Genomic DNA, 72,089 nt, shown 5'->3' with positions numbered 1-72,089 from the left:
TTGCACTGTAAAGCAAAACATAAATCTTCAACATTAGTCTTCTCTAATAAGTCAAACATTAAAGGCCAAAGACTCTAATAACGTAAATCCCTCTCTCCTGCCTGTACATTGACAGTCCTGTTCTTCCACATGGAACCATAGAAAATATTCAAAAACCTAAGTTACTGTCCTTCGAAATAAACATCCAACCTCATTTGTAATCTAATATGATCCAAACAAATGCCCTCAACTTACTTGATCATGTTATTAGCAGGTATAACTCACCCTCTGGAACTTCATGTAAACCTACCGGTCTGCTCTGGAGTGTTTGTATATGTTTATACAGTTCCAGCCTAAAAAGCTAAGAAGCACTAGACCGTCACCTTCAAGTATAACTAACTAATCAGTGGGTGCCATGTTGGAATCCACTGAAGCGCCAGTCAGATGTATGTTTCAAATATTCCTAACAGTGTTCCCAATATTATTATAAGCAAAGTCACATTCCAGATGAAATTCCCCTTACAGGTACATTATAATTCTCCTCCATCTTAATTTTCTTTCATCAAGATATTATATTTGTCACATTGCATTTTAACACTAATTTCCATTGACATCTTGATAACGACCATGTTGAACATTTGTGTGCATAATCTTCATTAATCAGCAATAATATTGATTCAAACACAAATATTTAACAACTATCATTTATTTTAATTGTATTTTATTCATTTATAAAGTGCACAGCAGCCCGTGGGCAACAAGGCACTGTTACTGAGGTAATAACATGTTTACATAGTTACATGGGCCCATAAATACAAACAGAGAGAACTGACAGTAATGCTGGTAAATGCTAGTGTGGCTGCATGGCTTGGTTAAACAGCCATGTTTTCAGGGCTTTGCGGAAGGCAGACGGGAAGGTTCAGCTCTGAGCGTGAGTGGCAGGGAGTTCCATGGCCTGACCGCAATGAAGGGGAAGTTGGCACCACCTGCTTTGGCGTGTTTAACTCTGGTGAGTGAGAGTTGGTGGGAGTATGGTGTTCTGGTAGGTCTGCATGAGCCAGCTTTGACTACTTTCTGAGAGAGGTAGGTGGGGGCTGTGTCAGTGATGCACTTGTGAGTAATGGCAAGAGTTTTGAAAAGGACCTGTTCTTGGATGGGTAGCCAATGGGCTGCCCACCTTGCTGCTGAGATGTGTTCTCTTTTGGGGATGCTGACAGCTGCTCAGAGTGAGTCTGTTGTTCTGGATCGAGGATGTTGCAGTAATCCAGTCTTGAGCCTATTGTGGCTCTGGCAATGGTGAAGCAGTTCTAAGTGCACATGAATGGTGTGGCTTCATGAACTAGTTTGGAGGAATAAGATGATGAGGATGCGATAGAGCTTACTTGCCGAGACATTGAGAGGATGGCGTCTACGTAAACACCTAGGGTCTTAACTGATGATGATACAGGAATCTGTATGTTGTCAATTGTGAATGCACTGTATTGACTATTGAGTTTTTTTAGAGTTTCCTGGGGCCCTGCCAGAAGGATTTCTGTTTTGTCGCCTTTGAGGCTGTGCCAGTTTGATGTACGTGAATATTTCAAATATGAACATTTCGAAGACGGAAATGTCAAATTGTAAATGTTCGTATTCGAAATAAGCACCCCACAGCCAAATGTGCTTTATAGATTACGCTCCCCCACCCCCTTACTTACCTTTTGGTGGCACACTTTGCTGTGTGCTGCCGAGTCCCTGTAGTGCCAGTTCCCTTCATCTCCGTGGATGGCAACTGGTGCTGCAGTGTCCTTTCTTTTTTTTCTTTCTTTTCTTCCCCCTGAAAACATTGTTGTTTTCGATGCAGGGGACACCCCCTCCGCCCCTGACTCCTTTATAGCAAACAAGGGTGCGGGGACACCACCCCAACCCCTGCTTCCCTTGTGCGCTATAATGAAAACCGAATAGTTGAAATGTTCAACATTTTCGGCTATATGTAATTTTGGTACAGGCAAAATTTCAACTATTCGTTTTTATTTTTTTAATTATATTTTTGTGCAATACCGAGCCAGTTGGCTGCCATCCAGGCCTGAATGGTGGAGTAGGCGGAGTTAAGGGTCTTGGAGTCTACATCATAATTACCAGTGAGGGGGAGGAGGACTTGCTTATCATCAGCATAGTTAGTATAGGCTATGCTGATGGTGCCCAAGATGTTCAACAGCAGTTTGGTGAAGATGTTATGCAGAGTGAGAGAGATGCAGAACTCCACATTGGATAGAAGAGGCAGACGCGCATGCCTGTTCTGAGAAAACTCTCATGGCTATACCTCTAGGAATGAGGTGATCCATGCTATAGCCTTGGCTGAGAAGTGAGCTGAAGGTGAGAGGTGATGACAGATAATTTTATGGTCCACTATGTCAAACACAGCTGATAAATCCAGGAGGAGGAGCAGTACCAGTTTGCCTATATCCTTAATCTCATCGAGCTGATTTTTAAGGAAGGGGACTGTAGTTAAGGGTCTGTAGTTGTTAGGGGTGCAGGGTCAAGTGAAGGTTTTTTTAGGAGGGGCCAACCCATGTTTCCTTGAGGATGATACGAGTGTCAAAGGAGGTGTTTATAAATGCAGTGAGGAATGGAGCCAAGGTGGTTGTGCAGTCCTTGATGAGTGTGGCAGGGAACCCTCACCTTTGCATTTTGAGGGTTGAGATTTTTCAGGAGAGTGAGAACTTCGAGTTTGGTGATATCCTTGAAGGAGAAAGGGAGGAGATCCTGGTTGTTGGTGTCCGGTGTGGTTGTGTCTGTAACTGAATTGTGGGATGTAAATAGGGCATTCTGATTGGTCAGGATCCTGATATGTAGTAGGTCTAATTTACTGAGCATGGCAGTTTGGATGCTTGAGCACCAAGCTTCGTCTTTAAGGAGGTCTTGAATGGTTGGGACTGGGGCTTTGAGTTCCCTGAAGATAGGGGAAGATCTCTTTGGAGTTTGATTTTGCATTGCCAATCCTAGTATTGAAGGATGCCGCTTTGGCCATGATGATTGCCTTATTGTATTGAGCAGTTATAATGTTAAATTCCAGTTTTGTGGATTGTTCAGGATTTTTTGACAGGTGGCAAGGGCAATACCTTTCATGTTTCAGAGTTCTAGTAACTCTGGAGTGTGCCATGAATTTGAGTGTTTTATAGGCTTAGGTTTCCATGCCATAAGTGGGGCTATTGCATTAACTGTTTGGTAGTATAGGTAGGCAAGGACATTAGGATCACTGGAGAAGGAGGTTGTAGGACTATATATTTCAATTAAGTATTCATTCATGTAGTTACACTTTTGACTCATATTTTCAAATTTAACAATTGAAGTCCCATTCATTATTCATTCCTTTCGGTTGCATCGCAGACATTTTGTGAATCCAAAATATATCTCTCTGTGCTAACAACCTCGTAAGGTCTCCTCCTCTCTTGGGAATTCTAACCACTTATAAGATCACACATTTCATCATTGTTAATGTGTGTTTTTTATCCAAAAAGTACATTGACACTGTTGAGTTGGGATTCTGTAATCTAACATTTTATTTATATTCAAAAATGTGCCAGGTCAATAAAATCATAAATTTGATGATGTGGCTTTCTTGAGTATAAGTAGTTAAATCCACTAAAACCAAACTCTCTTTTTGTGATTTGTTTCGAGAAAGTGTACTTCTATTTATACTCACTACTTTCTCTTCCATTTCTCTCAGTAAGGTCTGGCCATACCTCCTTGCTAGACATTTTTCAGATAAAAACTGGTTACCTAACTTCCAATTAGTTTCAGTAGAAGCTATGCTTTTGACTCAATAAAAAAAGTAAAAAACTCAGACTAGGAAACCGTCTGGCATTAGCACTGAGAGAGTATACACATTTTTCATGAAAGCATTTTTTAAATATAAGTATTTATTTGTGTGCAACCAACCACTGTTTTTCACTGTTTTCCTTCATGCCATGTTCAAACATCAATTAACTCTTGTGGTAGTGAATTCGATTTTCGATACCCTACATATATGAAGGATCACTGAAGAAAGATCCTGACAGAGTAGTGTTGTTGAACCTAACAAACAGGATCTCTCACACTTCTTCCTCTTTGAACAAAACATTCATTATTTCCTTCACGATCAGCTTCTGCCCTTGGGGTTTCTCCCTCTTTATCCAGTTTGCCTTAAATATGCAGATTGCAGCACCGCTCATGATTCCCAATGTCATACACTTTTGGTTATCTAGCTCATTAAGGGGCTGATTCATGGAATTTGTGTGCCGGAAAACGGAGATTTGTTCGCCATTCTGCCGCAAATCCCCATTTGTTAAACAGGGATTTGGTGGCATAATGGTGCACAAATCTCCATTTCTCGGCGCAGAAATTCCATGAATCAGCCCCTAAATCTCATCTAGCATTTCTTTATTAATAAGTGTGTGAGTAATTGGTTATTTTAAAGGGCTTCTAGTTCACCCTCAACCATCTCCATGCAACCATGCAGTAAACAGACATATGTCTGAATTTCTACTTGTAATGCTAGGTTTCTTGTACTATGTCTTGAGAGTCTGCCACATCCAGTGGGTTCCTCCTGACGTTGGTTACTTGCCACATTGAAGGTGCCTGTATTTCTGTGAAAACTTTGCAAAGTTGTTGGGCTAACAAAGACCTGCATGATCCCATCTGTAGGAGTTGTCTTGAGTCAGACCAACTTCTGGGCTGCCAGATGTACATTTGGCAATCAAATCAGGTACAGGGGAGGTCTGTACACTATCTGCCCCAATACACAAAACAATATATCACCCCTTGGCTCTAGGCAAGAGATCCTTGATGGTTGTCAAATTGGACATTTATCAATTTCCTTCTTCCAATTTCTCTGGGGAGACTTCTCAGAGTCACACATGCTCTCTAGCTCCACAGGTAAATGGAATAGCAATTAAAAACACTCTGTGATGGACTCACTTCCCTTATCTCACAACCAACAGGGATGTTTCAAAATAGGAATAATCCAGGACAGCTTTTTACCTTTGCTGCAGGTATGATCTTTGCTGCAGTGCAATGTTAATTTATGGCCAGAGACCTCAGAGAAGAGAGTCCTAAATATCTCCTCTTTAAGTTGACTTTTTTCCTGCCAGTATTCATGACCCCAATTCTGCCACGGTGTCCTCGGTGCTCATACCAATGCAAGTGGGCCCATCGTGCAATCTTTTGGGGAGTCCGCTTTTTAAAATCATGCAAGGTCACTGTCTCTGAACCCTTTCTCAGCATCTCTTCTGTTCCCTAAAGGTACCCTACCTGGTAGTGAATCTCCAAACTTGCAACCATTGTTACTTGAAGCAGCAGAGGCCTGTCCTCATTCCTAAGCCCTGTGTTCCCCTCAACCTCCTTTTCTGAGTACTAACTCAGCCAAGGAGGTAGCTTCCATGTGGGGGGTAAAAAGCACTCCACCTGTGCTCCCTTCAATCACAGCGCCTCACCACCTGAGCCGGGCTTCTCTCTGATTGTTCAGCACCATGGATTTATTGCTTCAGTCACACTTTTCCTTCACGCTGTCCTGGGTGTTTTTCACCATGTTAGTTGCAGTGACATCAGGCTTGTCGTGAAAAGCCTCTAGGCGCTTGCGGTAACCTGCACTTGCGTTAACACCCTGAGCTATCTTGCGTGTATTATTTGAAGTGTGGAGGAAAATGCTGAACCAGCCAGGCCTCTAGAACTGCGTGAGCATGCATGCTTGTGAGGGGTTAACTGCAAAGGCCCTTCTTGAAGACATAAACATCTAGTTTTGTAAGAAGCCCTGCACACCTTCTAGGAGCCAGGCACAGCCTTGCTCTCCTTCGCTCTGAGAGTCAGGTGCACTGACAACACAGGAATGTAGTAGGCCTTCCCAAAATAACATAAAGGGAGCCTGGGAGCCAAGACTGGCCGTTCTAGTTGTAACTTTCCAGGCAAAAAAATGTTTTGCTGCAAAAAGTTGGGCCCAGAAGATTCTCGAAGAGCTAGTACGTCATAGTGATTGACATGCAGCCCCTAATAAGAGAACTTTAACTGGGCCAGTTAGGGGAGCACTCTTCCTGGGCTGTTCATGAGACGTGCGCATGGAGAGAGACAGCGCCTGGATAACCAGCCAGCACTAGAGGGCAGAGGCTCATAGCATCACATTCCCGCTCTGGTGCAGGCTTTTGGGGTCTAGGCCAGTCCCCCCTCCCTGAAGGGTGCCGGGCACACGGAGTGGCGTGGGTTCTGGGTGTGGTTCTATCCTATCGCCATCAACAATTCCTAGGAGCGTAAGATTCATTGCTTATTCATCTGTAACTGATAATTTGTATTATTCAGCTTGCACTTTCATCCCCATATTATTGAAAACTGCTGCTAAATTCTGATTAGTCACTGTAGTAATAAATGCAAGCATCACATCTTCTGTGTGATTGGCTCTCTTCCAGACTGAGTTCATTGTGTCTCGGACAGATTCTTACTTGTGTGGGAGAGTGATTAGGAGTGATTATTTGCACCAAGGGCCGGCCTCAGGGGGGTGCGGGTTCCCCTTCTCACTACATTTGGCGTAGTCGACTGCAGGATTTGCGAGCACAATGCCGTTCTGGAAGAAACAAGGGAAGGACTAATGCAATGTGGGGTATAGTGCACTCTGTCACATTCCAGGAAGGACGGCAACAAATGCCTGGTCGGGTGCAGCAGACATTTTGCATCGGTACTCTGCGCCGAAAGCATGGGACATGCTTGAAAATGATGTTTCCCCGGCGGTAATTAGTGAGTGGTTAGAGAGTTTACCGCTTGGGAAATGCAGAAGGGAGCAAAAAGCAGCAGGAAACATGGGCTGGTTATTCCTGCAGGCGCTCAGGAAGTTGAATGCGAATGAATTGCTTAAAGATGCTCAGATTCACAAATTAAAAGATGAGATTTCCCTGCTCCAGGAGCAACAAATTATAATGAGAGAGACCCTTGAATCATCCATTAAGCGGGCTGATCAGATGGAGGACAGGTGTGCCTCTTTAGCTGTGTGTGTAGCCGCGCACAAGTGCAGACAGCGGCGGGTCAATCCGTCAAAGATAAGGATTTGTGCATTAATTAGGAAAGATACTTCGGACCCAAATTCATGGTCTGGGGAAGTTACTGATAGAGAAAACGAACAAACATTTGACTGGGATGAATCCATTGAAGTCAGACTTGCAGAGCTAGACTGTTCTGATGGAGAGGAGCTGGAATGTGCTCAGAAGAAATGTGTTTATCCAGCACGGCCGTTAATCACTAACAAGTCAAAAGGCCAAGCTGGAGGTGGAAACATTCAGAACACTCGGATTGTCCGCATTTATACACAGACAGAGCTTTTAGACATTGCCAAGTTGTTTAGACAGAAAACAGGTGAACCGATTTTGAAGTGGCTTTTGAGAGGGTGGGATACCAGTGCCGATGGCATCTTCTTAACCCCAGAAGAATTATTAAAAATGGGTTGAATCACCACTAATGTAATGCTAGGACAGATGTTGTGCGGCGCACTGGGGCAGCAAGGCTTGCATTCCTTGTTTATTTGGCTTCAGACTGCCTTAATAAATTTGTATGCCAGTCCAATGGATATGGAAGAAATGTGGGGCCCTTGGGAGTCACTAACTGAAGCGACAGATCAGCTTAGAGAGATGGGTTTACAGTGCGCAATGTACAGTGCAAATTTTGCAAGGCCTGATATGGAATTCTTTACTGCAGGCATGCGCGCGCGCTTACTGAGGAATGCCCCGGGTCATATGAAGGGAGCATTGCTTTCATTGCTGGGTCCAGCGCAAGGTAAAGCCATTGGTGAGGTTGCACTGCTACTAGGGCAATTAGAAGGGCTGGATGTGCGCAAAGCCGCGCGCCTAGTGGTGGCGAGTAATGATTCAGAGAAAAAGCTTGGCAAGAATGCAAAGTCTAAAGAGAAAACTGACACAATTGAAATTATACACAGGCAAATGTGGGTGTACCTGCTAAAAGCGGGAATTCCAAAGGAAGAGATAGATGGTAAACCTACACCTGTGCTGCTTGAGAAATGGAATAAATTGCAAAAACAGGGGCCTGGCAAAACGAAGCCACCGCACCATCTGAGGAAGAGGTGTTGAAGCCCAAAGTGCGGGCAAAAGCGTACCCTGATTTGGCAAAGGACAAGTGGGAGGTCCCAGACCCCATTTTTGATTGAAGGGCTGGCTCTGTCTTTGAGGTACGGTTAATAAGAGAACCAGTCCCAGAGACAGACGCCCTTTTGTGCCACTTACATTGTATTTGAATGATAAAGTGAAACACGTCTTGGCTCTATTAGACACGGGAGCTGAGGTAACCATTTTGAATGGCAAATCCCAATAAAATGGCTGGTCCCAGATTTTTGGTCAATGGGTATGGGGGAGCAGAAACTGTTGCAAAACATTCAATGTAAAGATGTCAATTGGCGAGAGATTGCCCTTCACAGCAAATATCCTGATTGCAGACATACCTGAGTATATCCTGGGCATGGATGTGTTGTTGGGAAAGAGTGTGACTACAGATTTAGGTGAATTTGTTTTTGGAAATCGGAAAATCCATGTGAGAGTTGTTAACCCCGTGGTGGTCGGGCATGCAAAATGGTCCCCCTTGCATTTACCCCCTCCGGCTGAGCCAGTGTGCATAAAGCAGTACAGACTTCCAGGAGGGCACACAGATTGGTGAAACTATTGAGTCATTGGTGAAAGCTGGCATAATGAGGCCGGCAGTCAGTCCATTCAACTCGCCGATCTGGCCTATCCGCCGCCCAGATGGGGCATGGCGTCTGACAATTGATTTTCGCACCTTGAACAAGAAGGTGCCACCCTTAGCTGTGGCGATGCCAGACATCATTACTCTGATTAAAAACCTTACGATAGAAGTGGGTAAATGGCATGTGGTCCTTGACTTGGCCAATGTATTTTTCTCCATTGATATTGACGCTAAATCACAAGACCAATTTGCTATCACTTGGGGAGACAGACAATTTACATTTACTAAATTGCCCGAGGGGTATTTGCATAGTCCCATTCTGTGTCATGGATTGCTTGCCAGAGACTTGAAGATGGTATAGTTGGATGATGTGTATGTTGCCCATTATATTGATGACATCATCCTAACCAGTGTTGAGAAAGAACATGTAGAAAAAGCTGCTGAAAAGGTGATCACACACAAGCAAAACTGGGGGTGGGCCATAAATCCCAAAAAGGTACAGGGGCCCGCTCAAGAGGTGACATTTTTAGATTCAATCTGGTCTGGGTCAGTTAAGAAAATTCCTTTCCCTGTGATTGACATGGTTCAGCAGATGAGTCCACCAGCAAATAAAAAAGAGGCACACAGGTTTATTGAGTTAATGGGTTTTTGGAGAAATCACATACCTCATTTAAGCCTGATACTGAAACCCATCTACAAAGTCACCAGAAAGAAACATGATTTTACATGGGGCCTAGAGCAACAGTCTGTCATTCAGCAGGCTAAGAACGCTTTGCAGAATTACATCACGCTGGGCCCCATGACGAAAACTGATCATTTTGAACTGAAAATTCTTGTCTACAATGATGTTGCTGTGTGGAGCTTGTGGCAAAAGCAAGGACAGAAAAGAGTGCTGCAAGGTTTCTGGTCAAGAAAGCTCACAGATCCCATGACAAGATACACTCCATTTGAGAAACAAGTTGCTGCAGTGTACTGGGCTCTAGTTGAGACTGAAAGAATCACAGGCGAGCAACCAGTGACGATTTGCACAGAAATTCATGGTCTGGGTGCGTGACACTGCTGCAAGCGGAAAAAGTGGCAGGGCGCAAGACGCCACTCATGTCAAATGGAAATGGTATTTACAGCAACGTGCGAAAGCTGGCCGCACAGGGGTTTCCAGACTGCAAGAACAAATGCTGGAGGCAGTGGATCTGGAAGTGATGCCTGAACCGAGCACCCCAGTGGCGTTGCCAGAATCTCCCTTCAAAGTCGCACCCGCCTATGATACATTGACAGAGGAAGAGCAACATTTTGCATGGTTCATGGACAGCACTGCAAAGTATGATAAAGGGCAAAGACACTGGCAAGCTGTTGCATTCCAGCCCCACCGAGAAACGCTGCTGATGAGAGAAGGTGCCGGAGGATCCAGTCAATATGCTGAACTGCAGGCGGTGGCCTCCGTAATTGAACAGGTGAAAGAGACAGAGACTGCATACATATTCAAGGACAGTTGGGCCACATATCAAGGCCTGATGCATTGGGCACCGGCATGGAGAAGAGACAGCTGGCAGATCAAAAGCACTCCGATCTGGGGAGGGCCGGACATCTGGGAAGAGATGTGGTGCAAAGGTGAGAGGTGCAAAATCTTCATTGGGCATGTCGATGCACACATGCCCCCTGACACCTCACTGGCTGCCCTGTTCAACAAGGAAGTGGATCAAATGGCAAAGATTTGCCCAGTGACAACACCTGAAGAAGCTGATGTATTGCAAGGAATGGCAGACTGGGCCCACCAAACCTCAGGGCATCTAGGGCAAACAGGAACCTATGAATGGGCTAAGAGGAGACAATTGCCCATTACCATGGATCATGCCAAGCAAGCTGCCTCCCAATGTTCCGTGTGCTGCGAAGTGAAGCATTACCCACTGAAGAGGAAGCCTCAATGCCCTTTGAGAAGAGGTGAAAGAGCTGCTAGCGTATGGCAAGTTGACTACATTGGCCCTTTGCTGTCAGAGAATGGAAAGCATTATTTGTTGACCATGGTAGACACATATTATGGACTGCTGTTAGCTTATCCAGTTGCCCATGCAGATCAACGGGCTACCTTGCAAGGAATGGAATACCTCATCAGGCACTATGGCATTCCGGATGAAATCCAATGAGACCAAGGCAACCATTTTGCTGGACACAATGTGCAAAACTGGGCGCTAGAGCAAGGCATTAAATGGACACTGCACATCAGTCGGTACCCAGAATCCTCTGCACTGGTGGAACGCAGCAATGGGCTGCTCAAGCAACAAATAAAGAAACTGACTAAGACTCACACACTCAAGGGTGGTCTAAACACCTGGCACAAGCACTGTTTGAGCTGAACAATCACCCATTGGGAAACCGGCAGACACCCTTTGTGAGACTGACAAGTGAGAAAGTGGAACCACAAACACTCTTATTGTGTGGAAAACCGACAAAGAAGCAAAGCTGCCTGTGCAAACCACGGCAGGCAGCATTGGACTTGATTTATCTACCTATGAAGATTATGTTATACCAGTGGGGCAAACCAAATCCATATAGCTGGGTATTGGCATCAAATTCCTGGCTGGCACTTATGAACGCATTGCTGCACGATCCAACCTGGCGAAAAAAGGCATTGACATTTTGGGAGGTGTGATTGATCCTGATTATAGAGGGACTGTTTCTGTACTTTTACATAATGCTGGTGCATCTGCGGTACCATTAACCAAATATGACCGAATTGTACAATTGATTTGTGAGCAAGCAGTTGTTCTCCTAGTGGTTGAAAGTAAGCAAGCCCCAGACACCACACTGAGGGGCGAGGGAGGCTTCGGTAGCACAGGGAAAAAAGTGTGGGTTCACCATCCAAATAAAAAGCCTCGGGCTGGGGAGGTGTCAAGTCAAGGTGTTGGAAGTACTTATGTTGTACTATTGCAAAATTCTGACATGATATGATATGATATATGATATGTCATTTATAACACGCATATACACAAGTGTTTCTTGCCTGTTTATATTCCTGCTACTAGGCTTACACCACGAAGACAGGATGACATGCTGGGGATGGGACTTGCCTTGCTGTGGGTGCTCCTGACATGCCAAGCAAACGTGTTCTCTGTAAAGAATGGGTTGATGCAAGATGCTGCATGGACTCCCCGGCTATGGGATGCATGCATGGGTCTGGAATCCTCCCATTTTAGGGACACACCCACCCATGATCCCAGGGCATACAGGTGTGACTGTGGACACCTGGATGCAATACCACATTAATGGTAATGACAAATTCCAGATAGACCAGCACAAGGCCTGTATAGTTACTAATCATTCCTTGCTTATTAATAATTATAGAGTACTAGGAAACCCTTGAGTATTTTGTGTAGATCAGGTCGTGACTATCTTAGACATTGTTACTCACACCTTATATTCATTGACCCGATGGTCTCACACCACTTTGCATGCCGAGCTCAAGCAACTGCTTAACTGGACTCTGCCCTGTGGAGTAATCACTGCCAGGCTTCAAGCTATAAGACAATTTGCTCAAACCACTTGGAAAGACTTACAAACATTAGCTACCTCGGTTTTCTCTGCACAGTGCAAGATGATGATAGACAGGAATCAATTAATCAAAACTGCTGACCATTTGCAATCAGTTACTACTCACCACTGGTGGGATGTATTCACTGGATGGTGACCCTCCTCTACAAAGCTGCTTAATATAATGTTGCATCCCTTGCTGTGGCTGCTAATTTCCCTAATACTAATTGCTATAGTTTTTATTGGGCTCTTGCACAGAATGGCTTTCCTCTATAACAGAATGACTGCGCTAGAAAAATGTTTGATCGGCCTACAGCAAACTGTACATGCCTCTAGATCATGGAACTGAGTCAGCATTTTCAAGCCTCACTTCAAAAGGGGTGGAATGTCGTGAAAAGCCTCTAGGCGCTTGCGGTAACCTGCACTTGTGTTAACCTACTGAGCTATCTTGCATGTATTTAGAGCATATTCGAACCATGGAGGAAAATGCTGAACCAGCCAGGCCTCTTGAACTGGGTGAGCCTGTATGCTTGTTTACTGCAAAGGCCCTTCTTGAAGACATAAACATCTAGTTTTGCAAGAAGCCCTGTGAAGCTTCTAGGAGCCAGGCACAGCCTTGCTCATCTTCACTCTGCGAGTCAGGTGCACTGATAACACAGGAATGTAGTAGGCCTTCCCAAAACAACGTACACGGAGCCTGGGAGCCAAGACTGGCTGTTTCTAGTTGTAACTTTCCAGGTGAAAACATGTTTTGCTGCATAAAAGGTTGGGCCCAGAAGAATAGCGAAGAGCTAGTGCGTCATAGTGATTAAAATGCAGCCCTAATAAGAGAACTTAACTGGGCCAGTTAGACTTTTCCTGGGCTGTTCGTGAGACGTGCGCACGGAGAGAGACAGCGCCTGGATAACCAGCCAGCACTAGAGGGCAGAGGCTCCTAGCATCACATCCTCACTCTGGTGCAGGTTTTTGGGGGCTAGGCCAGTCCCCCCTCCCTGAGGGTTGCCGGGCACACGGAGTGCCGTGGGCCGTGGGTATGGTTCTATCGTATTGCCATCAATGATTCCTAGGAGCGTAAGATTCATTGCTTATTCATCTGTAACTGATAATTTGTATTATTCAGCTTGCACTTTCATCCCCATATTATTGAAAACTGCTGCTAAATTCTGATTAGTCACTGTAGTAATAAATGCAAGCATCAAATCTTCTGTGTGATTGGCTTTCTTCCAGACTGAGTTCATTGTGCCTCGCAGAGATTCTTACTTGTTTGGGAGAGTGATTAGGAGTGATTATTTGCACCAAGGGCTGGCCCCAGGGTAGTTGCGGGTTCCCCTTCTCACTTCAAGGCTGTACCCTCTTTCCCACAAAATGGTAGCATCAGCGCAGTTGTTTCCTTTTTTCCAGGACACCCAAGGGGGGACAGGGAGTGAGCTAGTGTATGCCAACCAGTGATAGAGGTGTACCGGAAAAAGTAGTGGAAGTGTGATCTCGACAGGTGAGAGGGTAGGTGGAAGCCTAGTGCAATATGTGAAAAGGTTTTGCAGCTGGGACATTGCAGTAGTCTAAGCGACTAGTAACGAAGGCTCCTCTTACAACTTAACGCTTGCACAAGGACATGCATGGACCAATCATCTATATAGATTGATGAATACGGTCGTAAAAAGGAGAAGAATGATAAACAGAAAAAATATAAAGTAGTGAAACACTGCTCTGGACCGTTCCCGCTCACTTCGATCTCTGTTGGCAGCCTTTTACTAAGTAGACTAGCCACATCAGCTTCCAGGCCTATGGGTCCAGTAGGGCTCAGAAGAGTCGACCTTTAAGGCAAGTGGTGTTCACTGGCCAGTTTGTTTTTTGGTTGAATCACATCTGCCATTACCCTGTTTTCATTTGCCTGAAATTCTGCATGCCAGATACCCTAACAGTGATTGCAATAAAGCATCAGCTTTTGTTAAAGGTGTTGCGTCTATTGATGAGGCCTGTGTCAATATGTAAAACATACTGATCCCATTCTAATATTTTTACTCTGCTACATTTCATATTTCAGTCTGCTTTTACATTCGGTTTTGCAATTCTCTCACCAGTGTTTGCCAAGGCCAACTATAATATCTTGCTTGAATATCTGATTAACCTCAAGGTGGCCATCATTAATGGACTTGAAATGGTTTGGAATCTTTGCCACAGACTGCACTTACACTGGGGCCCTCCAATCATCAACCAGTAAGATGTCCTGCAGTTTGAGCACCACAGTTGAAATCTCTCATCACTCCAATTCAATGTGCATATGGTTCCTCTGGCTTAGGTCTGCAAACTTCACATTTTCAATCTATAAGTTTATTGACCATACACAGAACAATTTGAAAGTGGAAGAAGCTGGAAGAGATACTTGGGACACCTGCCTCTACAGTATTATATGGCCACCAACTGCATGTTACTAAAAAAAAACAGTATCGCCTAACCTTTCATCTAGCACCACTGTCCTCCAAATGGCTGTCGACATGTGGGTAGCCACTCACTATAGAACAAGAGATGCTGGTAACCTACAGGTCTCATTTGATGCACCAATCATTTGAACCCTTGATTAATGCTGTCACTTAATCAGATTTTCACCATCTGAACATTCTGAAGGTAATTGTCCCTCATACTGATGACCTCCCACAGAATTGGCATCTTGTTAACAATAGTCATGTCGCATATTGTAACAGAATCTTTGCATATCTCCCTGCAAAATCACTGCTCTGCCTACGAGGACAGGCTTGACATTGGGGCCCATTTGTGGTCTGAAATGCTTTGACCAGATAAATTGAAATGCTTATACTGACTTCCTGTGATGCAGGATACTGACCTAAAGATGCTCTGCTTCACCCATTGTACCAAGCACAAAATCACAAAACCACTACTACCTGGACAACTTGCAAGACATTCACTATGGAAAATCTCACAGCCACCCTAGCATCACTCAAGGCCACATTATATGTGGATGACATTCTCATTGCCTCCACACTCAAGACCCTTCCAACCTAAGCATTCTCCCTTACATGACAATCATCACGAGTTCCCTAACTTAAGGCACCTTCCCATTGACCCGGAAGATCGGACAAATTATCCCACTTCTGAAGAAACCAACAATGGACCCTGATGACCTTAGCAAATAGCACCCTATCACCCATCATGCGATCCTAGGTAAGATCCTTGAGAAAGCACTAGCCACATGTTGCACATAGATGCAACAACCTCTTTCAGTCCTACCATACTTGCTTCAGACACGGATGTAGTAAAGAAACAGCTACTATTAAGGTGATCGATGATTACTTTGAGCTACTTGCTGATGGCAGTCCTTGCTTCCTAGTTCTCCTTGACCTCTTAGCAGCATTTGACACAGCAGACCACAAGACACTCAACAACCGTCTACATCGCTGGATGGGGATAAGCAAGGTCGTCCTCAGTTGGTTTGAATCATAGCTTGCCAATTGTCACCAGTTCATACAAATGGATTCCTTCATATTACCAACTCTACCAATCACCTGTGGAGTCCTCTCCTCGTGGTCTTCAATCTTTACAATTCAAAACCCTCCTCGCTACACACAACATCCACAACCACCAATAGGCAGATGACACGCAGCTCTCCTTCACAATATCCTCCTTAAAAGACATCAACAGGCTCAAGGCCTGCCTCATGCAGATCTACTCATGGATATCCAGTGTTTACCTGAAGCTCAACCTCTCCAAGACTGAATTCCTACTGCTGATCAAAAACACCAAACACATCCAGACCTGGCTCTATGATATGATCCGTGAGGGCTTCATACCATATCTGGCCACCTGCTCCAAGTCCCTTGGGTGTGACATTGACAGACACTGTTCCTTCAAACAGCACATAGCAAGGAAAACACAAATGGTTTGGTACTAGCTTTCTCGCCTGTGGCAAATCAAGCCTTGGGCCTCTGACACCTATATGGCGGCAATTCCCTGTTAAAGTTCCTTCTGGTGACTAGCCTGACACCCCTGAGATGTGTCCTGTATGTTGCAGCCTAATTCATCAAAGGACTCCTCAATTCGATCGCATCACCCGGACCCTCATCAAATTGCACTGGCTCCCGGTGCAAGCCAGTATCATGCTCAGATTCTGCTGCATCATCTACAAAGCTGTTATCCTGAAGTCTCCGAGTTACCTCACTGAGAAACTCAGTATCTCCAGAGGCCTGCGATCCACCAGAAGTAAGTACATGTGCAGAAGGAAAGTACAGACGACAGGCCTTCTCTGTCTATGCCTCAAGACTAGGGAACCTCCTGCAAGTCAACAGCAGACACACTCTCTTGCTTCTATTGTTCGGGAATGAGCTCAAGACCCTCTTCTTCAAGGAATGGCTCCTCCATAACACTTAGATTCACACACCCTGCACTCCACACCCTACCTGTGACTGGGTGATCTGCTCCTACCACTCTTATTAGCGCCCCACTCCCTTCTTTCTCTGTTTTCCTTACTGTGTTCTTCCCCCCTCTGCTTGTAAAGCACTCTGTTGCTTCCCGAAGCTAGGTCCCAGCTCAACAAATACCATGATGATGATGATGATAATAATAATAATAATAGTAATAATAATAATAATAATAATAATAATAATAATAATAATAATAATAGACCAGCACCATCGTATCTCAATAAATATTGCAATAGCCAACCTGATGCCTATGTTCATCTTCCCAACACTGACTGTTCCCCATTTAGCCAACGTGCAAACGGTTTGAGAGTAGACTACTCCATCATCATGGCTCTTCTATCTGGAACTCAGGCTCAAGCTGGACTGCCTACTTCTCAGGATGGCCCAGAAGACGCATTTCTTTTGAACTGCTTTTAGTACCTGATGTCCGTATGGGCTTTTGCAACCAATTAAAATATACAACCCTCCATCACCCTACAGCGCCACTGTGCTCAGAAGCAGCTTATGATAGATGTAAGAAGCAGCTTATGATAGATGTAGTTTGCCACGGAAACACTGAATAAAATAGGTTATGTTAACTTGAATTGAAGTGTTGTCTCCTTTATTCCTATGGCTCAAACCGAAGCTGAGCCACACACACACACACACTGTTTCCAAACCTTGCTAGCGTGGATCCGCAATGTATAACTATTAGAGATGGCTCAATGAGTTAGAGCCCAAAGTATTGTGCCACTAAATGTTGGCGCATGAAATTGTGTCCCTTAAATGATGTGGGTGGAGGAACAATATTCTGGGGGTGCACAGTGAGATGTTGGGTCATGGGCATGATGAGGAAAGGGAAGGGAAGGAGAGTAAAAGAGGTGGTAGGGGTTTCCCTGTAAAAGAAAATGGAGCAGGGAAGACAGAAAAAAGGTCCACTAGATTTAAGGTGCAATGCTTAGTGCCCCAGATTTAGTTGCATAGACGTGTTGTAGACTTGTTTGTAGTTGATCCATTTACATCAATATTCTTCTCCTGAATTACTTTCTGGACCAGGAAGAAGCCACAAGCCAAAACCCCTTCAACCAGGTCCCCATCAATAACCTGCTCAGCCTTCTACTGTCCACCATGCACTTCACACACTGTCCAGTCACAAGCTCTCTCCCTGGCACCACTGCGACCCTACCGACCATCCACGTTTGGGGGGGCAGACCTCGTTAGCAATGAACCATGCAGAATAACACATAACACATAACCACCTGTGGCTCCCTTTCTTTATGCTGATCCCAATGCTTCCCTCTCTGTTTCAAGATGTTTCACCTACAGGCTGCCAAAATAACAGAAATTGCATGATAAACATGACCACCAATTCCCCGAGGATCTATGTGATTATTGTGACGGCCGAAAATGCTGAGTTTTTATTTTAACTCGAGACCACCCACAGCCCCCCATATTAATATTATACTCTAACCCCCCCCCCCCACATATATATGTGGTGTAAGGGGGGGTTAAAAAATAAAGAGAAAGTCAGCATTTTCGGCCGTCACAATTCCCAGGTCGACATTTTTGTACGATTCCATTAAAATTGCATCATATTACATAGCTATCATGTGATAACACTTCCTTTTAATTCCAATTACAAATTCACAGATAAACATTGGGACACTGGTTGACCTCTATCTTTTCTGATTGTGTCACGTCTGGTTTAGCTTCACTTGATTAATTTGTGTACCCTTCCCTTAATGAGTGTTTGCTTCTTGGACACCTAGTTCTATTATGGGGCATCTGCCTCAGGTTAATGGTCACTGTTGTCCCCTTGTCTGGGGGGATAGTTCATAAGTAAAGAGCTGGTATCTAAGACTCAGGCATCCTGCACATTGCAAAGTGCAATTCCATGGGAGGGCCTTTTCATCCTTTCATCCTTCTGTGCCGGATACATTAAATACCATTACCAAGGGGGTAATAACACCTGTTAGTATACTGCTTAGAAGGTAAAGTAATCCAGCATGAAGAGCTATATCACAACACAAACTATTGCTATCAAAGACCTTCCATTTGGGCCCCGAGGTGTTGCATAAATCAGGAGTGCCTATCCTGCAGCTCCATCATAACCATCCAGTGGCACCAAGGTTCTGTGTGGACCCTGATGCCTCTTTGTTTCTCCTTTGCTGGTATTTCTGTGAAATTGAGTGATGGTAGATCAACCTCTGGAAAATGTGTGGAGCTAATCTGCACACATTTTCCTATGCGCACTGCACGGCATATAAACCTGTGTACTCTGGGTGGACACAGCCTGCAGGTGCAGTATTTCCTGTCACATTTAGTTGGGATATGACAGCCAAGAGTACACCATGTCAACTCAGAAGGCAGAGGCAACACCTTTCTCCTGCAATGGCCAGCCTAATTAACTAATAGAGACTCCATGGATCCGCCCTGTCCTTTTGTTTAGCTCTTTAGATGTTGCAGCGATTAACATAATTAACATACTAATAGAGTGTGCTTCAAACAGGCCCACATGGGGCCTGGCTTCAGAGGCTACAAAGGAGACCGGAATCCCCAACAACCTTTCAGATGCACTGTGTCAACCTGAAAAAGGCTCCCGCCCTCAGTATCGCTTTGACCGTGAAATGTCATGTCTGGTATTGCGTGTATTACAGTAGTCATACCCGCAGGCAGATCCCATTCAGAAGGTAGGATTATGTGGATTGACAGCACCAGAAAGTCTGTTCTCACCGCAACTTCAAGGGAGACCTGCTGCTTTTAATCAGTAGACACAGAGAGCTTCTTTAACCAGAGAGACCCTTTGATACACAACAAACAGGAAGATGATTGAGACTTAGTATTACATGTTTTCACCCCTTTAACCTTTATTTTTACAAAGCCCTCTGGTTATGACCTCATGCATAACGGGGATTGTTGGTTCAAAAAGGTAGGATTAGCCTACACCAATCGCTGAGGTCCATTTGGCTTTAAAATAGGGTCCAGTCCATCTTTTGGGCAGACACTGTGTGGGCCAGCCTGCAGCTGTCCATCCAGCCTCGCTCAATTAACTGCCTTCTGCCTGATACCCGCAGCTGTCTCTGTCTTGAAAGCTGCAAAGAGCCTTGAAACCGACACGACCCTATCGAGCACCAAGAATGTTTACAGCACAAGGTACATTTTGGTTCTGTCCCCGTGGTCCTTCTCCAAAGGCCTCTAGTGGCATTTTACGACCACTTTTTCCCTTTGTGTTGAAACCAAGTATCGTTGAACTGTTGAGATTAATTACCATACCAACTACCCTCCTGTCAGTATCCAGAGTGCATCCCCTTTCCTTCTTTGAAACTGTCTGTCCTCTGCATTCCTTTACAGGGTGGGTTATATTTCATAGTGAGCTAGAACTATCTGTTGTGATAATAATAAGGCAGATCTTTTTATACAATCTTGACTGGACAGTCCCTTTTATCATTGGGTAATAATTGTATTTGTGCTATGTTGCAACTAACCAATGATCCACGACCTTTTCGGAGATAAGCCTGACATTACCAACATTGAATAACGAGGTTTATAATTTGGTTGTGTTTCCAATCTGTTCGAATCCCTTCTGGTGTACGAGAGGTGTAGTGCTGATTGATGGTTTAGAAACCGATATTCATCCCTGGACCACTGGTGCCCAGGAAGTTGATTTTCACAATTTCAGCATTACTTCCTTTCTTTGCCCCTTAACTCAATGGCTGCATTATAAAAAAGAAAACCTTCCCAGCTTCTCAATGGATTGGACTTTGGCATTTGGGGTGGCATTGGGTGTATAGTATATGAAGCACGGGGTGTCCTGACACTTGTTAATATACCCTCATTGATGTTTGTAATATTAATCAAAAGTACTGGCTGGAATTATTCTGCCTTTGAAAATCCATCAAGAGCCTGGTTCTAGGTTCATGATGTTGTAAACTAATAGATTTGGCTATAACATGTTTAGTGGAAGCGGCCTTATTAAATTGACCAAAACTATTGTATACCTGTTATTTACAAATAGTGAGTAATTCAGCTGCTAATTATTCCATTATAGAAGTTTTCATGTGTTTTTTCTTTCATATTTGTTCATTGGAAAACAAAAAAGTGCTAAAACCATTTTAGACTGTGCAAAATGTGAACACCAACAGTTTGTGCAAGGGTAGTGCTTATTAACACAGCTTATAGTCTAGCCGATAGTACAAACACCATATTATCGCAAGTGTAGCCATGGTATACATAGTACATTAGTACCCGGCACACGCGGCTGAACAGGAATACTGTGTGGTGATTGGCTCATTTGGGAGCCATACCACACGGTATTCCCGCCCACGCCGTGCGTGCCGGCTACTCTGTTCCCGGCGAGGGGCGTGACAGTCCCTCAACAATGAGGAGGCTCGAAACGGGGCAATCCCCGCTCCGAGCCTCCCCATGGCTGGAGGCTTCATTCGTCCCCAGCCGTGGACGCAGGTAAGATTTTTCTTTTCCCCAGCCTTTCCTCTCTCCTCCCTCCCCATCCCACTTACCTTCTATCCCACGGTCTCTGGCGGGGGACGATGGAAACCTCCAGCCGTGTGGAGACTCGGAGCCGCTCCAAGCCTCCACACGGCTGGAGTCTTCCATCGTCCCCTGCCGGAGACCGCGGTACGTTTTTTTGTTTGTTTTTTTCTTCCTCCCCATCCCCTACCTTCCGCCCTCCCGACCCCACTTACCTTCTTTTTTCTTCTGGTCTCGGAAGCAAACGCGCTGGGAACACTTCTGTTCCCAGCGCGTCCGCTCCCGATTGCCGCCATGGAAAGGGAAAACGGACTATGTTTTCCCTTTCCATGGTGGCGGCCATTTTATTTGCTGTTTATTTTTATTTATTTTTTTTTCTGTTCCGAAACGTGTTTCGGAACAGAAAAAAATCAATTAGTACCCCGGTCTAATGGGCCGGGGTAAAATGGCAATAAGCCACTCGGTGTCGGGCCAATACCGCCCGAGGTAATGCCCCTGGGGCACCGTTATAACTCGCCCCAGGGGCATTACCTGGGGGGGTATTGGCCCACCACCTCGTGGCTTATTGCCATAATAATTCAACATCATCATTGAGACTATGAGTGTGTTCAGAACTGTGACCTAACATAGGTCGGGCTGCAGGCAAGCAGTGACCAATCCTGGGTCTGTGTCAGTGTGCTATGGACTCTGCCAGTAGGAAATTGTTGGGTCCATGGACGTTTCGGCTAAAAATGAGGATGCCTTCTTCTGGGCCTTAGATCATGACTCTCTGAAGAAATAACACACATTTTTGGCTTACTGCACAAAAACATAGACTCATTTAAAAGTGGAAAAGGTCACTTTAATGTGACAGGCCCAAGCTTACAATTAATGCTCACCTGGCTCCTTGGCCTTACAGACTAACGAAATATTGAAACCACCAATTAACTAATTACACATGTTCATTTCCCCAACAATTAAATAATTAAATAAAGCCATTTCCTCCCTAAATGTCCCTTGGCCCCTACCATCTCCTTACCCCTTTCCCAGGCGTCCCGCTTTCTCCATGGGGCCATGCCCCTCCAGGCTCAATACCTGTTCCCCCGGGGTGGCCCGCTTGTGCAAACAGCACCACCCCCTCCTTTCCCGTGTCATTCCCCCATTGTGCTTCCCTCCCCCCACATCAAAAGGGGCCATGCCCCCGGAGCCCAGACCCACTTCAATCCCCTTTGTACTCAACTCTACACCAATCTCCCCCTTCCTAAGACCTGCAGCCAGACTGACCTGCCACATCAGCAACATACATTTTTACATCACAACTTCTCAACTGCTCTGACCTGTCACACAAAACTACCAAACTACCAGCCAGCCGCCCCTTAACCTACCAAAAAACTCCTTCACCAACCGCCCAGGGACGTAGAAAACCCAACCAAACAACCTCCCATGGTCCACCCCCGACCTTTAATAAACCAAACCCCGAAACTAAACCAAAATGAAGGGGTGGGAGGGCGGGACAATCGCCAAGTCCAACCGTCGCCTGCCTCCCGAACCTTCCCTGCCCCCTTAAACACCCACAGAGGGGCACTCTGCCCCCACGGCCACTCGCTGGCCGTGTGCAGCGCCAAATATTTCCCCGGGGGGAAACGCTTCGCGTTCACCCCAGGGCCCCCCTTGTGTTTTAGTGCGGATAAAACAAATTGAGATATATTGGACAAGTAGAAGATAGGAAGTAATTATTTCCTTATAGTGAACACCACTGACCTTGTGGGATCTCACTGGTGGGGGGGGATGCTGCGTTGATTGGGTTCTGTAGGGCATTGGCAGTGTTAGTGCGCCTTTCTGGTGGGGCTAGTAGACACTATCGGTGGAAAGGAGAGCTGGTGGGCCCAAGGGGAATGGAGGGTGGCAGTCCTTTTTGTTGAGTGTTCTCTGTGGGAACAAGCCGAGATTCATTATATAGCTGTGCAAGTGTAAGCAGGCTTCAAAGTAAAGCATGCAATGTGGGGTGGAAGGGGCTGGTAGACATCCCCTGTGATATCTAGCAGATTCTAAATACCTTTGTCTTTCACATGCTGGGTTTGTAGACTGAATGAGCTTGCGATTTTGCAATCAAGAAAGAGCCTGAGGTTGCTATGATGGCATGGTCGACTGTGCCCCGAAGCTGCTGTAAAATAAAGTAAGGAGCTTTAAGGATGTGGCTTGGCTCCTGGTGGGTGTCCGGGCAGGGAAGGGTGTGTGCAAAACCGTGCTTACCTTCACTGCGAAGGTTGCAGAGGAAAGGGAAGTGCTGGTGTGGGCAAGCAAGCGTGTATAATCCATCGCTGCAGCAACAGAGCTCAAGTCAATGAAGGGGCGCGCAGGCTGTGAATGTAGTGTTAGCTGCACATGAGTCGTGTGCAGGCGAGCCAAAATCGGAGGTCGTAAGAATATTGTTGGGGCTGGTGCCATGGTAACCATCAAAGGGATGGTAAATTCACAACTGGATTGCAGTGTGTTCTCGCAGAATCAAGGTGGCACTTCAGGATAAAATAAGTGATAAATTGTGCAATTGTAAAGACCCTCTCTGTGACCTAACCGCGAGGCCCCAAAGGAAATAAGGGGCTGGCAGGTTGAGGAGCAACGGGGGAAAAGGCTGGAGACAGACAGAATGAGTCTCCTCTCTGTTAGACGAACATATCCATTGGTCTGGAAGGAAAGATTATTGGGAGGTAGGGAAGAGTTCATCTGTATGGAACTGGTCTCGCCTCACTAAAACCTAAGGCGATGGTTTGGAGTTTAAACATCCTCCATGTTTCCTTGTGGTTCAATGTGCTACTGATATTAGTGTTGTTTTGTACTTTGTCGATCACCCACCATTTAATATCATGTGGTGGCCTCAATGAAAAGCGCAACCAGAGGTGCAGTTTGTATCTTGCAGCGTATTCGGGAGCGATGTTCCACAATCCTCTTGTTCACTTGCCTCATAGTTTTGCCAACGTAGCTGACACCACATGGACACTCTATAACATAAATGGCATTCGTGGTCTTGCAGTTGGAAAAGTGTCTAAGGGTCCAATCTTTTCCTGACACTGCAAACGTTTTGATTTTCCTCGTAAATTTGCAGACGGAGCAAGACCCAGATGGGCGTTGTCCTGAGATGTCTCTGAGGTTCCATAACGCGGTTCTGGTTGGCTTCTTGGTCAGCCTGGCATGGGTGAGGTAGTCGCTAAGATTTTTGGGCCTCTTAAGGGCAATTCTCGGGATGGTTCAGCCATAAGATTGAGTTGGACCAGTGGCCATAGCTGCTTAATTATCTACTTGATCTTGGTCGTCTCGGGGCCAAAAGTGGTCACACAGGTGATGGATTCTTTCTCCGGGATCCTAGGATTTGGTTGTAAGAGTGTTTCTCTTGTTTTTTGGGGTAACCACTGGGACTCCAAATGTTGGGCACGGTGTTTGTATTGGGAGGTCTCAGTGCAGTTTCTGCTTAGTCTCAGAAATTGGCCATAAGGCAGGTGGTCCTTAAGGTTCTTGGGGTGACTGCTCCGGTAGTGGCACAGTGTATTGCGATTCGTGTCCTTCCTATAAAATGAACAGGTTAGTTTGGTGTCATGCACCATGATGGCCAGGTCAAGGAAATTGATGGCTTGTGGGCTGCTGCTAATGGTACATTTTTTTTCAGTAGTTTGAGTATTGACCAAGGTATGGAATTCATTCAGAGTCAAAGAGTGTATTGCTGCCAATGTTTGACAAAGAATGTTCAGAGCCTGACCATTACATTTAGTTCCACTGCTCCCTATCACACTTAATCTCAGCCAGGTTACTTCTTCCCACTTTGTATGCACGAAGGGGTGGCGCTTCCCTGAAATGTCCTCCCCTTTTTGGCATCCATTCATGCTTCTGCTGGAGGTCACCATTAATGTGATTAGAAACATCTTGGTCCTTGTGCGAGATGAGCAGCTGCATATACTGCACCATATATACTTTGTTGTTCAACCCGACACCCTTAAGCTTATAATAAGAATGAGGTCAAGAACGTCTATTTATAGGAGTGAGGATGTTAAGTGACCAAGGGCCACCAGGGAGGGTACTGGCAGGGTATTAAGTAGAGCACATTGAATTGAACATTCCCAAAAGTGTTCCCCAGACTCCGTCAAATCTCCATGTGATATTCGGGTAGGTTTGTGGGCTCCTACAGATTAAGTTTGCTGTCTAAACCAGCGTGAATTTCCTTTAAGAGTCATAAATCATCAGGGAAGTTTAGTAGACATTCGTGGAGGTTGCTTGGTTTTTGGGAAGACAAACTCACACAAGATATCTTCAAACAAATCCGTACAAATAACCTAATACATACAAAAAAAAAAAAACTCATGAGAAATGACCTAATTTATTTGACCGAAAAGAGTAGCTATTTTGGTATATGTATGGTAGATAATCAGTGGGGTGTGGGATAAGGGTATAAATTAGGGTAGAGGGGATGAATGGCAGGGTTGCAGGGGACACCCCCCTCAATTAAAAAAAAAGTTTAAAAAGCAAAAAGTAATTTTCGTTTTTTGGTCAAAAAACCTGCAGTTTCTCATTTCGTTTTTTTCTCTGAAGAATATCACGGATATCCATCTTCAAAGGTTGCAGAAAGCAAGAGAAAGCTTTGGGCAATGGTAGGGGTGGTGATGAGGATGGTGAGAGGGTTAGCAAGACGAAATAGGGACCTGTGCACTTCATCCAGCTAGGGCAGTACATAGAACTCCGAAGTAAGATATCTCTGTGGGGTAAGGCACATGCTGCCGAAGTCCGTATGTATTGTATGCAGGTGTCAGGTTGGACTCTGGGTATGAATAACTCAGCCTTCCATCCTTCTGAAGCGTATAGAATGAGTAAAGTTGATGTGGCCCATTGTAAGACTTCATGTCAGATCAGCAGAGTCAAACACATAACACATGGAATGCATAGCTGGGTCTGCCCTTCATTGTTTGCAGGTCAATACATTGATTATTATTTAGGATTATAATGTTACCATGGAGGAAATTCATAACAGACATGTGTTAGGCATAAACCTGTGTAGTTCCCTCTGGGACCACTGCAAACGATTTAGGACTACAGGTGTTTGGCAGTAAACCCACTTGGTAGCAGTCTGTACCACACAGATTCACTTGGTAGCTGTGGCTGAGCAGTCGGACTTCCCTCAAGAAGAGTTAGGCAGTATACAGAGTATTCACAATAGATCAAGGGAACACAATAGAATAAGTAAACACTGACCAGGGCTTGGTGTAAAAGAGATATCATTATTTATTTAAAACCACATCTAGAAAAACACACAGGCACTAATAGTAAGCAATTCAAAAACACGGTCACTAAAAGATATACACTCCCTTAAAAGAATATTAGACAAGTCTTAAGTAAAGCCCCACTTATTTTCAGACAGCGGTGAGCGCTTAACGTAGATGGCACTCTAACAATTTGTTTAAAAAAAGGGAGAGAAAAACAGAGAATAAATTGGAACAGATCCCAACACTTTTTCACAAACACGACAAGAGAGGAAGGCAAGTAACACCGTGAGTTTAGAGTCAGTAGGCCGGATCCACTTTAAGAGGATCAAACGAAATGTGTCCAAGGTCACACGGTTGCAGTGCACAAAAGTCTTGTAACGGTTCAAAAAGGGTTGGACCAAAAGAAAGAGACCAGTTAGAGGGTCAAGGCGGCCAGCCCAGTCCAGAAGGTTAAGGGGTTATTATTACCTTGTAGCAATCTTTAGAAAGGGAGGCCTGGCGGACATGGTACCTTAAAGTGGTGAGAATACTCCAGCGGTGGCAGTTGTTCCTGGCAGCGGATGCAAGTCGGAGCTTCGTCCGGGGGAAGAGAGGATCTCGTCGGGGAGGAAGACAGGAGTCCGTTGCACTGCCAGGGAAGAAACCAGCCACAGAGTTAATCAGGTACAAGGAGCGGTCCGTTGATTAGCGGTTCAGTGGTAGGTGGCTATCCGGTTGCCGGGGTGCTTGGCACGGGCAATACGACCACAAACTGGTCTGGGGTGCCAAGGAGTAAGGTAAACTGGTTGTACCCACCAGTCAGGAGAAGAAGCCTCTCCAGCCGGGAGATCTTCTCTGTTGTCGGGAAGTGGTGAGTCGGTTCCGCAGGGCTCCACCGGTGGTGTTGTCGTGGTAGGTCGGCTCAACTTCTCCCTCGTCGGATTCTCAGGTCCTGTGGCGACTTCTAAAGTTCCAGTCCCCAAAGCCCTGCTTTTATGCAGCACAACCCCATTCACTCAGCCTAGCTGTCGATCAAACATGCTAAGTGGTAAGCCGGCCGGCTCACCACTTGGGCCAATCACACAAGAGTGCGACTTGAGTTACCAAGGGAACTCAGTCCAGGGTGCCTAAACCCCCCTCCCACACCTCCTGTGGTACCCAGACAGAGTGTCACCACTTTTGGAGGCTTCTGTGGAGAAGCCCGCCAAAGAGTGGAACAAAGGGCTCGACTTGGGTTGGAGTCACAGAAGAGAACACAAACGCCATTTTAGAATCGAGTCCTGGCAAAAAATACCAACCGGCGAATCAATATTAAATAAATAAACCGGCGGTATGTTCGAGGCTATGAGAATTAAATAATTAAAGTTAGTAGCCTCGAACAATGGGAAAATCCCACAGGGAAATATTCGCGGTCGAATATAAAAAGTAGTTTCCACTGCCACCAGCCAAAACTTGATCAGGGGGGACGGAGGGGTGACCCCTGGACTAACAGACCGCGGGGCAATCGAATTGTCCCGACCAGTACGTCCACAATATGATGGTTTGTACTGGTTTCTGTTAATAATTTGGGACTAGTAATGCCAATGGGGACTTTACATGCCCTGGGAGACAGTAGTCAGTCCCAGGGTATGGGGTCTATGGTGGGGTGTCACTATGACAACCCTGTGTTACTGCACGGAGGGTGCTGTGTAACACACACATAGTAAAAACACATAAGACCCTATGGAGAAAAGGACCCCATAGCCCATAAAACACATTAACAGTCAAAGGAACACCATAAATCATGTCCAAGAGTGGGAGGAAAAGAGTCTCACTCTTGGCAGGAGAAAAAAACAAACTCCAGAAATCCACCAAAGCTGCTGGGGGACTCACTAAGGTTAGGAAATTCAGCCTAAAGAGAGAATTCTCCCTAACACTCGCCCCCCCAGACTAAGGGACAGGAGGATTTAATCCACTCCTGGATGAATCTCATACCTCTAGTCGATGACATACATCCTAGAGAGACCATCAGCATTTTGGTGGTGACACCCTGACCTGTGCTCAATGGTGAAATCAAACCCTTGCAGGCAGATTGACCATCTCAACAGTTTCGGGTTTTCCCCTTTCATTTGTATTAACCATCTCAAGGGTTGGTGGTCAGTGTGAATGACAAAAGTAGAACCATACAAGTATGGCCTAAACTTCTTCAGAGCCCACACAATAGCAAAACACTCTCGTTCAATGGTTGCCCACCTTGTTTCAGGATCCTTCAGTTTTCTACTGATGAAGCAAATGGGGTGCTCCCTACCTTTCCCATCCAGTTGACTGAGGACTGCACCTATTCCTACATTTGAAGCATCTGTTTGCACAGTGAAAGTTTGGTGGTAGTCAGGAGCTCTGAGTACTGGGCCTTGGCTAAGAGCCTTTTTCAGGGTTTCAATGGCCTGATTGCATTCCTCATTCCACCTAACGTTTTTAGGGAATTTAGGAGAGGAGATGACATTCAGTGGAGAAGCTATGAACCCATAGTTCTCAATGAAATTCCTGTAATACCCAGTGAGACCTAAGAAGGCTCTCACCTGGGTCTGAGTAGTAGGTGTTGTCCAATTTTGCACAGCTTCAATCTTACTGGGCAAAGACCTTATTTCTCCACCTCCTACCTCATGTCCAAGGTAGACCACTTTACTCTGTCCAATCTGGCATGTACTTGCCTTTATGGTCAGATTGGCCTTTCCAAGAGCGTGCAAAACATCTCTCAGGTGGTCCACATGTTCTTCCCAGGAATTGCTGAACACTGCTATTTCATCCAAGTGTGCCATGCAGAAGTCCCCCATCCCATTCAGAACGTGGTTTACCACCCTTTGAAACGTAGCAGGTGCATTTTTCAATCCAAAAGGCATAACCTTAAACTGGTATAAGCCAACTGGGGTAGAGAATGCAGTTTTCTCCTTGGCATGGTCTGTCAGGAATATTTGCCAATAGCCTGACGTCAAGTCAAGTGTGCTGAGGAACTTGGCTGCACCAAGTCTATCCACCAACTTATCTGTCCTTGGCAAAGGGTGGGCATCAGTCTTAGTGACTGCATTAAGAGCTCTGTAATCCACACAGAATATAAATTCTTTAGATCCTGCCTTTGGTACTAACACAACAGGGCTAGACCATGGACTAGTAGAGGGCTCTATTACCCCGAGATCAAGCATCTTGTTGACCTCACCTTTGATGTGGATTCTTACATTTTCTGACATTCAATATCCTCTGCTTTTGACTGGCAGACAGTCACCAGTGAGTATGTCATGCTGTCCCCAAGGGGTCAAGCCTGGTGAAAGTGAGAACAGAGAGGCAAACTGATTCAACATAGATTTGCACTCTTCCTGTTGCTCAGGTGTCAGATTTGAAGAGAGATTTACTCCTTCAATCTTTTCGTCTAAAGGTAAACCTCTGAGGAGATCAGGAAGAGCTTCACTCTCTTCTTCTTCCTCTGATGATGCGAGAAGCAAAGCTCCTACATCAGGTCTGGAGACATACGCTTTTATTCGGTTGGTGTGGAAGACAGTTGGAGCCTCCTTGCGGTTGCCCAAGTCCACCAGATAGTTGACCTCTCCAAGTTTACCCACAACTTTGAAAGGTCCCATCCATTTGTCTTGCAAGGCCCTCTGCCTTGTTAGAATCATAATGAGAACTAGCTGGTCCTGAGTAAACTCAATCATGTTAGCCTTTTGGTCATGCCAGTGCTTGACCAATGCTTGTCCAGCTTTCAAGTTATCACTTGCTTCTGCCATCATTTGTGACATTCTCCTACGGAGACCTATCACGTAGTCAGTCACTCTGACTGGCTTGGGAGAAGGAGCACTCTCCAACCCCTCCTTGATCAGGGCCAACGGACCTCTGACCGGATGACCATAAAGAAGTTCAAAGGGAGAATAACCTACTCCCTGCTGAGGGACTTCTCTATAAGCAAGGAGAAGGCATGGCAGTAGAAGGTCCCACTTTCTTTTAAGGGGGTCCTCTAAAGCACCTATCATGCTCTTCATGGTTATGTTGAACCTTTCAACCAGCCCATTTGTCTGAGGGTGGTATGCGGTTGAGAACTTGTAAGTAACTCCGCAGGTTTTCCACATGGCTTTCATGTAGTGGGACATAAAATTTGACCCCCTGTCAGAGATTACTTCCTTAGGAAACCCAACTCTGGTATTAATACCAAGGAGGGCCTTAGCCACAGCCGGAGCTGTAATAGTCCTCATAGGAATTGCCTCAGGGTACCTAGTAGCATGGTCTACTACAACAAGTATAAACCTGTTGCCTGAGGAAGTTGGAGGATCAAGGGGACCAACAATGTCAATCCCTACTCTCTCAAATGGGACTCCCACAACTGGGAGAGGCACTAAAGGTGCCACATTCTTGGAGCCAACCTTACCAGAAGTCTGGCAGGTGTGGCAGCTCCTGCAGTATTTATCTACTTCAGCCCCCATCTTTGGCCAATAAAGGTAGAGTGAGAGCCTTTCCTTAGTCTTCTTGAAACTCAAGTGACCAGCCAAAGGAATCTCATGGGCTAACTACAAGAACTGTGGTCTGTTCTCTTGGGGTACTACAAGTCGTTTGTTGTCCCCAGGTGCAGACTCCGTTGGTTCACTGTAGAAGAGGCCATCTTCCCAGTGTAACCTATATTTCCCAGGCTCTTGCCCTTCAGCCTGAGCATCTGCCTGGTGGCGAAGACCTTCCAGAGTTGGACATTCTCTCTGTCCCTTACTGAAGTCTGCCCTGTTGGGTCCACCTTCTGCCAGTAAAGGCTGCAGCTCAGGAGGGTCAACAGGATCCAGATCTCCAATGAGTTCCTGGCCTTCCACTAGCTCTTCTTCAGAGTCTAGTTCAACCACACAGGGTTGCACCTCCCTCTCAGCCTCAGCTGGAGGGGGAGTTACTGGTGTAACTTTGGACAACCTAGGGGAAGTCCTTGTTGGCTGAACTGGAGTGCTGACTGCTGGTTTCTTGTTAGAAGTCTTAGGTTTCCCCTTTGCTTCTTGTTGCTTAGAGACAGCAGATGACATCTCCAGTGGAACAGGAGTGATCTCTTTCTTCATCATCTCCTTGGGAGTACCTCTCATGGTTCTCTCCTTTGTAGGTCTGGTGAGCTCCTGTAACCTTTTACTAGGAGGTCTGGGGGTATGTGACACTACTCCAAGAGTTTTCAAGTCATTACCCAGCAGAACCCTTCCTGGCACCTCACTTTGTATGCCGACAGGTATCTTCACAGTCATGTCATTACACTGGATGAGAACTGGTAATTGGGGAAGCATCTGCACAGGCCCTCCAGCTAACTTGGTGAGGCGTTTGGGTGCCTTAGCAACATCCTCAGCCTGAAAAAATGATTTGTCCACCACAGTTATGCTGGCCCCAATGTCTCTAATGGCAGGAGTCTCCTGACGATTCACCTGGACACTGTCCTTATAATACTCTTTAGTATTATCTGGGATAGAATTATAGACATCTAAGTTCTGTTGTTCCCACAAACCCAGAGATACTAAAGAAACACTGGCTGAGACTCCAATGGGTTCATCAGCCAGTAATAGAAAGTTTCCACTTGCCATTTGTACTTCCTCCTCTGGAGTGAAGGCTAATGAGACAAGCTGGACCCCTGAAGGTTTACCCTTACATCTGGGATCTCCTTTCACATGGTCAGTAGAGCCACAAACAAAGCATTTACCAAATGCTTTCTGGAATCGTGGCTTGTTCCGACCTCCTTCTGGTTTGGTGCCAGGAGGTACACTAGCCTGATTGGGTTTCCCTGGTGGCTTACTCTTTTGGTTCTGTTTGGGGCCCTCTTTGGAATTGGAATTATTAGAATTCTCTTTGGAGTCCTTCTTTGGCTGTTTTCCCTCATCCTTTTTCTGAGTAGCCCCAGAATCCTTGTGAGTGGCCCTGTTGGCAACCCACAAGTCAGCAGCCTTAGCTAACTTCCTGGAAACTAATTCCTTTGAATCAGCTAAGTGCTGTCTGAGCTCAGGAGAGCAGGCATCATACATTGACTCCAACATTACAAGATTCTTCATTCCTTCATAGGTGTTAACTCTGTAACCCTTAATCCATCCCTCTAAGTTTTTCAAACTTTCACTCACCCAGGTAGCCCAAGGGGTACCATCATGCTTTTTGAGGGTCCTAAACCTCTTAAGGTACTGGGAAGGGGGTCTTCCCAAATCTAGCTATCAAAGCTAGTTTCACACACTCATAATCCTTCTTATCCACCTCCCCCAACTCCATTACCACATCAGTTGCAACAGTGGGAAGCCTAGAGAACAACCAGGGAAGTAACTCATTCCCTGTGATGTCCTGGAGCCCATGATTATACTCAAACATTTTTAACCAATCCAACACATCCAACTTAGGTTCATACATACCCACTAATTCCTTAGGCATCCGGTGTCTTTTGGGACTGGAACTCCTAGAAGAACCAGAGGAGAGAGAAGCATTTTCCACAGACAACTTTTTAATTTCTAGTTCATGATTAAGCTCTATTTCTCTGAGTCTTAACTCAGCTTGCTTCGGCTCAGCCTGGGCATTCATTCTTCTGAACTCTAGCTCTTGTTTTTTTTTCAGATTGAGCAATAAAACGTTTGTACTCTAATTCAAGCTTCATTTTTTCAAGTTCAAAATAAGCAGGGTTACATTTGGAACCTGGTATTAGCCCAGTAGGTACAGTAGAGTAGGTGAGGCAGACAGAGGCTCAGAGTGGCTAACTTCATTAGTTTCACTTTCCTCTTCTGACTCATTATCAAGACTTTGATTCAGATCAGTACCATCACTGTTTTCTACATTTGCTGGGGGTAGATTCCTCTGTACCACCCAGACTTTGGTTTTCTAACAATCTTTCTATAAGTTCCATTTTCTTGCCCTTCTCAGAGAGATTCGTATGTCTACACAATACTTTTAAGCAATCAGCAGTTTTGGCAGACAATGATTCTAGGGTATAACTCTCCAAAGCAGACATAGTTAGAAATCAGCTTCTTAGTGCTAAGCTCTGTGGTTAGTTTTCCTAAAGTGTTCAACAAGCACTCTAAAGTGTATACTCAATACAAATCCCACCGCTATACACCAGTGTTAGGCAGAAACCTGTGCAGTTCCCTCTGGGACCACTGCAAAAGATTTAGGACTACAGGTGTTTGGCAGTAAACCCACTTGGTAGCAGTCTGTACCACACAGATTCACTTGGTAGCTGTGGCTGAGCAGTCAGACTTCCCTCAAGAAGAGTTAGGCAGTATACAGAGTATTCAGAATAGGTCAAGGGAACACAATAAAATAAGTAAACACTGACCAGGGCTTGGTGTAAAAGAGATATAATTATGTATTTAAAACCACATCTAGAAAAACACACAGGCACTAATAGTAAGCAATTCATAAACATGGTCACTAAAAGATATACACTCCCTTAAAAGAATATTAGACAAGTCTTAATTAAAGCCCCACTTATTTTCAGACAGCGGGGAGCGCCTAACGTAGATGGCACTCTAATAATTCGTTTTAAAAAAGGGAGAGAAAAACAGAGAATAAATTGGAACAGATCCCAACACTTTTTCACAAACACGACAAGAGAGGAAGGCCAGTAACACCGTGAGTTTAGAGTCAGTAGGCCGGATCCACTTTAAGAGGATCAAACGAAATGGGTCCAAGGTCACACGGTTGCAGGGCACAAAAGTCTTGTAATGGTTCAAAAAGGGTTGGACCAAAGAAAGAGACCAGTTAGAGGGTCAACGCGGCCAGCCCAGTCCAGAAGGTTAAGGGGTTATTATTACCTTGTAGCAATCTTTAGAAAGGGAGGCCTGGCGGACACGGTACCTTAAAGTGGTGAGAATACTCCAGCGGGGGCAGTTGTTTCTGGCAGCGGATGCAAGTCGGTGCTTCATCCAGGGGAAGAGAGGATCTCGTCGGGGAGGAAGACAGGAGTCCGTTGCACTGCCAGGGAAGAAACCAGCCGCGGAGTTTCTCAGGTACAAGGAGCGGTCCGTTGATTTGCAGTTCAGTGGTAAGTGGCTATCCGGTTGCCGGGTGCTTGGCACAGGCAATTCGACCACAAACCGGTCTGGGGTGAGAAAGAAGAAGGTAAACTGGTTGTGCCCACCAGTCAGGGGAAGAAGCCTCTCCAGCCGGGAGATCTTCTCTGTCGTCGGGAAGTGGTGAGTCGGTTCCGCAGGGCTCCACCGGTGGTGTCATCGTGGTAGGTCGTCTCAGCTTCTCCCTCGTTGGATTCTCAGGTCCAGTGGTGACTTCTGAAGTTCCAGTCCCCAAAGCCCTGCTTTTATGCAGCGCACCCCCATTCACTCAGCCTAGCTGTCAATCAAACATGCTAAGTGGTGAGCCGGCTAGCTCACCACTTGTGCCAATCACACAAGAGTGCAACTTGAGTTACCAAGGTAACTCAGTCCAGGGTGCCTAAACCCCCTCCAAGACCCCCTGTGGTACCCAGACAGAGTGGCACCACTTTTGGAGGCTTCTGTGGAGAAGCCCGCCAAAAAGTGGAACAAAGGGCTCGACTTGGGTTGGAGTCACAGAAGAGAACACAAACGCCATTTTAGAATCGAGTCCTGGCAAAAAATACCAACCGGCGAATTAATATTAAATAAATAAACCGGCGGTATGTTCGAGGCTATGAGAATTAAATAATTAAAGTTGGTAGCCTCGAACAATGGGAAAATCCCATAGGGAAATATTCGCGGTCGGATATAAAAAGTAGTTTCCACTGCCACCAGCCAAAACTCGATCAGGGGGGACGGAGACGTGCCCCCTCGACTAACAGACCCCGGGGCAATCGAATTGCCCCGTCCAGTACGTCCACAATATGATGGTTTGTACTGGTTTCTGTTAATAATTTGGGACTAGTAAAGCCAATGGTGACTTTACATGCCCTGGGAGACAGTAGTCAGTCCCAGGGTTTGGAGTCTATGGTGAGGTGTCACTATGACACCCCTGTGTTACTGCACGGAGGGTGCTGTGTAACACACATAGTAAATACACATGAGACCCTATGGAGAAAAGGTCCCCATAGCCCATAAAACACAATAACAGTCAAAGGAACACCATACATCATGTCCAAGAGTGGGAGAAAAAGAGTCTCACTCTTGGCAGGAGAAAAAAACAAACTCCAGAAATCCAGCAAAGCTGCTAGGGGACTCACTAGGTTCGGAAATTCAGCCTAAAGAGAGAATTCTCCCTAACAACACGGACCTCTGAAAAGCTGATTTCTCTGGGAAGAGATTGTCATGTATTAGGGATGCATGAAGCTTAATCCTTACGATCACTGTGGTTAATAATTTAATAGTTTAATAGTAGTGAGAGTCCATCGCTAGGTTAGTGGGTCTGATTGGTCGTGTGTCAGTAATTAAAACTTGCAGTATTGGCAAATACTGTATGATTATTACACTGTTCAATTACGAATCAGTAACTGCATGCCAAAATACCAGAGACAAAGTATCCAAAAATAATGGATGTGTTTACCACATTATTCCAACTAACTTTACAGAGTAAATTAAAACATATAAAATCACCACAAATGAATACTGGCATGAAAAAGCAGACAGAAATGAAGGGCAGGTTTACCAAATCAATCACGCGTGCACATGATCAGCCCCCACCCCCCACCCCCAACACTCAGAAGCCTAGGCCAGCTCACTCCCAAGTTCTACAGCAACATGCAGCCTAGTGGAGTACTGCCAATATTCCTAGGGGAGCTCTATCTGCTTTTTGATGGCTGGAGGAATACAGCAATAATGCAGAAAATGGTCAACAAGGACAGAGTAGACGAAGGCCCCCAATATCCAGGATCCGACTTAACCCATGGCCACTAAAGCACACATCCTGAAGACTTTTCAGCTGGACAGAGCAACCATTATTCATGTACTCCAGCTCTTTCAGAATTACCTTGAGAGCCAACTTGGCACAACAACTGGCCCCCTTCATTTACTGAAGTTAGTGGCTGTACTACGATTTCTTGCTGAAGGTCACTATCATCACACTGTCTGCATGGTGCATGACATGCCAAGCCCACATTTTCCAGGATACTGACACAGGTGTTGACACACTAATACACCATGCAGCAGCACATATTTCCCTACCGACAACCCAAAAGAGCAGCAATGTATTAAAAAGACACGATGTTGTCCAATTTCCAAATATGATTGATTGCTTGGACGGCACACATGTGCCACTTTTGCTCCTGCATGAGGCAGAGCAAGTGTACAGGAACAGGAAACAGTAGTGTACACTGAATGTGCGAATGGCATGTGATGCAGACATGACCATCACACACTGCTGCACAAGGCTTCCCAGCTCTAGTAGGACTCAATGGTACTGCAGAGCAATACTCTCCATGGGTACATGGCCACATGCAGGAGACAAAGGACATGGATCCTTGGTTAGCACAACACTGGTGTCATCTCCCACTCCAAAGCGGTGATGAGAATAGAGGGCATAAAGCAGCCATGAACACCACAAATGTATTACCACAACAGCTGACATTTACGACACCCATGCTCCATGTACCTAGTCATGTATCCACATATTCCCTATATGTGGATGGTTATACAATCTCAATGGACGCATTGAGTAATATTCTGCCACATCCTTACTGGTCACACTTGCTATCCACTCAGGCCATGGCTACTGTCCCCATAATGAAATTCCCAGAGGCCTGCAGAGTGGCTCAATATTGCAGCACACATCCAAACACACTGCATCAAACAGCGGTCCTCCAGACTACTGAAATCCAGGCTCTGTTGTCTACAGAGGACCGGTGGCGCCCTGATGTATGCCTTCAACAAGGTGGGCAACATTGTCATATCATGTTGAATGCTCCACAATCTCTGACTATGGCTAGATGTGCCGATGTTAATGTGATTTATACCAAACACTTCTGCCATTTATTGACCTAGAACGTCATCATGCCATAAGATAGTGACGATGATGAAGACCGAGTTATGTAGCCCCATTTATCTGAGTGAAAACGTGGCTGGTCATTGGTCAAAATGGGTCAGTAATGTATTTGTATTTGTATTTATTTATTTATAATGCGCACCAAACCCAGGGGTAACCAGGCGCAAAGGCAGCAAGAGGGTTGCAAAAACGTAGTTACATACAATAGGGTGAGGTCCCGCTGTGGTTATAGTGCCGGACGTTTCACACCAAAAATGAGGGGAGGAACATATACACTTTAAGCAATGCTATATACATATTTACATACACTGAGGGAAGGAGCTAGGTGGTAGTGGCGCATCCAGGCATCGGAAGGTCGTTATGAGTCGAGTGTTTTAAGCCAATGGATAGTTCTGGCTCTGAACTGGTGGTAGGGTAGGTCCTCCCTGCAGGTAGGAGGAAGGGAGTTCCAAAATTGCGCTGCTTTAACTGGAAAGCTGTTGCCTCCAGACATAGTTCGTTTGAACCTGGGTACCAGAAGAAGGTTGGTATTGGCCGTTCTCGTGGGGCGAGAGAAGGTGGTTTAGTAAATCTGGAGATGAGGTATTGAGGGGCTGCTTGGTGGAGGCATTTATGAATCAAAGACACCGATTTAAGGAATATCTTGTCCTTGGTGGATAGCCATTTGACGGATCTTCTGGAGTCAGAGATGTGGGCTTTCTTTGGGATACTGAGGGCGGCTCTAAGGGCGTTATTTTGGAGGATTTGGATTTTGTTTGAGATATATTTGTTACATCCTACATAAAGAGCGTTGCAGTAGACCAACTTGGACAGGATCAGAGCCCTGGCCAAGGTGGTACAGTTAGTGGGGGAGAGGAAAGGTTTGGCTGCCCTAATAAGTTTGCAAGTGTACGCGGTGGCGGAGGCCATGGCGTTCACTTGTTTATTGAAGGTGAGGGAGGAATCTAGATAGAAGCCGAGGGTTTTAACCTCCTTAGCTACCTTGATCTTGTTATTGTCGATTATGAATGAAGAGTATTTGTGGCCCAGCTTGTTGAGGTAGTGTGTTGAGCCAAGAATAAGGAGTTCCGTCTTGTCATCAATGTGCATTATTAGTGCATTATCTGGCAAAATGAACCTGTACGAATTCAATAGTGTAACGGCTACACATGAATACAGTATGGAATCATGGCTACACACATTTAAAATTTGAATCTGAACATCCTTTATTTGAATGCACTCCCACTTTAATCCCACACCACCCCTCCACAACACACCCCTCAGCTTTCCCCTATTTCACACCACCTCCCCAACACACCCCTCAAACCCTACCTTCACCAACACACCCATCCCTCTCCCCCTCACGAAAACACATCTCAAACCTTTCCATTCGCAACACACCTTTCCCCTCCCCTACAAACCCCTTCCTCTGCCCTCTCAACAAACCCCTCAAACTCCTCTGTCCCAATACACAAATCCCTGTTCCCCTCTCCCGCCCCACCACTTACGAATATTAAGCAGCCATCTTCATTTGCACCTAGGTTTCTTCCTCTTGCTGGGGGGGCTTTGGGTGTGGGGGAATGATAGTCTTGTTGGTATATGGGCCGGGCTTCATGGGACAGATTCATCCATGGTGTTGACAGACGTGGATGGTGTTGGATTGACGTTGGTAAAGGAATGCAATTTAACTAGTGTTAATGTTTATTTATTTATGTAGTTATTGTTGTCTTTTAGTCCATAAAGAACTTTTACAACACTACATACACATATATATGTACAACATTATTGTTTTTTCTACACACCCCAAAAATAGCAGACATGAGTCCAAAGCCCTAGTTTGTTGTCTCTGTGTTCTCCCTCATGTGCCGGCTCTGGAGAGGGATAGCACTCACCATGCTGCCCATACAGACGGGACATGTGCTGACATGACATCTTCCAATGACATGTAATGGCCTTTTCTGATGTCTCAGAGGACATGGAGATGTTCATTAGACTAGTTCTCCTGCCACCCTAGTCTGATCTCTATCTTTCGGTGATGCTGGATGACTGCCTGGTGCTGGGCCGTCATTACCTCTTTTTGGCCACTGCCTTCACTGCTCGTAACTGGCAAGTGGGGTGCAGGGAGAGCATGTGTAGACATGATTACTGGAGATGCGGGCTGCCCAATATTGGTGGACCCATGTGAATCAGGCCATCACAGTCCAGTGTCACTCTGTTCATTATCAAAATCATCTGTGGCTACTTCCGTAGGTGTGCCCAGTCGAGTGCCAGTGTCCTCCACTTCCTGGTCATCCCCAAGATCTACTGCCAAGACTGGATTGCAGGATGAGTGACAACATGCCCTGGCCAACCTCTTCAGGCTCTACATGTGTGGAAGGCGGTCTCTTGTGTGCTTCTGAGGGGCATAGCCCTTCATTTTGTATGGGCGACTCTTGTTGCTCACTTTGTGCCGGCCGCTCAGATGGAGGGACATGGTGTGGCTTGGCTGGTTTCTTTCCCTTTGCGGGTGCGGCTTGTATATCAGGAGTGGCTGCTGACTTCCGGGGTGTCTTACTCCCTGTGGTTGCTTTTGGTGTGGTGATGGTGCTTGGGTTCCATATGAGCCTTCTTGGTAACTGGATGTATCCCCTGTGGAAACACATGAGAAGCATGTGGTCAGTTCTTCTGCTAATGGGGGTGCCAGTGATGCACACAAGCTTAGCTGCCCTACTCGTGCCCATCTGTTATGCAGGCATGCCTATCCAGTTGGTCTACATGCGATGGTGACTCTTGCATATGTGGTACATATGGGAAGGACACACTTGCTGACATTCCTTGGGTCTCATATGTCACCATCACATATGGTTCAGTGGCATTCCTTATGATAAAAAATAGCATGTTGTTTAAGGGATGGTGTGATGTGTATGGTCGGACTCATTCCCTCTTCCCTTTTCAGTGGATGGTAGGACACAAGGACATGCTGTGGGATTTACTTCCATGCACTTTCTATACGTTATTTTGGGAACATGCTTTCTGTACTCACAGCTGCTATATGCTCAGCTGCTCAGACCTCTATGTCACCACATCCAGTGTTACACTGATGTGCACCACAGTGGCCTTCCGTTGCCTACCAGGGTTATAGGTAGGGGTTTTTGACACAGTTCCCCCTCCAATTGCCAGATGATGCAGTGTACCCTCCACTTGAGGTCATCCCACCTCTTATTGACATCCCTGGTTGTGCCGGGATGTGCAGACACAGCCTGGAACTGTGATTGGGACTGTTTTCACCTGGTACCTCTTTGGCAAAGACCATGGTCCGACACTTCTTGAATTTAGGCTTCCTCTGTCTACCTTCCTTCCAGCAGGGTCCCCAGATTCAGATGTGACACTTATTTTGTCTGGATGGCTGTAGCCTCTAACGGTTATCACAGCTGGTAAATAACATTACCACAGTAAAGGTATGGTGTGCCGCCACTTCTGGTAACAGTATTGTTCAGATAATCTTTTAATAAATTATTCATTTATTATGCGCTCAATACCAGAGATCAGTCTCTAAGCACGGGACCAGGCTTCAAACCTGTGTTGCTCTGCATTGTCTTGCTTCCAAGACTAGCGCATTGCCACTGAGCTATCCTCCCCATTGGGTGTGACTTGGTGTTTTACAGCCACACTCGTAATCAGGGCTAGTAATCTCAGAAAGACCAATTAGGGCTCAGGAAGTATACGTCACATTTCCAGAATTTTTGATGCTAACATTCACCTCTCTGAGGTTGCCTAAATCAATGCCATCTGGACGGTGTGTAAATGTCAGGATGGCGTAAGGACTTTCCCTATACTAAGGTGAGATTTCCCTACCTAAAGAAAGTAAGGATGGTCCGAGTCAGTAAGTTCAGCTTAAAAGTCTGTCTGTGTCCAAAACCTTTACTTTCCCTCACAACTAATTCTAAACAATGTGTACGGATGTCAACAGAAGTAGTGTTCCAAATAAAGTTCTGAGCTTCTTCCAGCTCTTGGCATACATTCCAGCTCCCCAACCCAAGTTCAAAACAATTTTCAAAAGCCCTTGGGGTTCCCTTCCCCAAGGAGGAGACAACAAAGTTCACATGGTCTTAGGTTTCCTTTCTCAAGGACGTTAGCTTGTCCCTCAATTCCAGGTTAACTTTACACTCCTTCAGACTTGTCAGTAGTTTACACAGATTGCTATTTCCTGTATGCACTTCAGCAATCTATTTCCTATGTGAAGATGTGGTATTTGTATTTTCATTGGCTTTTAAAGACAGGGTATCCTCGGTCTAGGTGCAGTTGTTGGACCACACAGTCTACCCATGACAGGTCACGCAACCAACCAGGCTTTCTTGCCCACACAGGCTTCTCTGTCAGTACACCTGTGCTTTGGTTCACATTCACTTTGGTTTCTCCTTGCCAGTCTCTTGGCTTTGCCACAATGTGCTTCGCACATGCTTGCATTCCATTCATAGGCTCATCAAAGTTTTCCTTTAGTTCGGTATTCAATAATGCTTGATTTACTTTATTTCACTTGTAGTTCAACTTGCTTGTATTGTTCCATAAAACCCCTCACTTTGGGTTCACTTTCAATTACACATAGCTTTCCGTTCATGCAGCAGTCACACAGTCACATCTGCCCCGTAGTAGCCCCAGGAGTATCCCAGTACAAGTGATCCCTCTACTTCACTCACCAGACAACGGCAGCTCCCCGGGGTGGCTTCTCTCCTTGTTCTCGGCTCCACACACACATCTGTGTGCCTTTGAGAGCAGTGCTTGCCTTTAGAAATCTCGCTGTGGGTTCCCGTTCGTTCCGCCCATCATTCACGGATGCTACCCGTGGCTTGCACTGCTGGGGTCTCTTCCGTGCTTCACAACTCTGGCTGTGAATACCCGACCAACTAGGCTCTGTCAGATTTGATCCTCTCACAGCTTGTTCGGGCCCTGGCGTCGCAGTCTCTCCTTGTCAATTGCCAGTGTCCAGGCCTCCAGAAAGGACCCTTCTCGGCCACCTCCTTCACAGCAATATTTCCCCCCTCTTAGCCCTGCAATACCCGACCTGGCATCTCTCCTGCTGGCCTCTCTCAACTGGTGGCTCCACCTTTTGTGCATCTGTGACTTGTTGACAGGTTGCAGGTGCGAGCCCATCAACTCAATTGTGTGACTCCATTTTCTTATGTACTTGGGAAATGCCTGACCCTTGCAGTAGTTTCCAGGCCTCTTCCTTGTCTCAGTACCAGAGTGGTGTAACTGAATGTTAGTGTGCACAACTCCTACTGGCTTCTTCCTCGTCCCATTACTAGAGTGGTGTGACTGACGGGAAATAAATGAAAGTGACTGGCAACACACCACAAAGGTAGGGGGAGGATAAGGTTTGCTATTACAAGGGAAAGGGTGGTACCACACTTCGTCTAAAGACATCCTCCCATTCAACCTCCTCCTGGTGTCACACCCTTGATGGCATTTCCCGGGGTTATCCTGGAAGGACAAAAAAGGAGAAGGATTACAATATCCCAAAAAGGTTGCTGGGACCGAAGGCTCATCATCGAATGGAAATGGGAGATATTGAGTCTCACCCAAGGACATCTCTCTTCCACTCCTCAAGTCTCCTCCACCCAGGTGATCTTCCCTCACATATCCACCGACCCGCCCCCCAGGGTCGGGATCCAAAGGCGATGGCCCTTCCCTGGCCAACTGAGCAGAGGATATCGGGGAGAAGGAAGAGAGGACGACCTCAGCTTTCCCACAACTACAGTACAATGCTATAACTCTGTAATGGGGGAAAATCACAAATCACACAGTGTAGTGAGTGAGTTTAAAACATATATTTTTTTATTGTCTGAAAATCAAGAATTCATTTTGGTTTCTATCTTAAAGAAACAGCTAGGTACAATCCATTAGCCAATTAGACACTTTGCATACTTTGGACCTCACTGGCAGGAATGGTTCTGATGTATACTTTCTTTGCTTTGAACATGTGCTGGGCAGTAAAGGGTCTAGCCTCCTCAACCCACAGTTTGCAGCATTTCATCGGCATAGCACTGTCATAAGCCTATTAAGCTGAATCTGTCAGCCAAACACATTGAACATTGGGTATTTCGGCCATATTAAGCTTTAAATTCCACCTTGCTACAGTGGCCAGCTGCTCCCTCAGACCAGGAGCAGAGTTCAGTGACCATCTCCTTACATTGTGCTTTCTTTGATATGGCGAGACTTAATAAAAAAAAATGCCTGGAGGTACTGAGACTCAAAAGGAGCCCTTTTGAGAAATTAATCCCTTGAAGTATCTTGCTGGTTTGAGAACTGCTGACCTGCACGATAGAAGCAAATGCTTGCACCGTATACCCTGAGCTATATATGAGGGAATCAAACCTATATTGACCTATTTTTAATGATTTTTATTTGTATTTGAATATTTTTATTGTGTACTTTCTAATGGTCAATTAGCACCATGAAATGCTTGCAAAGCAGGCTGCATTCAGTGATACAATTCCATGTTGCGAGACTTCTGTTGGCAGATCTTTGCTGCCTTTCGCATTTCGAATCCGGAAATACGTTTCTTTAAAGTAAACAAAAATGTACTGTGTTCCTTGGTTCTGTCCTGACTGCTCGCGCCCCACATCCCCACCACCAAAGATATAGAGAGGAGGCTCTTCCATTTGAGACCACTTTCCATTTCTCTTGACAGCTTTGCTGGATAGTTTTGTTCGGGGGTGATCGGATCAAGCATGTACCTGTTGGCATTCGTGAAATAGCACTGAAGGCCATGCAGCCACTGCCCCCAGGTTCTAAAGATATGAATCCCCTCGGATTCGGGATGCATTGCGTGGAAACAGTGCCATACCCTGTATTAGAGGCCATTGCTACACTCAGTCCTATCAACGTTACTCCATGCTGCAACCCAAAGCTGAGAGGATGACTGCATATTATATTAAGTACATTTTGTTTTTATATATTTAGCGCCCTTTCATGCCAAGTGTTGATCGAAAAGCCACCACCTCTGGAGATGACTTCAGTTACATAAATCACATGCCTTATAAAGGTTCCTTAGTGGCTTGCGCCTATGCCATGGCCATGGCAGATACATCTTAGGTACTGCACCCAAATCTTGTTGCATGACTCTAAGGAAGCCTCCGTGGTTTGTTATTCTGCTTAAAGCCCTGCAGGTGGTCCTACATGAATAACAGAGAGGAAGGAAAACGTAGAAGAGACCTTCCCACCACGTGCCTCTAGAACCCCTGAGGCAGGTATTCATACGCCCAGGTCCTAGGGCCAAACGAGCAGCTCAGCATATCTGCATAATGCTTCAAATTGGGAATCCATTCTGGGATAGATGCCCGAGCCTTCAGTGCAGAGCTCTGCAATGTTGCTCTGCCACTCACCCAGCACATGTGGGAGTGGGATGGCTGCACACAGTGCTTCTTTGGCAAACGATGCCTCTGTAAGAGAGAGAGATAGATAGATAGATAGATAGATAGATAGATAGATAGATAGATAGATAGATAGATAGATAGATAGATAGATAGAGATAGATAGATTGAGAGATAGAGAGATAGAGAGATAGAGAGTTAGAGAGAGAGAGATTGAAAGATGGATAGAAGGATATATATATTGATGGATTGACAATGGATTTACCTAGATAGATATAAATGTTAGATGGATGGATAGATACATATTAGATGGAGTAACAGATAGAGAGAAAAATACATAATGAGAAGATTGATAGAGAGATAGTTATATAGATGGATAGAAAATGGATAGACATAGAAATGTTAGATGTGTGGATATATAGACATTGGATGGATGGATGGATGGATAGATAGATAGATAGATAGATAGATAGATAGATAGATAGATAGATAGATAGATAGATAGATAGATTTAAAAATAGATAATGAGAAGATAGATGGATAGAGAGATAGATACACATATTAGCTGGATGGATGAACCAATGGATGGATGGATAGATAGATAGATAGATAGAGAGAGAGAGAGAGAGAGAGAGAGAGAGAGAGAGAGAGAGAGAGATAGATAGATAGATAGATAGGATGGATGGATAGAAAAATAGGTAATGAGAAGATAGATGAAGAGATAGATGATGGATGGGTGAACGGATGAATAGAGAGATAGACAGAAACATTTAATTAAATGACTCTCTTTTGGACATGAAATCCTTTGCCTTCTTGTATCTCAAGCTTAAAAGTGGTAGTAAAAATCATAAGCGCTGCAAATTGCCTAAAACTTTCTATTGATCGGGGGTCAATTTCCAATGGATTGTGTTGCATTTACAATGAGAAATAAACCTCTTCCTGCTTCATTGCTTCTTCCATGTTACCAGTCCTTACTTTTACAGCCAGCATCTGGACAGGCCAGTGGAAACATGGGAACTATCACCAGAAAGCCAGTACCTACAAAAGCCCCACTGTGTGTGAGAGCTTAGTTCACTAAACTGCCAGTACACGAAAACATAGTGCTGTTGGATGAAGATCCAGTATTGGTTCAATGTGTAAAACATGACAAAAAATGTTACACTTATCATATTCTTAGACTCCTGTTAGTGCATTTTGATAATGTACTTCAGTTCAATAAAGCGTATAATGCACCTTTTGCAGAGGACTGAAAGATCACTCCGGGAACACATTTCAGCCTGGCCAGAGGTGATCCTCATCCTCTCTTCAAGTAGGTGAAATGTTTACCCTTTAACTGGTTAATATGTTCACTGATTATTATATGCACCTAGAAACCTGTGACATACAGGTTAGAAACAGATTTTGCAGTTGAGTTGAGTGATAAACCAAATGACCTAGTATAATGGCTCGGATTTTCCTAAAATGTATGGTTGAAATGCAAGGGTCTACTGGGATATTGTGGGGTAAAATAGCCCTGAACCCCATGACTATAGGCTGTAGTCACTATGAGGGCTTCCCACAATGAATCCACAGGGAAACAGGGTCCTGCAATGCCCAAACAAAAAGGAGCACATTCTGGCAGCAAAAACAGGTGATGCCGGAAAATGTTTCTTGCCGCACATTAGGGGAAGACCTCATGATACTTTGGAAAAAGGTCAGGAAAGGCTGAGTCCATGTTGGCAAAAACAGTGACATACAGCATGCAAATAAAATGACCAGATTGGGTGCAGATTTGTCCTGTAGAATTGGGTTTTGTACTTTGACATAAATCAGTGCCTTCATAAGTCGTGTCATTTTCAATTAAAGACATGCTCTTCAAAATGTGTGCAGGAATAAAAGAAAGGAACTGTGAGTTTGTTCATCATGAGCCCATCACTAAAAGACAGAATAATTTGCAGAATTTATGTGGAGTAATGTGAAACTGCAACAGAATGAAGAGTCACAGCTGGAACTTTCTGCATTGAAATTGTAATTGTGCTTTTAAACATTAACACTTGGAGCTTCCACAAGTTCAGATAAAGTCTTGTAAGATTCATTATGTTGCCTTTCTATATTCAGTGATTACAGGCAACCACTGTGTGAGGGTAATCTCTGTAGGAGAACAAACTAGAGATGGGAACCCTTCTCCATTCTTGAAAATCAACCTTCCTTCCAGTTTTAAGTGGCATTCCACACTGGAAGGAAATACCCTGAAATGTTATACTGATCCACAATTTGAAGATAGCTCAAACCCCATGATAAAAAGTGATGAAAAGCTAGCTCAAAGCAGCGGAAAAAGGGAGAACAGCTGTTCCTCCCCATTCAGGTAAATGAGGGGGGGATCTGGTTCTCACTAGAGTATGCCTGAATAATGGAAAAAGCTTAATTGGCGAAGCTTTATTCAGGAAACTCCCAAAAGATCAGACCATTGCCACATGTAAATTAATGTATAAGTGGGAAATGAACCTGGAAACTCCCAATTCCAAACATCTCCTGCCTAGCAGCTGCATGCTAAAAATGTCCATTAGTGATAAAAGCATAGAGCATAATTGTTGGGTTGTGCGAGATGTCCCCTCTGCCTTTTACTTAGGCAGTGACATTCTCTATCGATTTGCAATTATTTTAGACCTCATTAATTACAAAGTATGTTCCTGACTGCGGGGTAATTCACTGGGCTTTGACATCCCTGAAAAGGCATTTTGGTCAGCGCAATTGCTACCGTATGCAGTGGAGGTACAAACCGGAGAAGAAGTCACCATCCCAGGACCTGCCCGATTTTGTCCCCTTACAGATCCCTCTACCCCCCGAAGAATTATCCCTCTAAACATTAATAGGGGACAGACACTCCAAAACCTGGACGCTTAGGTAAATTTAAATCATTATCTCCAACAACAGGAGTTGTATTTGAACCCAACACCATTAGTTGATTTAGTTGACTTAGAACACAACACCATTCCAATATTGGTAGATAACAGCGACCTTATCACTCTGGGAGCAGAATGGCGGTTGATGCCCAACATTTCTCCAATGATTTACGTAATTAAATTATGAGACAGATCCCCAATGAGTGCTACAACTGTGACGATGACTTACCTCCAGAAGCGATTTTCACCCGGCAAGGAAGGAATTTCTTGGTGTACTCTTCCTGTCCTTACGGGGGGAAGAGGTGACTTGCGACATCAGGAAGGATGAGGTGATATTTCAGGTCCACAGCAACTGCCTCTCATACCTGAAACCTCCTGTCCAGGCCAACACCATAACCAAAGATCTCTCGACACAGCTGGAGGATACCGCAGAGATTGGAAAACCCAAGGTCTTTCCAGGTTTTCAGGCAGATGGTTGAGGAACAAATCGACCTTGCTGATGCCTGTGAGACTGAGGAGACCAAGAAAGTAGAAGTTGAAGCAGGTGTTTCTGGATTTTCAAGAAATCTTAGCCGTAGACTCGTACGACTGTAGTCACACTGAGAAACACTCTACATCAATACCCACGGACCCTGGGATGGCTCCCGTATTCGTGAATATGTGAAGCAATATCGGTTGCCTCTCACATCTATGGAGTCACTCACGGAGATCATAAAGAACCTAGAATCCCGTGGGATAATTTGCCCATTCCACAGTACCTTTAATAATCTGATAATGGGGATACTAAAACCCAATGGCCAATGGAGACTATGTGCAGACCTCAGGGAGTTGAACAAATGGGTCCACATGTCCCGATGGCCTCTTCCCTACATTGATCAGGTACTGGCTCAGATCCAAGAGTTAAAGATGTATACCACCACTGACCAATGGATACAGGACAGTACCAGTGAGTAGGGAAAACCAGTACAAGCTGGTCTTTACCTTCGGGGAGCAGCAGTACATGTGGATGCAAACCCCCTTTGGATTTATAAACTCCGGAAATTAATTTAACATTTTTCTGCACAAGGCCATGCCCGACTTGGATGAAAGGGGAAACCTGGCCCACGAGATGATGTTCTAATTAAAAGCTCAACCACGGAGGAACATAAAGCGGAAATCTGCTATGTTCTGACCCAGTCGAGGGAAGGCAGAGTGAAATGTCCTTCCAGAAGACGCAGTAGTGAAAGACCCATGTGAACTTCCTAGGGCATGAAATCACCCCTGAGGGTCTCTGTCTCCAGGCAAAAAAGGTGGAAGCATTACTAAAACTGACAGACCCCACTACTCTGTGTGAACCAAGAAGCCTTCATGGACTGACTAAGTACAGTATAAAGTTGATAGAAGACTATGCAGAGGTTACAAGACCCCATGTACATTTATTAAAGGCCGGGGTCAAGTGGGAGTGGGGTTCAGAACAAGCTGAGGCAGTGAAACAACTGAATACAAGCCTCTCACAAGCGCCTTGTTTAGCTTACCCCATCAAAATCAAGGAGTTCCATCTGGAGAAAGGGTTCTCAAATACATGCTTAACCGTAGTATTATACCAGAAGCATGACACGGTCAATAAAGTCATCTCCTATGGGAGTAAGACTTTATCCTCTGAGGAGTAAAAATTCAATGATTGTGAGAAGGTACTCCTGGCAATGCTGTGGGCATTGAACAATTACCACCCGTTTATCCAGGCAGAGCACATCATCATCAAGACTCCTCACCTGCCTATGCAATATCTCCAAAGTGACAGAATCTGGGTGGGGAATGTGAGTAATTCCATTTACACTTATATTTACATTTATTTATGTATACCACGCACAACTGACCCACAGGCATGATGGCACAACAAGACGTACAGACACATAAAATAAAACACAGAAAGCTAAACAATAGCAAGGCATTAATAATATCAATATTGAGTACGAAACAAAAATGCCAGAAAATGAGCGGTCCACACGACTAAATCTAATAGATCAGTTCAGAACAAAGTTCAGCTTTGATGATTGAGATAATTTGTTAAATTTGGTTATTCTACTTAAAAACATAGGTACGCTACTCAGTCTGCATCCTACCACAATACAGTCAGTGTTATCCACATTGCACCAATTCTCAATGTGTATTCTCAAGATAGCTCTAAAATCTGAGGTTCTAATACAATTAGGGGCCACTTTGGTGTTAAGCCAGGCTAAGATTTTGTTCCTTAGAGCTTCTCTTGATTGAAAATAAGATGGTTTCTCTAAATTAGTACGACCATTTCCATCCAGGGTTATCTTTGAACAGGAAGCGGTTCCTGTTGATGATAACGCCGGTATTCCACAAACTCCAGTCAGTAATGTAAGTGAATTCCAGAGTTCTCTCTGGTTTTTGGAATGGTTTTCCACCGCTGTAATTCTTAATAGTGTTTTTTTCTTCCAACAGGGGGATCTTTAACCTAGAAGTAGACAAACCTAATTCTGAAAACAGCCAAGACTTGACCTACAGTTGTCCAGTATACCTTGTTACCTGGACATTGAAAAACTGAATAGAGATGCTATTTACCTTGGTCATTTTCATTTACCCTTCCTCTGTGGGTAAGTCTGATCCGCCACTTCGCTTTTTATAGTCTATATTAGACTTTTTTCAATATCTTATATCTACATTTATTTCTTGTGTTTTTGGGAATCCCCTTTTCCAGCAATTGAGCTGATAATAGAAATTTCGAATTTAAAAATATGGATGGTCATTCATCCACTTACTCCACTTTTTCCATCGTTGATGCTATACAATAGAGAGACTTTCTGGTAAGCTTGTTATCACATTGGGTCATTTATTTTTATTTTTATGTATAGTTTTTACCAATAGACCTAGAGATCATCAGTTTCTTGATCTGTATAGCACCATTGATACTTAAATCAGAAAAACATGCTTTTGTGTATAACGTGTTCACATATGTGATATTAATCTATTTCTTAAATGAATAAGGTTTAAACATGTTGTCACATTCCATACTAAGGAACAAGCATTTGATATACCTAAAAATGACTTGCTGTCTTTTGAATTGATACTGTGAATGTTGTTATTACCATGTGCACTAATGTGTATTATTTGAATATATTTTTTCTAGAATGAAAGTGTTGAAAATTGTTCTATGTTGCCCCTGAAGAAGTGATTGTTCACGAAACGCGTTGGGCCACCATTAAAACAGCCAACCTTGACAAGAAAACGTGATTGAGTCTATTTCTTAGACTTACAAAGCAATTTCAAAATTGGAACTGTTTAATTTAATTGGTTTACAAATTGATGTATTTCTGGATACAATAACAGTACCTTTCTAAACTTTTATGACTCATTTTTTTGAGCAACCAAGAGTGTGAAAACAGAAACAAAATATCAAGGCTGAGTACCCCAAAAGGAAATACACCACACACAGTTTACAAAGCAACATACAAAGTACTTTATTCTCTATCGAATTCGGTTACAGAACAGTGCAAAGTCAGATAGCTATCGGCCCTCAGTACAACACAACGAACTCCAGCGTGGTTCAGTGTGTTCAGTGAGAGACTGTACATTAGTATGCATTCACTTTTTATACATTTTGTGAGCGCTATGGCCAACCCCTCTTCGGGTTAATATTCTACTTTATACATCACCAATTGTAGGGTTCGTTGCCGAGTCTCAAATAACCGCATCTAACTGGTTTGTTCTTTATTAAATGTAACAATAAGCGTATGCATTAACTGTGTATTCTAAATTTCGTACTGCAGGTCTTCTTAAACATTAATACAATATAGTAAAACAGATGTTCTTTGTCCAATGTGTAAATACATTATCATAATACATACACATAGGTCAACGTAGGATGAGGTCTCAGTTCATGACCTCAACAAGTAGCCTGCAGGCAGATTACACATTAGCGACGGCCATGTTGTATTTTGCAATGAAATCGTCCACCATTTTAGCTCACAGGGTGACTTTTCCACACAAATCCTAAAATGGCTGTTTTGACCTAAAGAGGTTGCCTACATGGATTAAAGGTCAGGACCTTGCAACACAGATCTCGCAAATGATTTTCGAGCAGCTTGACATAGGCCAATATTAATATATTTATTACAATAGGAGGCACAATATACTTTTTATTCCGACAAACCCTCATTTGGCCTATGCCAAGTGCTAAAAACTATTTTGGGTCTCCTTACGAATAACTCCATGCATCAGTATCCATGTACCCTGAATCGCTATCTGAAATATCTATTGCCATTAGGTCTTTTACTAATATATCTTTTAACACATATTCTTTTGAAGTTTTATCCGAGGCATACACCTCGTGTCCTATCGAATTTTTCGCTTGTGCACAATATCCCCCTAGCCTCGAACACATACCAGGCAGACACTGAATACAGCAACAAAGGAACAACAGAACTCCTAAAATAGTTAATAAAACCGAAAGTACCTTCCAACCCCTAGATTGCAAGAAGTCCCAGAAGCAAGCGCTTAGTTACCAGTTTCCCTCGGGAACATGCACTTCAGAACCAAGGACGTGCAGATTTTGTATTGCCTTAAAGATAGTTGGGGAGGAATCTGGTACGAAAACACAGCAAGCGGACCCCACTAATCTGCATACACCACCACACTCAGCTAGAATGACATCTAATACCATTCGATTTTGCAGTGCTACTAATCTTATTGCTTTCTGCAATAATGTCATGTTGTAGAGTATATCTGTGGTCCGGTTGATGGTTCTCTCCAGTACTCTCGCTAGTTTTCTAATATCTTCTGAATTCGCTATCTGCCCCCAAAATGGCAAAACTGATTTTGCTATATCTCACAATACTTGCGCCGGGGTATCACCATTCTCATCCCGTCATGGACGAGCCTTCGAAACTTCTTTAGTACTCACTATGAACACCCCAGGTAACAGGATCCCAAAATAACAGGTTCCTTGCCAATCCCTGGGCAACCATGGAAACGCTATATTACCGCAAACAAAATACACAGGTTTGCCTACATACAAAGGTATGTCTTCCCCAGTCAAATTTGCAACGTTGGCACAACCTTTAAAATCTCCCATTGACCGCGTGCCATTCCTCTGTATGCAGAAACAAACTGAATCGGGGCTATGGTTAACAGTGTAAGAAGGAGGCATGGCATCCTTATTGCCTATCGGAGCCATTTTAAAGGAAATCAAAGATTGAAAGGGACGAGACAGTCTATCAGAAGGCCTAATAGAAGCAACATTCGGTCTACTCCTATTCGAAGAAAGAGAGCATCCCAGGGGAGTCAAAACATGTTTCTCAAAACTATTCAAATTGGTGCCATCAAAGTTCCCTGAGACGCTATCATTCCATCGGCCAAAGAACAGTGCTCTAAGAGAAGCATAGGAAGCAGTTGTCAACGGTAAAGGATGAATATACCACCCTAGCCCCTTGTCCCCGTGTTGCGGTAAATGTGAACAGACCCAGCAATTGTACCTATTAAAAATGGCATGCGTAGCATTCATAATAAGTAACAACGTATTATTATGATACTTTTGTCTGTGCTGGGAATCTCTATGGGACAAAGTATGCGAATGCACAAAAGGTGTATGAACAGTGGGTACATTTACAGTCGGTAGCGAAAACTCTAAAGGATAAGCTTCTCCTAAATACCAAAGCCCTACAACAGTGCCTATTATAAAACCAAATATTATTACAAAAATACAGAAGTACGTTTCCGGGGCCCAGGCATTTTGTCCATTGTCCCGGTTGGTCACCCCCTTATTTACAAGTCCAATATGAGCGGAGGCGGTAGCAGGCATTGCAGTCTTCAGACGGAAACCCCAATGTTCGTTGCTGGCGACCCCCCGATCACGCAATTTCTGTGTCCTTCCAAAACCCTAGCCAACAGAAACCACTTTCTCAAATTTGGGCAAAAGTAAGCCTCCGATGATTCTTTTCCTTCCTTGAATGCACAGTCGAACCGGGCCGTATGTCTATTTTCTCAGACGCAAGTGATATCTGGTTTTTCCTGGTACTGATTGATCCGGAAGCAATGTGTCGTCACTTCCCATTGGAAGCAACGTATCTGGGACAAATGAAGGGGCTGCGTTTGAAACAGCCGTTCTCAGGTGCAAAATCGGTGTAGAGTGTCGAAACAAAATGGCAGCTTCCCAAGCCTCTCGGGCTTAGAGATATTCTCCGACACACTCTCGGTGCTGTTTACTGCTTTGGGATAATTGGTTGCAGTATCAGCAAGGGGTTCTGCTTCTTCTGTAACATGTGGCACAGGGTGAGGAAGTTTCTTGATGTGTGACGCGTGGATCCAATTCTTTCGGCCAGCTACCTGCACCGCTGTTTGGGTGACCAACAAGAACTGGAACGGCCCACGCCAGTGAGGCGCGAAGCAGGAGGCGTGCTCAAATGACTTAGTGAGCACCCAGCTCCCAGGTCGTATGCCGTGGCCGGGCCTTCGTACCGCTCAGGTAAGGCCTCTCGTACCTGGTGGTAAATCAAATACAGGTTTTTAGTCAATTGGCTACAATAATCTGAAAGTAATACATTTTCGATATCTCTCAACTTTCGACATTTTGGCAAATTCCAGATATTGGCAGGTCTCCCCATTATCACCTCAAATGTAGAGAGCCCAGTCTTAGTTTGAGGGGTTGTACGCATCGCTAATAACACAATCGGTAAGGCGTCCGGCCATTTTAGTTTGGTGCCGGCACACGTCTTAGCCAGTTTGTTCTTGATGATGCCGTTGTGTCTTTCTACTAGTCCGGCGCTCTGAGGATGTCTGGCCGAATGGAACCGTTTGTCAATTTGTAACGCTGTACATATCTGTCGGATTACAGCGGCGACAAAGTGTGGACCATTGTCCGACCAGATAACTCTCCGTAAACCGAACCGGGGAAAGTACTCTTTTAACATAGTTTTCGCAGTGGTCATAGCTGTGGTATCTTTAACAGGGAAAGCCTCAACCCACTTACTAAAGGCACAAATGACTACCAATACATATTTTAAATTATTGCATCGCTCCATTTCAATGAAATCAAAGTGAATTACTTCAAATGGGACAGATGGTGGCCCAAAACTTCCCCTCAGTGTTGCTGTCCCCTTTCCCATATTATGTTGTAGGCAAATCATACAATTCTGGACATAGTGCTGAGCAATTTTTGAAATGTTGTCATTTACCCACACTCTTTCTACCATTTTTCGTCATCTGTTGAGCACACACATGCGTAGGACCGTGTGCCATTACAACCATCATTATCACATACGCATTGGGGAGTAACCATTTCCCATCCACCGTGTCCACCCAACACCCATCGTCATCAAGTTCTCCCAAGCCCTCAGCCCACCTCTTGGCTTCTTCTACTGTGGCATCGGCTTGGATATCCAGTACAGACCCCACATCCTTATCCATCACATTAGCATTTTCAGTCTCACTAGAGACATATATCTCCGTAAGGAGATAGTGGCAGTTTGTCTAGCTATTTGATCAGCGAAAGCATTCCCTTTTCCAATGTTATCTACAATCTTGCAATGTGCTGCACATTTTACAACTGCTAACTGGGTAGGGAGCGCAAGTGCTGAGAGAAGTTGCACTATTAGGGTGCCATGTTATATACCAAAGTCTCCCAAAGTTGTGAACCACCCCAAAGGCATACTGACTATCAGTATATATATTTACTGCAAGCCCTTCGGAAAGTTCACAAGCTCGGGTTAAGGCTATGATCTCTGCGGCCTGCACAGAATTATGCGTAATTCTCTTAGTTTCCACAACCGTGCTGAAGGTAGTGATTGCATAAGCGGCTGTGGATGTACTATCCGGAGGTTTAAAGCAAGAGCCATCAGAAAACAGCTCTCCTTGTGTATTATTCAAAGGGGTATCTTTCAAATCAATCCTGCCCTTTGTTTCTTGCTCGGTCGTATACAAACAATCATGTGAATCTTCATCGTCGCAAGTAATATCTTGAGGGAAAGGTAGGAGTTCAGCCGGATTAAGAACACAACACCTCCTAATTTGAATGTGAGGGGCAAACAAGATCAATTCGTATTTCGTCAACCGTGCGGAAGTGAGGTGTTGCATTTGAGTTCGGTTAAACAGAACATCTACAGAGTGAGGCACCATCAGGGTCAAATCATGGCCTAGGACCATTCCCTCACTCTGCTTTACAGACGCAGCAGCAGCAGCGACAGCGCGCAAACATCTTGGCAAAGCGCATGCTACAGGATCAAGGGCGGAGGAATAGTAACCGCACGGCCTATTCTTCCCTCCATGCTCCTGCGTTAATACAGCCAAAGCACATCCATGACGTTCATGCACAAACAATACGAAGGCCTTTTCATAGTTTGGTGTGCCCAAAACTGGTGCAGAGCATAATGCAGTCCTAAGCAAGTCAAACGATTGCTGGTGTTCCGAAGTCCATGGCAACAATGAAGAAATGCCTTGCTTCGTCAAGGCCAACATCGGTTTTATCACTACTGAAAAATTTGGGATCCACAACCTACAGTAAGAAGCCATACCTATCAAGGCCCTAACTTCCTTCTGCGTATTTGGGAGAGACATACCAGAAATGTGTTTTATTCTTTCAGGTGTCAATCTTCTTCCCTCCTTTGACAGGAGATAGCCTAAATAGGCGACCTCCTGACAACAATATTGACATTTCTTAAGCAAAGCTTTGTGACCATGCTTAGCTAGAGGAATAAGTTGTAACACGGTGCCCTCCGGTGAGGCACTCTCAGAGTCTGCAGCCAGAAGCAAATCTTCAACGTACTGAAGCAAAGTACAAGTACAGGGTAATTCAAGGGCATCAAGTTGCTCTTCCAAAGCCCTGCTATAAATACTAGGACTCTCTGTGTACCCTTGAGGTGCACGAGTAAATGTAAACGAGCGTCCCCCTAAGGTGAATGCGAACAAATATCTACTATCCTTGTGTATAGGAATACTAAAGAACGCATTCCTTAGGTCCACAACACTAAAGTAAGTAGCTGCAGCTGGGATCATGGTTAAGATCGTTGTCACATCAGGCACAATTGGAAATTGCGGTGCCACAACTTTATTAATGGCGCGTAAATCATTTATAAAACGAAACGGAATTACATTATCGCATGGGTACAATCGGACTATTACACAAACTTCCTGAAATTTCTTCAATCACACCACGGTGCACAAAATCAAAAACAATACATTTCAAAGCTCACTCACCCTCAACCGAAATCTTATACTGGGTAATACGTGGCAGCTCAATTCCATGTTTCAAAACTATCTTAACAGGCTCAATCTACAAAACACCGACATCATTGTCATCAACAGCCCATAAGCTCTCTGGTACATCAATGAATTCTGGAGGCAAAGGTCTAGTCAGAAATTGCGAGGCGGAAGATTGCTGCGGTGAAATTGTCAAGCGTACTCCATCAGAAGAACAATACATCATTGCATTTAATTCTTTTAACAAGTTCAATCCCAGCAAGTTTTCCCCGCAATCCGGCATCAATAGAAAAGGAGACTGGTCCGTAAAAGGACCCAAAGAAATAGGTACTGGCATAGAGACCGGACAAACAACTGGAGTACCAGAAAACCCTACAGAAACATTGGTTTGCCCTGACAGTGGAAAGTTTGGAACCCGTGAACGATCAATGGAACACTTCTGCGCTCCAGTGTCTATCAAAAACTTTTTCCTAAAGTTTTTCCTATTTCCCACTATCATTTCAACGTAGGGACCTTTCTGATTGACGGGAATAGGTGTAGGTTCCAAACCCTGCTTCGGGCAATCCTAACGAAACAGAATATTGTCAAAAGGAAGCTCTTCAGACAAATATGCAGCGGAAGGATGATCCAATATTTTCCTAGTATCCACACTCGGAGTCTGATTGTCCTGTGAAAAAGGTTGTTGAGGGTCCTGTGTGAACTTACCTCTACCAGGGCCCCTTATGCCCGGGCGACCTCTAGATCGACTACCCATGTTATTATTCAACCTCTGTTGAAGAACGGGGCATTGTGCTCGCCAATGACCCTCTCGTCGACAATAAGCACATTGATTAATGTTCACAGGACCCAAGGGAACATTCCCCTGTGGGGCATACTTACCTCTAACCTCAGAGTTACCCCCACTGGGGCCTCTAACAATTTGCTGCAATAGCACCTTTGTTTTTAAATCACCTTTCCGTTTTTCAATCCTAACTTTTTCATTGTTGACATGATTCTCATAATACTGAGCCATATGCAGTACTTCTGATTGCGATTTCGCCTGCCAAGCGCTCTCAGAGGACATAATCTGTGACTGGCTGTCAGGCAGCAATCCACGTACAAATTTGTCCACAAATAACCTTTTCCCAGACTCTGTGCCTAAGTCTTGTCCACTGAAATCTGAAAATACCTGTTCGAACCGATTAAAGAACTCGGTAGCACCCTCAGACTTTCCTTGAACACAGGCCCTAAGCTTGTCCCAAATAATTATTTTTTCGGGAATTATGGTTTTTAATTTAGCAATGATTCTCTAAGGCAAGGTTAATATCACCTGTTGTGGTCTTTCGCCAGCTGGCCTTTCCCCATCGAGTCTAGTTAAATTCGCCCATGTATCTCCCAATCCGGGTACATCGTCAATAGTTCTAATTTGTTTCCATAAATCTATGCGCAGGGGTACTGGAAACAACAAATCAATGTCACCTAAGGTGAACACTTAGGATTGCAAAACAGATTCCATCTCTTTATAGAACACTGTCAGATTTTTCCTAATATCAGGAATAGACTGTCTAATGGTGTTCACTTCCTGTCGTGAAAATGGGACGTGAACAAACTGTGATACATAATGTGCGGGAATGTCCACAGCGACTATACCTCGTGCAGCATCGGCCGCAACCTCAACCTTCGGGACGAATGTCGGAGGAACCTCGCTCATAGGCAACTGAGATGTAGGCAACTCCGAACGCTTACTAAGCAACAGAACCAAGTCGAGTGCTAAAGCAGTCGAAGAAGTGTCTAACGAAAAAGCTCTCTTATAAATATTCAATAACTCTGTGGGACAACTAATCTTCCTCTTTACACATTCATCTTGCAGGTACTCCATCATTACCTGTATCACTTTTCTCTGCATTTCCAACATATATTGACTATATGTGTCATATACCTCAACTGGAGTTATTGATATGTCTGAAATCCATCTAATCGCATCTTTCTTACAAATTCACGTTTCTTCCAATATCGGTTTACGTCACGGAAGGTACCGTTTCTGTACATACATACATTCCTCTTCATCATCCTCATTCTGTATCCTTTCTAACTCCTTTCTATACCCAAATACCCTCTCAACATGCTCATTTACCTTCTCCACAGTATCTCTGGAAAGTGCTAAAGTATTTAGATCCCTTAACTCTTGCGGAACATCCGCATTATTTAATCTTCCCCACATTATACATAACTGAATCCCCAAACCTTCAATAAAAACATTTTTCTCAGGAAAATTATCTGTATTAAAAAGTGTGGAAAAAACGCTAGCCTGATCATCCTTCTCCATACAATGTTTAGTCCATGCAATTAACACGTTTCTTCTCCGGTGGTACAGTACTGCGAGTGACAACCTTCGAGCCTGCACCATGATCGATTACAAGCGGCCCAAGACCACTTGGAAGAGAGAGGACAGGCAAATTCGATGGAGGAGCTATAACTGGTGCGACAGGAAGAGGCAGAGGAGCAGGTGGAGGAACAACAGTCGGAGGAATAGGAACAACAGGTTGAGCAGGAAGAGTAGGAATAACAGCAGGAAAAGGTACAGCAGCGAGAAGAGGAACATACGGAGGTGGCGCAGAGGCACCAGGCCTTCGTTCATTTAATATTTTCTCAAAAAACTCATCAGAATCACGAAGATCTTTGGAAGGATAGATTTTCTGAATACCAAGTGAAAAAGCCCTTTCCATATTTTTAGCCGACTCAGCCTGTTTATCCTGATCATATAATAACGCTTTTTCGGCAACCGTCTTATGACGGCGCGCATGTTTCTCTCTACGCTTAAGCTGTTGTAATGCTTCCTTTTTCCAATTCTGTAAAACATCAAATGCTGCAGGTCTAGCCTTTTTCTTTGACAATACTGACTCCAAATATTCAATGCGAGGTATCTCGAAACTACCATTGATTGGCCACTGAAGTTCGGAGGCATGTCTGGTTTGTCTGTGCCAAATATCATTAAATACTATACTTCCAATGCCATGCTTACAGTACAGAGTACATGCCGGCGACCCCTCCTGTGGTGCGGGATGGCTAAATTTCAAAGATTGTTTATCACTGCGGAATAATGCCCTAAAGCAGGTAGACAATTTCCCAGGCATATCTCAAATTATTGGTGGTACCTGGTCAATAATTGTGTCTGCAGATATAATGCGCCAAAATTCAAATTGCCAGGGTTAAATTAAGAATCGGGTCACGACTCACCTGGCCAAACCTAAGGAGGACCGATCGGTACTTCTAAGAATCTTACCTAACTAATCTTACCTCGTGTATGGTGATTTCGGCAAATCTGCTTACCTCGATAAGTCGACCCTCGTCAAGATGCCGTCTCAGACGAAAGGCTAGTCGTCCAGAGATCGGATCGTGCAGCGCTGCTGAGGTGTCGCGTCTCATCCAGGGGCCCCTTTCTTTTTTACACCGTCCGATCCCGGTCCGATAGCAATTGTCAACCTTCAACAATCCGGCATCAATCTTGAGGGTCCCTATTCAGGCGCCAACTGTGATACATAAACAAAATATCGAGGCTGAGTACCCCAAAAGGAAATACACCACACACAGGTTACAAAGCAACATACAAAGTACTTTATTCTCTATCAAATTCAGTTACAGAACAGTGCAAAGTCAGATAGCTTTCGGCCCTCAGTACAACACAACGAACTCCAGCGTGGTTCAGTGTGTTCAGTGAGAGTACATTAGAATGCATTCGCTTTTTATATATTTTGTGAGCGCTATGGCCAACCCCCCTTCGGGTTAATATTCTACTTTATACATCACCAATTGTAGGGTTCGTTGCAGAGTCTCAAATAACCGCATCTAACTGGTTTGTTCTTTATTACATGTAACAATAAGCGTATGCATTAACTGTGTATTCTAAGTTTTGTATTGCAGGTCTTCTTAAACATTAATACAATATAGTAAAACAGATGTTCTTTGTCCAATGTGTAAATACATTATCATAATACATACTCGTGGATTGGTTTACTTGCGCAAGTAATCCTTTTATACATAGGTCAACGTAGGACGAGGTCTCAGTTCATGACCTCAACAAGTAGCCTGTAGGCAGATTACACATTAGCGATGTACAGAGGTCAAGACGGCCATGTTGTATTTTGCAATGACATCGTCCACCATTTTTGCTCACAGGGTGACTTTTCCACACAAATCCTAAAATGGCGGTTTAACCTAAAATGGCGGCCTACATGGTTTAAAGGTCAGGACCTTGCAACACAGATCTCGCAAATGACTTTCGAGCAGCTTGGCGTTGGCCAATATTAATATATTTATGACAATAGGAGGCACAATATACTTTTTATTCCGACAAGAGTGTGCAGGGGACGGGAGTTCCCACAATTAGGAACTTGATTGTTCTTCTCTACATTAGTTATTATAATGTTCCTAGGGACCAATACAAAGCTCCTTACGGCGGGATCAATGATTTTTTTCATTATTGTTTTTTCAATCGTGGATCCCTTTGTCCTGTAGTGGATGTTAGACTCATGGGCTTGAAAGTCCTGGATTCTATCCATGCAACACTTTCCTGTGGCGGTCAGATATGGACAAAACAAGAAGAATCCCCTCGCACAAGGTTTGGCTGACTTGCATGATTGTGCTCGAGAAAACTGTCTTGAGGACGAAAGGCTAAAAACACAAGAAAACATGGAGGCGTACCTGACTTCTCCACACAAAGTCTATGAGGAAGACACGTGCAGGAGGATGTCCACAGTTTATGTGGACGGGTGCTCCTACCATGTAAACAATGGGGAAAAGGAACTGGTGCACAACCAGAACCATGTATTGCTACACAGTAGGCCCAAATGCACTCTTAGGGGGGCCGGGTCCCAATGGTAGTTCACTAATTCTTTGTTGCTACTTCACACAAGTGAGTACCACAAACACTTAATTATTTCACCAATTTTCATATGAGTAGTTAAATAAAGAGAACATATCCCTTCACTGCATACAATTACATAAACCATGTAAAATGTAAACACACTGGTGTTTATTCTTGATCAAACATGATTTCCTGAACATGATTTCCAATAACATTCTTGGGCATATGTTTCATCAACTCCTTCATATTTCATATAAATAAACCAACATACCATACTAACCAACCTGGTTGGGTATCACACATTAAAGAAATGATAAGTAACAGAGAATGTATTTACAAACTTCAGTGTTTTATAAATATTCACACAGTCAGTCTGTGGTAATAACTCATATCTCCAAGTAGCTCCTTCTAGATGTTGCTACAACCAACGCGTTTCAGAACAATGATCCATCTTCAGGGTTAGAGCTTCAATATTTCTAAGCGTAGTGGTTCCTTTGAGAGAGCCCTACAGGGTAATGAGAATGAACATATTTAACAAAGGAAAAGACTGATTTGGATGTGTCTCACTAATTCAGCTAAACATCAAAGGTACTGACCTCTCTGATGCTGTAATGTTGACACAGGGTGGACCTATTAAGAACAACCAAAATTGAGTACCGACGTCCACTAGTACTCGAATATGCACAAATAAGTAAAGGTGTCTCTGAGGACACAGGAGGTAGAGAATAACTCACCCAGTCTTCCGGGCCAAATCCCAAGGGGTCGGGTAGTACTCTCTAAAAGGCAAGAGAGCCTAATTAGGGTATATAATTAGGGTATATGACAATCCCAACTGGGAAACAGCTGTATGGTGCTGGTGCTGCCCATCTCCTCTGTGTAAATAGGACCTCCTCCTGTCGCCCGCCCCCGTTGGGTAAGTATCATATGGCAAAACAAACCATAACATCTAACATATCTTAGTGGAGGGAACCCCCACTTCACATAAGTCAGGGTAAAAGAATCCCAATAGGCATTACTCCTATATTGGCCTGCATAATTGCCCCGTAACTAAGACCGACTCTCTTGAAAAAGCAGTGTAATAACACATGATATCCATATCTCCTGTAGTGATATCCGCCCTCACCACGAATGCCGACATCGGCTAAAAATGTTCACCATAGGTGGTGGTATTGCCTAATCTGGAAAGTACATTAAAGATCTGACAAAGTGAAAGAACGCCCTCGCCGCGCGTCTCACTTACCAGTGTCCTGGAGCACACACACAGACCGACGGCTGCAAGGAGCACGGCTCGTCTGTGTGTTGCTTATAGCGTCGCCGCGGCAACCCCACGCACGAGTGTCGGGAGTCATGGCGGCGTCCATTTCGGTGTGAGCATTACGTTAGCCCTAAATACAGCACTAACAAAAGATGAGAGGCTTAACCATTTGTGTTGGAAGAGCCCATATTCCATGCTCCAACCCAGGTCGTTGGATAACGCTGAGCACAAGAACGGATCTGTTCAACCCGTACTGTGTCTCCATATCACTTTTGAGGTAATCATAGAAAGTGGCTGCACTGGAGAGGCGCCGCAACGAGGTACATCGTCTTAAGAAGATAACTCTGATGTATGAGAATGTTAAACAGGAGCGCATGCATGGGGGCACAACCATGGATAAATTAGTCCCGTGGTGTGCCCCCATGACATGCATCCCCTGTTCATGCAAGTTGTAAGCAAGGCCACGTTATCACTGCCTGTCAAGTGGTGTGTCAACCAAAGACGTGGAACCGAGTAGGGACAGCAGGGTGCCAGCCTCCTTAGGATTGAGTACAATGGGGAATTTAGTTAATTACACATTACTCAGTAGTATCTCTCAGAACCTTCTTAGAGTAACACGAATTTGCAGGGCTAGCTTTATAGACACACATACATAACTGTGCCATCAATTTAAAGCTGTACAGATATTGGAACTGGAACCATACCCATACCCCCACATTTTACATAGTTGTACAAACATTTATGACCTACATGAATACACGGACATGCCCCATCGCAAAAAGGGCAAGATTCTACATTAGCATTGACTGTGCCTTTACAACTTACACCTCTCAGGGTGCATCATAGCATTCATAGTTAAACAAAACTACAGTATGGAGGTTTGACTAAAACATTATTAGGACACATCTACCAGTCAGAAGCTTAAAATGTACCTATATTGCAAGCAGACCATGCGATAGGCTGGGCCAGCCCCCACACGCCTTGTTTCCCAACATTTCATGATGGCTATTATATGCTCTGCGCATTTCATTATTTCATTTTTTCTAAATCCAGAACCCCATACACCCTAGACGCCATACCGTACACTGGGCGGCAACCCCACACACTGAATATGTCCCTTCGACACACAGGGAAATGCACTTCAACCAATAAATACCCACTGCCTTTAGCTAATCTAGCCCACCTTGGCATTCAGCCACTGTGTGAACCCTCTGACAAGGGTTGACAATGGCGAGCACCGACACCACTGTAGCCGTTGATTCTTCCAACGCTCTCTGTGTACAGCTTCCCTTCTCCATCTGAAACCTTCAGCGGCCTACGCGTGCGATCCCCATGACAACAATAGTAAACAAGATCACACCACTTCGGCGCATGCGCGACTTCCATGGTTACGGGCATATTGCAATGCAGATGCTGTGCACGCACACCCTTCAATCTAGGCTGCACGGACGAGACGGCGCACCTCCCGCTTTCCTCTGCACCAGTTCCAGCTGACTCATGCGGCTGTGAACACGCTGAGCAAGATGTAAGCCCTCTCCGGCGAATTCCGTTGAGCGTGCACACAGCTCTCTCCTTCATTCCATCTATACCGCACTGGCCTGACAGCCTGCTTTCCTTGTCTCGGCATGCTGCCTTACGCGGCCGATATTTCTCTTCCCATAGCAGCAAGAAACAAACACCTGGCGTATATTTGAATGAGTACTATAACGCCACAACAATATCTCGTTCCCTCTGCTGACACCAGGCACCATACTAGATTCTGCCTACTCGGTGTACACTTTATGCATGCATTGAACGTTTTCAACACCCAGCCTTTCCTCTGAAATACACGCATTAATGAAATACCAACTCCACATCGATGCAACATTCACAGCTATTTAGCTGCGTTATAACATTACCAAATTGACCTAAATAAGGTTCCTTGGCCTTGCTCTCTCCCCGTAGGAGCCATCCGCAAGTCAGTACCGGTCAACAGCTTGTACCTGATGCCGACAGGATTGGAGCATACCAAATTAACGATACTGCATCCAAACCAGGCACAAGACACCCTATTTAATGTTCTTTCAATTCATGTACCGATGGCTGTACAGCTATATACTGAATTATACCAATCTATAAATATCACCATATGAGATACTGGTACTCATCTTATACAGCTCCATTTTCTTTAAATCTCTATAGAGACACCCATATGTGAATCTGACTGAGAATCTTCACATCTCCTGGTTACCTAAATGATTGGTCCTGTTGACTGGCACCATCCCCTGTGTGGCTTGAACCCGAGCACTTGGGATTTGAAGCACTGGCAGGTAAGCCTCTCGACCGGTGCTGAGAGAATAAATCACTAGAATTAGTGCCCCAATACCATGGGCACCCGCAGCACCATTCCACTCACTTGATATCCATGTATTCCTTACAGGGTCCCCGATTAGGAGCCCTGATGAAGGCAGACTTATTATAGCACACCTCCGCTGAAATGTGAAGAACACAGGGAACTGAACATCTATACCCCTGTCCTCTGATTTTTTTCATCCATCCAACAACCCTCATGTTGGCAAGGATAGGATATCTTGTATTTAATGACCCCACAGAATTAATTGCTCCATGTAAACAACTTTAGGGACAACTAAAGGTTCCCACCATGGGATCTATGATGCAATGAACTTATTGAATATTGAATTATTACTATGCATCTGATTTTTCTTCCTTCCCTTTTAATATATGTCTTATTAGTGATGTAACTAACCTGCATTGCTCTTTTGTCTTTTGCTTTTGTTTCTGCTATATGCATGTCTTATAATATTCTTTTGTAATTTTGAATTGTATTGTCAATTGTACTTACCTATATGTACCATATTGATTTATTTATTATTTGTTATGCTTTTGGTTGAGACTATAACCATGTTGACTTTCTGTTATGCTTTTTGCTGAAAATATATGATTTATACCTTTTTGGAACCAGGAATTGATCTTTTGTTTTCCTGTCCATACACTTACTTGTCAACCTTAGTAATAATTATGTAAACACATAGCAATTCAACTAAGTGAGTGGCAATCTACAAACTGCGGATGATTCAGCCATAGGATTTCTAGAATAAGGAAACCTAATCCTACTACAAAACTAAAGCTAGTGGACAGCTCTAGAGAGTTAAATATCTGTTCACCTAAAATTTTGGTGGTTGTAAACAGTATCAGTAAGGGTACACTCCTTCGTTTAGGTGTGCAAACAATAAACCACTCAAGCATAGCAAACTAATACAATCCATTGATGATCTGGTCACCTCTAATGAGATGACCATCTACTGGAAGAAGATCAAGGTTAATTCCAGAATAGAGGGACCAGACAAAACCGGAAATGAACTGGCTGACTAGTTGGCCACAACTGGAAACATCCATGGGGATCTCATTGAGGTCGAGTCCCTGTTAGGGGAAATCCATGTCGCTGCTGTCACCAGGTCTCAAACACTTGCCCAAAAGGAACTCTCAGCTGCCCAATGGAGTAGGCAGACCCCGGATGCTGATTTGATCATCATGGAACCAAAATGGGATCTGATTATTGGGAAATGTTATCAACAAAATGAAGACTCCGTGAATTTTCCTCTGACCGAAACTGATTACGTTGGGAAAGTGGATCTATGTGTATTGATGACGTTTCCCAAAATGGTCAGAATCCAAGTCGGTTTGTTGGTACGGAGATTCATCTCTGGATGTGACCAGTGTGTGGTACCTGCCTCATTATGAAGCCTGTTGATGAGTCACACCCATGACGCGGACACACAGTCATCTGGGGTTTCATACTACTTTCGAACTCTTACAAGAGGTACATACTGGCCACACATGGGTCAGGACCTCGACCAATACTTGAAGTGGTGCCTTGTGTGGGCACAATTTCAGCTGTGTTTACTCACACACCAAGCTCCTCTCCAGAAAAGGGGATGACACTGCCCTGGTCAGATTTATAAGTATATTTCATCATGCCTATGATTCTCCCGCCTTTACGAAACAAGTACATGTTAACGTTAACAAGCTTGTTTACCAAATGTGTGGAATGTCTCTCAGCCCCAAATTGCAAGGCAGAAACACCAGCTGCCCTGATGATCAACCACATCTTCTCGTGTTTCAGCCTTCCCCAAAGGATTGTGTCGGACTGAGGAAGTCGCTTCACCTGCGAGGTGATGACAAAGATGTGGGAGATGCTTTGGGTAAAGAGAAAACTCCATATTGCCTACCGCCTAGCCACTAGTAGGGGAGTTGAGAGGTACAATAAAAGCAGTTTGAGCATTCTAAATAGGTTTGTGGCACAATCTGGGCCTAGTTGGGACATCCAACTACCGCTTGTCCTGATGGCCATCAGGTCTACACCATCTTCTGCGACCAAAATGTCTCAATTCGAGCTAATGACTGGACGAAAAATTGTGCTACCACAGCATCTGCTCTACAGAATGCAAGAGCAGACCCTATCAACGTGTCCACGACACATGAATATATTGAGAATCTGAGCAAACACCTTCCATGCTTTTGCGTACCCTCAACGGAATCTGGGAAAATCAGCAGAGTGGGATGCAAACCCACTACGATTTAAATACTACTAAAAAAGAATATCAAGTAGGAGACAGGGTCTATAATTTTCAGAGGAACCAGACCAAGGAGCGGAAATTCCTTCCCTACTGGTGCGGCCCATTGGAAATTGTAGACAAAATCTCACCTATCGCCTATACGGTCCCCATCCCTAAAGGAGAACAAAGGGAAGAGAGTTGGGTGTACATCAATCAGTTGAAGTACTGTCATCCCAGGCAGAACCTGTGACTGATTGAAGAACTCAGTGAGGGTAGAGCCTAGGAATCCTCCAATGAGTAAAGGTAAGGAACTGGAACATAGATGAAGAAAATCATATATTAACAGGGAGTAGAACAATTATTCGTATTTTGAAAAAAATGCTGAAAATGAAAAAGTAATAAATGTGGATTTCATAAATGTAAGTAAAAAAACCAAATGTGTGCTTGCGATATGCACCTGGTATGTTTCTCTTTTGCTGTTTTGTTGTCTATTTTCACGTGCCTACATGGGAAAATGGTAGTGTGTAAAATATTTAATCTCTCCATTCTTCTTGACAGATCCTTGCCTCTACAGGCCAGAGGAGAGCCACGGGCAGGGGAGAGGTCCAGGACCCAGAATCTAAGGGGAAGAAAAAATCCGAAGAGCGTGGGTGCGAACCAGTGCACCACTCCACCGGGACCAGGAATAGAGCAGACACACTCTAAAGAAGAGTCCTGGAATGAACCCAGGAGCAGGCATGCTCTAAAGGAATCCCTGGGACAAACCTAGGCCATTGCGAAATGAACACCCCACTCTCTCCTAGCACTTCTCTCTCAATAAAGTAACCTCAGAGCGAGGACGGGGGACTTGTGGGGTGAAATAGCCCTGAACCCTTAACTAAAGGCCAGATTCTGTATGAGGGCTCCCCACAATGAAAGGCCCATTGTGAATCCACAGGGAAATTGGACCCTGCAATTCCTAAACAAAAAGGGGCGAATTCAGGTGGTTAAGCCGGGGGATCCATGAAAACGTTCCTTGCCACACATGAGTGGAAGACCTCATGATACTTTGGTAAAAGGTCTGGAAAGGCTGAGAACATTTTGGCAAAAATGGTGACATCCAGCATGCAAATAAAATGACCAGATTGTGTGCAGATTTTTCCTGTAGAATGGGGTTTTGTACTTCGACCAAAATCAGTGCCTTCATAAGCCGTTGTCCTTATCAATTTAAGACATGCTCTTCAAAATGTGTGCAGGAATATAAGAAAGGTACTGTGAGTTTGTTCATCATGCGCCCATCCCTAAAAGACAGAATAATTTGCAAACTCCACGTGGAGTAATGTGAAACTGCAAGAGAATGAAGGCTCACAGCTGGAACTTTCTGCAGTGAAATTGCAATTGTGCTTTTAAACATTAACACTTGAAGCTTCCACATGTTCAGCTAAAGTCTTGTAAGATACACTATGTTGCCTTTCTATAATCAGTGATTGCAGGCAACCACTGTGTGAGGGTTGTTACATATTGCACATTGTGTCATTCTAATAGTTCATTTAAGAACATGCTTGCAGTGGGGGGAAATAACAGAGCTCCTCAGGTGTGATACTGGCTGGGTCCAAGCCCTGTTGCCAAGATAATGTGTTATGGAATTCCCCTGCTATCCAGGTATTATGACCAAAACCACTTAGGGTCACCATAAAATCTGCTGTAGCTGGCAATTACAGCACCCCTCTTGACATCACAGCCCTACATGGCAGAGGGTGGGGCAGGTTTATGGAGGGGTTTGATGTCCCTCTATGTACAATTGAGAGATATGCTTTCTTCGTGTAATATCCACAATATCCATCCCAGAATATTCATGTTTGGATCTCTGAAAGCTGTCAGCAAGCCTCATCTGGTGAATCCAAAACGATGTTGGTGACACCAACCTATCAAATGTTATAAGACATGTTCTTATTGTGTTCTCTGCACAAATATGACAATCCTAAAAAGTTGAGAAAAGTTGTAACAGGTGATAGGTATTCTGCCCATCGAATGCCATATTTTCCAGTAATATAATTTAGGCATGAACAAGGAAAAACCATGATGCTGCCATAGACTAACTTACAAATGTCTAGGTTGGATCATTTGATTCACAAAAAATGTTAGTGTCAGAATATGCTGGCATTTGTGGTGTAATCTGATGGGAAAGGGTATTTATTAAAATGTGAGGTTTCCAGGTGCTGACGCCAGATCCAACCCCCTGCCTCTGTCATATGATTGATGGGGTATCGACTCTGGCTTTTCAAATCATCCCCCTATTATTTGGACGTATCAGCTTGCAGAAGGGGAGGGAGCCCCTGCCCACTGCCCTATAAGTTGTGCGAGAAGGATGACTCATTGTGATGTAATTTGACTTATAAATAGGTTACTCCTCCTCAACTGGGGATTCTCTTTACAAAATCTGAAGTGTGCAGCTGACAAAATCTGGAGCTATCCTTGCAAAAATGTGCCTAATCTTGAAGTAAAGGCCCAGACCTGGAGTAGCTGATTGGGGAGGACAGAGAGAGTCATTGACTGACCCCTTTGATGGTCCCTGCAGTGAACCCCTGCGCCCCCTTGATGGCCATTAAGCCCCTTTCTATTATAAGTATAGACCTCCTCAGCCTAGATTAAACAAGTCCCATCTACTTAAGCACTACCCTAGAGACTCTTAGTGGAATAAAAATCCCTATTCTATCTTTTTGTGAAATGCAGTCATTTTTCTATTGAAAAATATTGTATTTGTCTGTAAATTGTGGTAACTCTCTCATGGACAAATCCTTTGTTCACCTGTGCATTTAAGTCAGTTTTCCTATTGAACAAAATCATCCTTTGTTTGCCTGTTGATTATAGTCTTTTTTCCATTTGAAAAGTCCTTTGTTTGCCGGCATAGATAAGTCATTTTTCTGTGGAAGAATGGATTGTATGGCTGTGTATTTTTGCCATTTCCCATTAAAGAATTCCCAGTGTACATGTAGATCTTTAGTATATTTGGCTTAGTAAATCAATTAATTCCCACATTATTTGATGGAGTAGGGCAAGGTGGCATTCAACACTATCTCCCCCTTTCTTGTGTTTTGCGAGTCATTTTATGTATCAAATATTCCCCAGGAAGTCACTTCATTAAGAGTTTAAAACCCATTAAACAAATTCCCATTTGCATCTGTCATATTCCTCCAAAACTGTTGTTCCCACTGTGAGTAATTCCTTTGCCCAAAACCTACCTGTTAGTTGCCACTGTCCTTTTCAATGAAAACCGTGGTTCGTATGTGCCTTCCTCATTGTTGAAAGTGTGTATGTCATTTTCAGCCCCAGCAAAATTAATGTGATTTACAATTTTGTTTTTCTAAAACTTTCTTTTCATCCTTTAAAAAGGTTTTTCCTAGAGTACTCCCCTTCTCCTATCATGCTCTGATCTCAGGTTTTTCATTGCCTTTCCTTCGTTTTTTTAGGCTTGGAGCTTGCCTGTCATTTCCAGCTCCAGCTAAATTTAGTGGGATTTGCATTTTCGTTTTTTAAATATTTCTTTTCACCTTTGGAAATGTGTTTTCCCTACTCTGTCTTTCTTCCCCTATCAAACCCTGATCACGGATTTGAATTCTATCTTCTTAAAGTTTTTTTTTTGTTATTTTTTTTTCTTTCTCATGTGTTGCCTGCTTGTAATCGAATTTCCTATGTGTGCTAGCTAATCTGTGTTGAAACCCTAATTGTCCTCTATTGTAAGCAGCCTGAAGTACCCTTTTGTGCTGTCCCATAGCAGTAGTATTAAATCATTGAAAACCCATGTTTCCATTGTTGCAGTGGGGAGTGCTTAACCTTCTTGCCATCACTTGAGTGGAATTGTCCTGTATTGCTTTTCTTAAAACGAAATAGGAGTGGTATCCCAGTATCTCTTGACCTGGTTACTTTCTAGAAGTCTCTATATTTGTGTTGCCACAACATTAGTGGATGCTGTCATGAATTTGTCCTGATTTGGTATCACCCTAATAAACTATTAATGTATTCATTGACAATGCACCGGCCTGGTGCCTGGTCTAATGTGACAAGGGTTGCTGGTGGAGGTTGGGTGCGAGACGGGTTGGAGGCCTCCTTAAACACCATTTTGATATTGTAAAAATAAAAAGTGGTTTAATTGTGCACACACCCATTGCAGGGGAAAAAGGTCACTGACTTGTTTGTGCTGCTTAATATATATCGTGACATATCTTTTGACTCGGCCAGATGCAACTAGTCAGAGCTATTTTGATAGCCTGTGAAAGTGATACATTGTTTTATGTGCGCATCCTGACAGAAGAAACAGCTCTGACCATTTGTTACATTGTATATAGTAACACCCTACCTAGGAAGCAATTGAGCTACAATGAGAACACTAGTGGAACCACAGGTAAATTAAGAAGGGACCGGGAATGAATCCACATTATAATAAAGTACAGAGATACAAGGAACTTCCATACTTACGCCTAAAGAACGCAGAGCTCGAAACACGTGTTGGCACAAGCATATGAGGTATAAAAGCATAATGAATAATACAATGAAACCTTTGAATATGTTTGCTTGCTGTTTATAAAAGATTCACCCAAAGGGTTACAAGTAGGGTGTAGGCAGAGCAGGGATACCCAGAAGGATTAGGGTTTAGCGGAGCGATCAGCATTTGGTGAGATTATTTTTGTAAAGTAGGGTCTTCAGGTCCTGCCTGATTGCAGGACAGAGGGGACCGTTTTTTTATCTGCACTGTCATCTTGGTCCAAAGACAGGGTGTGAAGCAGGAACATGTCTTGTTTACTTGTTTTCCCATCTTGCAGTGCTTGCTTTCAAGTCTTGTGGCTTCCGGTTTCATG

This window comes from Ambystoma mexicanum, chromosome 11 (genome assembly GCF_040938575.1).
Source record: "Ambystoma mexicanum isolate Mex_15411 chromosome 11, UKY_AmexF1_1, whole genome shotgun sequence".
Lineage (NCBI taxonomy): Eukaryota > Metazoa > Chordata > Amphibia > Caudata > Ambystomatidae > Ambystoma > Ambystoma mexicanum.
This window is presented reverse-complemented; position numbering follows the sequence as displayed.